The sequence below is a fragment of the Larus michahellis genome (genome assembly GCF_964199755.1).
Source record: "Larus michahellis chromosome W unlocalized genomic scaffold, bLarMic1.1 SUPER_W_unloc_1, whole genome shotgun sequence".
Classification (NCBI taxonomy): Eukaryota; Metazoa; Chordata; class Aves; order Charadriiformes; family Laridae; genus Larus; species Larus michahellis.
Genome location: NW_027435888.1, coordinates 1491758 through 1561366, shown reverse-complemented (window position 1 = coordinate 1561366; position 69609 = coordinate 1491758). Strand labels below are relative to the sequence as shown.

Here is a 69609-nt window from a genome sequence, read left to right as displayed (position 1 = left end):
CAGGCAGAATTCGGCTGCAAATAGGTGAAATTCACTCCAATGGACAAACGTATGTTACTGCTGCTGTATAATGTGCGTTCACTCATTATTCACTCATCAATAACACCAATAAACTAAGCATGAATAGTTCACATTAATACCATGTTAAAACTCTTGTTCCCCTTATCACTGCATAGTTACTTTCCTTCAGAATGCACTCGACGTTCTGGATGGCAAAAGCTGTAAAATTCAATACTGATTATTGAATAGTTTCATTAACCTACGGATTACAGTCAATATGGGAAATAGTATCATTAAATCATTTGGAATTGCATCCTTATCAAAAAGGTAGCTTAAAAGAAACATACACTGCTAAACACTGGAGAAATTGTCAGTACTCTGTAGTCATCCAAGCAGGATTGTCTCAGTCAAGATGTCGTACTTGGCATAAACCAGATACGTTTCAAATTTATTCCAGCATTCCTATTGCAAAAAGTAGCCATCTATTGCATTCACCAGTGACTATTTCCACAAAAAACCTTTCTGTCTTTTCAGAACTTTTAACCCATAAATCAATACAATAAAATTGTCTATACATTCTAAACTAATACGAGCCAAGATCCATTTACTTGAAAAGCAAACCTTACGTTATCATAAAAGCTTCACGGGTATCTTACATTTGCCGCAAAATGTTTATTTGCAAAATGTGTTGGGGGCAGGGAGGATATACCAATTTCAGCTGAACAAGCACCTGGCGTAGCAGATCCAAGCACCTGCATTTCCCGTACCTCATCTATGCTCTTGTGGACAATAGGTTTGTCAGGCTCTCCACAAGCAGCTCCAAGGTCAGAGCCAAGGCTCAGAACTGTTGCTAGTTCCTCTTGCAGTCCATCAATTTCTTCTTTAGCAGCCTACAAAGAGAAAAAAAATCAATGCCGCTCACACTAACTTTAATAATCTATGTACAGCTTGTTTTCAAGAGAGGACATGGCAGGATTCGGCCTGTGGTTTCTTTAAAGTCCCTTGGACTTACAATCTGATGCTTAAAACACAAGCATCCCTTTGCAGGGTCAGAGTGAAATCACCTGACACCAGTCTAAATTAGAACAATGGCTTATGATGTCACTTTGCATGAGATGAAAAAAAATAAACAGGAAGTTTTCAATTAGATTTCTTTAATCAGAGTGTTTTCTTTTTCAGAGGTTGTCAGTCAACCCTCAAATCTTTAACTATCAGCATGAATAATTACAGGCTTAGAGCATAATACATAGAGCACGATACATGCGCACACCTTTCATTTAGATGTTCCCTATTACTCAGGGAATCTCAAGTACGTATCACTTTCAAAAGTCTCAGTGACGTGCTTATTATATACGTGTTCATAAGCAGATATGCAAATATAAGGACAGGCACATGTTGCATGCTCATTGCAATTCAGAACTGGTACATGTTATTTACCACAGACTCTCGAGATATCACTATAGTAAATTCCTACACAATTATCCCTCTTGGTCTCTAAAAAAATAGCCTCCTGTGGTATTTCATAGTAATTCTGTCTTTTCTCCGCATACCGTAAATAAAATACTTTAAGTCAACAAAATACTTTCTACTGACCTCAGCGTCTTCTTGCTGTTGCTTGACTAGAGATGGGTCAACTCCAGGTCCCTCCAGTTCTCCAATGAGCTCCTGAGTAACTTTAATAGCAGCTGCAAGAGCCACGTGACTACACCACAACTTTGCGGCTAGTTTCATTACATCCAACAATTTGGCCTCCCTCTCCTCAGTCAAGGTCTGGATGTCTTCCCAAACGAGGACCATTTGGTCTAGTTTATCTTGAACAGCTAAACAACAGAGGAACTAGATTACTACCTTGGCAAACGATTCTTGGCCATAAATCTCTCTACAGTTCTACAGCAGAAACATATGGGTATCTTTTAAAATTTGGACTGTAAAATTGTTTCTTTACAGGACGACTCATAACCTTAAGTGGAAACAACCACCATAACCTTAAAAAATAAAACAAAGGTCATATCCATGATGAATTATTTTAAACAAATACTTTGCTTTTATACATCTTCTCCAGCTTCTCCAGGAGAACACAATCCCCAGATCAGTGGTCATCAGAAATGAACATTTTTATATGCTGCAGCTTGCTGCATTTCCACTACATGAAACTTTCCTCCATCTATTACCTTTAGCAGATATATCCTTATCGGCTCCTTCTGAGCGAGCAATCATTTCCTTCCCTCTCTGTTTAAGCGTCTCATACACCGGCTGAAGTCTTTCCAGATCCACTGACACGTTCTTATCTTCATTGATTTACTCTTTAATCTTCTCAGCCTCTGCTGAGGTTGAAGGTGGCTGCCTCAGACGTTCAGCTGTGCCTTTCAGACTCTCAAGAGTCGAATCTATCTTGTCATGAAACTGGTAGGGTGGTAAAGGACAGAAAGAAGTGGCAGAGAAATTAGGAAAAAAAAACAACTGAAAAATGGCATTTGAAATTCTCTTGGAAAAAGGTACTTTAAAATTAACATATTTAACATCTCTAGCCAACAGAGGTATGTGCCACTTGCAATACTGCCCTTCGTGGTTCTTCCCCTCTCTCAATATCTACATTACAAAAATGACCTTGCAAAATGGTACTTCCTCTCAGATTGAAGAATTTTACTGTGAAATCCGGTTTCAGTCCTGAGACGTTCCATCTGAAGATACTATACATAGAGCAGAATCTACTTGCCTTTACTCCTGTGTCATTCATACAGTAGGTTGTACCTTATTTTGGAGAGCCATGACTCCTTGGCTCTTTCATGAGCCATTTCATCATTTTAGCAAGCTGTTTACCTGAGTAGTAAATACATACTTTTTCATATCAGGACCAATACACTGGCATATAACCACTGGTTAAGATTCGATATGTCTGGTCATTCAAAAAGACGTCTCTTAGTGCCCAGGTGATGCTTGTTACTGCAGTAAAGGAACGTTACTTTCTGCAACTAAAAGCACACAACAGCGCGTGTTATGTTGACCCACAGTTGACTGAGCCCAGGGGAGGTGTCCAGAAACTCAATTACAGCTCTGTAACATGGTTCACCCTTTGGTATAGGTCCAAAGACAGCCTTTACTACATGCTTTTGGATCCCTAGAGACTCCTAAAAACACCTCACCACCGTGCCCCTTTCCATTTACAGAAATTAGTAAACCTTGGGTGCATTTAACGATCCCTCCGGGATCTACAAAAAGCACTCTTGACTACACTTGGGAAAGGTGCCAGAAAGAGCACAGCAAAACAAGATTGCCTGATGGAAACAAATAGCTACATCCTTTCTATTCAAAGGAATACAGGCAATGCGAATATAATGACTTTTTCCCACCACACAACCCACTTCAAATCAGACACTGTGACCAACGTTATGGACCCAGTGTTTTTGTTAGAAGTGCGAATATCATATGAGCCAGCAAAATGTGTTCTGGAAGATAAGTAGCCTTCCCACCTTCCGGACTTCTGGAAAACTGATTGCAGCAACAAAACCTTACAAAAGTGGTAAAGATGGGAATTAAATTGGCACTATCAAGGTCCAATTTTAGGAGATATATATATTAAATTTTAGAATTGTTGGTACATTCAGTGGGCTTCCTTGTACTCGTACTTCAATGAATGAGACGAGGTGTTTTAGAACTTCAAAGGAAGAAAATGCAAGTCATTACAACCTCTCATTCTGGCTCCATAGGTTATGGGGTGCCTTTGATACGTAGTGCTGCCACATATTCCTCTTGGATAGAAAAACCTTCTCCTGGGCTCAGCTCCAGCAACTGAGGCCCAGGTTTGTCCATCTTACCTATATGAGGCTTGTGCTCAGCCATCAGCCCACACAGTTCCTATAACAAACAAAACGACTTACCAATTTCTTATGCTTGCACCACCACATTACAGCTGTCCACACTTCCAACACATCCAGCTGGCGAGAAATGCCAAACACCCTTCATCCTAATGTCAAGCGCAAATACTATCAAACAAAGGTAGTGATTGCTCTGCCAGTGATGGCTCCCATTCCAACAGAGAGCTACCCAGGCTTTAAACACCACAATTAGAGACGCACTGGAAAGGTCCATGCAATACTCTCGTAGGACGGATGATTGATTACAGGCAAAATATCAGATGCTAACTATGCATATGATCTTGGCAACAGACACTCCCCATATCTAGTACCTGTAACGACAGGAATGGCAACAATATTCCAGGCATGTGCATAACACCACTGCATATATACTTTTCATGGTGGTATTTGTCACTTGCCTCAAACCCTTCCATTGAAGAACAGCACAGAAAGAGGTACTGGCATTGCAAGAATATGAATTCAAATTATCCTTGCTTTAAGAAGAGGGAAGTAGCACAAGGAAGAGTCAAAGAAACCAGTGAAAAGCAGAAAAGGACAAGGAAGGCCGATTAGGAGAGACTATCAACCTAGTTTAGCAGTCTCCTCTCTGGCCACCAGACCCCTCTGTCTTCACAACAGCGATACTTCCTAATTGACACAAAGTTTAGCAAGTAATTAATAAGTAAATTAAATCTGATCTCAGCTGTCTACTCCCTCTCATCATCCACCCCCTAAGGAAGTCAAAACTGTGCATAAAACTTGTGGAAGTGAAAGGTCACAAGGTGCCTTCCAACTTGTTGAAGGATTTGGGTTTTGTTTACTTGCACCCGTAGATCTGACAAAAGGGAAAGGTTTCTTGTGGGAGTAGCCCCATCCTTCCCTCCACTTTTATTTATTTTCTCAGCTCATTCCTCCCTTCTCAGGAAAATCCCACTCTCTTGTCAGGCACTGTCCCTCCCGGTGCTGTGAACTCCACGCGTTTCTACCCTATAGCCCCTGTGCAGGAACATGAGAGGCACATGCTCTGTTCCGCTCAGCTCAGACTTTGTTTAAGTTAATGAAGGCACAGAAAAGGGCCTGTGTCAGTCTCAGTGTAAATACATCCTCTTGTCTTCAACTAAGCTTCTTCCCTTAAAAAGACATCCTGATACTGGCTCGCTTACTTGCTCCTCCCCAGAAGAGGAGAGGCTGAGAAGATGGAGAAGACACTGACCATGACTCTCAGCAGCCCTCTGAGGGCAAAACAGCAATGAAAACACAAACCCCCCTGACTCTAGCTCTTACCCAGAATGTAACTCCTTGTACACCTTGTAGCAAGAAAAATAATGTTGACTAGCGGAGAAGAGGCAAAGGTGAAACTAAGACCAGCCTGAAGTTTTTTAGAAAATAATTTTGTGTAGTTTATTTCTGTGCACAAATAGATGATTTGACACAAGGCCCACAAGAGTGCACATTTCTGGGTCCAAACCTTACGCTAGTGCTCTGCCCACGGCTTAGTTCAAACCAAAATGACTGCGTGCTACTCACGCAGAACCGACTCTATGAATTCCATGACTGGGAATAAAGACAGGCATCAGTAAATACATCAGAACAGAAAGGTAAGTGAATACAGGAAACAGTTTTCCATTCACATTCAGAACCTTTTTTTTTTGAATACAACAATAAAATCATTTGATCTTGTTCACAATCTACTACTGGGTAAACAATTCCAGTAAACAAGTATTCCAGATCAGATTACGTGTTAAAATTGCCTGACATTAATCTTCTACTTAACAAACAGATCCCAGCTAATGGCATAGCCCCGGGAAAATGCAAAAATAGAAGCTCATCTGAAGGGCCTCTCATGCAGGCAGAATGATTTCGGGGACAATCCTGTAAGTAAAGCAAGCATGATTTGGCTCACAGTGACTGATCAAGCTACTTTGTAAAGCTCATGTTATATAGCTAGTCTTAATAGAGCCTGTTTGTTCATTGTGGACATAACAGGAAGACAAATGAGTGGACCCACTGTTTACCAGTACATAATAGTGGCATATCTTCATTAACTGGTCCTAGAGTAAACAAAAAAAAAAAAACCAGAGTAAAACTTTGAAGCCAGGGTTCATCCTATCTAACTGGAGTCGCTTAACTGAGGCAGCTAAAAAACCCCCAAACCTAGTTACTCTGTGCTCAGCAGGGGGAGAGGTCTGTCCAGTAGCCATATGGGTTTGACCTCACTGCACAGTGTGAGCTGCACACTCAGCCTGGGGCCTCTGTGCAGGAGAGAGAGAGAGAAACCAAGAGGCCCAGGGAGCAGGAAAGAAGGGCGACGGGGAAAGTAGAGGGAGAGGAAGGATGACAGAGAGAGAGAGGGACTTGGAGAAAAGAGAAAGGGCGACAGGGAGCAGAGCACAGCAGGAGAGAGGAAGGGAGGTACAGGGAGGCGAAAAACAGGACCCAGAGGGAAAGGGGAAGGGCAGGGAGGAACAGGGAGGCAGAAGAGGGCTGACAGGAGCCCAAGGGCCCAGGACTCACCGCAGCTCCCGGCTCTGCAGATCTGTCCTGTCGGCCTGTGCCAGCCTCCCCTCAGCCGACACAAGATGGCCGCCGGGAGCCCTGTGCCGGGTCCACAACTCCCAGCGTGCCCCGGGGCGCCCCCTCCTGCCCTCTGACCCCGCGGGAACCATGGCCGCCTCCCCGGGGCTGCCCTGGCCCAGAGCCAGGCCCTGGGGCACCGCTGGGGCCGGGAGGAGGAGGTCAGGGAGACAGAGAAGGTTGGGAGAGGGCGGCGGGGTGGGGGGAGAGGGGCGGGAAGGGCCAGAGGGCCGGGGAGAGCAGGGGGGAGCTGGTCAGGGAGGGGAGGGAGGAGAAGTGCTGGTGAGGAGCGGGAAGAGATGGAGGGCAAGAGGTGCTGGTTAAGCTGGCAGAGCAGCGCGGAGAGCCGCCTGACAGCAAAGGTGCCCGGTGGCCGCAGAGGAGCCCAGGGGAGCTGTTTCTTTTGGAGGCCACCAGGGCAGCCTTCCTCCGCCCCTGGTTTTGGTGAGCGATGGAGCAGTGCAGAGCCGTCCCTCAGGCATGCAGGCCTCAGGAGGGCTTCCCAGTGCCCCAGTGAGAGATCCTGCTCCCAGGAAGCGCCTCCCCATGGAGCAAAGGCCATATCCAGCCACCCGGCGCTGGGTACGGCTGCCCCAAGGGGTGTCTCAAGGAGGACGGGGTCGTCCGTCTGATGGCTCTGACACACAAATGGTGAGCTGAAGCCCCGTGGCCATGGCCGGCTGGGTCAAAGTCTCCGAGTTTAGTGACATTTGGTGAACTCCTGCACTAAGTATCGCATGACTTGAAACATCCCTGAAAAAATGGTGGAGGTTTGTCTGCGTGTTCTGCATGCTTCTGGATGCTAGACTGTGGCTAGGAGGGAATGTGCTTAGTTATCTCAAAGGGAGACAAAAGAAGTGCCCAAGTAAGGGTCAGCATAACTCTTCAGAGCTTTGGCTGTTTAAATGTTGACCTGAACTTCTAAAGAAATGGTAAAACGCTTGCACTTTTCTTCTCTTCTAGTTCCTGCGTGGGTACAGGGAAGAAGGCAGCAGACGTACACATTAGCTAAACCCCCTTCTTATTGCCAGCCGTAAAGGCGCCTCTCGGCTGGGAGCCCGAGAAGGACCCCGTGTTACAATTCTTGCTCCCTTATGTGCCACCCTAAGGCGATTCACATATGCATTGTCACAGTCTAGGAAACCTATTGGCTTTGGCCATGAGGTCGCCTGTTACCATTCACTTTGGAGGAGTTGTTGATGTGACCCGCTTTGCAAGCACGCTTAATTCATATTTAGTAGCTGAGTTTGCACTCTTTCATTGCACCTTGGCGGCTTTCAGCTCGTTTCCATCTGGTTTCTTGTAACAACAGACCCACTTGCATAGGTGAGCTCACTGCTGGTCAAGTTCTCTTGCGCGTGTCTCGGAAGCCATCTTTACCGAGCAGCTTCTTCTTTGTAGCCCAATGTGCTGGTCAGCTTTTTCAGCAGGGCTAGTTCAGAGCCTATGCGGCAGGACAAGCTGCTGCCTGAAAAGTTTGCCTTCTATCCCACAGGAGCTTGATGGTGAAAGCGCCATTTCTAGCTTTGCGAGGGAGACAGGGAGGGCCAAAGCTCCCTGAGCTTTGTTGGGCTGAGCTGGCCTTCGGGATAACTCGGCTCCTTCCTTTGCCACTTGCTTGGCTACTTTTTTCCAACCATTGATGGTTTACTGCTCACTGCTCCTCAACGGCCATCCTCTTGCAAAGGTAATTACGATTTGAGCTTTAGGACAGATGGTACAGTAGGTAGATACGGGATCAAAGTATAGGCTGGTCTCTACCTTGGGAAGGGTAGGATGAGCTATTACACCTTGATAGGCTGTCCAGATAGGCGCTATGGGTAGAGTTCCTATTTGCTAATTGTTGTTTCTTTAGCATGTGCTGGGGGCTCAGTCTGGAATGACAAGAAGCCCACCCTGAGTGATGCGGTGGGAAGGGAGACAGCAGAGGAGCAGCACAGCAAAGGCAGCTGTTAAAGCAGCGGCTGAAAGCCGGTCCCTCCTGCATCCAAGGTGGGAAAGTGTGGGCTGGAGAACCGGAGGGCTCTGCTGCTAAAGGCAGCCACAGGGAAGCAGCAGGTCCTCTCCAGTGAAGGTGACGCACAGTGCAGTCTTCCAAAAGGGCCTTGGTAACTGCTGTCAGTGAGAGTCCTGTGACAGGGCCAGCAGGGCCATCAGCCTGCAGCTGTGCAGCGGTTGTAACTACAGCTGAAACGGTTGTAGAGGGGGATGCTGTGCTGTGGGTTTGGCTTGGGGTTCTTTTTTTAACTATTTTGTTGGGGTGCAACTATTTCTTTGCACTCAGGTGAGGGGATTGGCGCTGATCTTCTCTTTCTGGAGCACGTCCTGGCATCCTTTGTCACCCAGAGCTTTCCCCTCTGTTCTGTTCCTGACGAGGAGCCATGGCCGCAATGGGGAACGACTCCTGTGAGTAACGACTTCACCAGCAGGCTTGGGCTTTTGTGAATCCCCAAAGGCAAGGGATGTGGCTGGTGGTCCATCCCTGACTGTTGATTTGCTGACAATCTAGAGGCAATTCTGGGGCGTTTCCTGCCAGCAGCCGGACTTACCCAGGTGTTTTCAATTAGACACGGGAAAAGGTTTTTATCCCTCCTGTGCCATTATGTACAAGACCTTGAAAGATGTTGTTTCTCATAGAAAGATCTCGCCTCAGCAGGGTTACCTTTGGGGCTAGATCACTTGAGCTGGTAATGCACTGCAAGACTCTAGCGGGCAAGGAAGGTAGGCCGAGGCACAGAAATCCGAGCGTGGGTTTGTTGGACTGCTGGCAAATTGAGCGGGGGAACAGGCTGTTTTCCAAACAGTCAATTTCCATGGCAGTCCTGTACAGAACTCGACTTTTAAAATAGGCTTTCGTGCACCACTAGGGTCTCATCACTTCTCAAATGTCAGTTTAACATGATAGGCCTGCTGGTTAAGGACTCGTCTGCTGCGACATGGCTCAGGACCACACCAGGGCCAGCAGCGCTGCTTTCTGCATCCCGTGGGGGCGCTGGGCAGAGGGACGGGTTGGCAGGTCCCGGCACGAGGTACGTGTGTGGGACGTCAGGGTGACTCTTGCCTGGTTTTTCCCAGCAAAGCCCCAGCCGGTGCCAGCCCCGAGCTGCGGGGCTGTGCTCTCCGCACCCAGTTCATGGAATAAATTTGTTGTGTTTCATCAGATACTGGTTTTGTCTGCTGCCAGAGAGGGAGGGGAGGCCGAGCCAGGGCCACGGGGGCCGCTCCCCCTCGCCCACCCTCCGCCTGGGCTGCCGGGAGGAGCCGGGCTGGCCCCGCCGCCACAGCCCAGCGCCATTGCTGACAGCCCCAGGCTGGAGACCTTGTGGGGCTGGGAGGCGGGGCCTTCCTGAGGCCTCCCCCAGCCGAGTCTTCTCCCCCGACCATGTCTGCTGTGCATTATAAGTTCTTCTCCAAGCTGAACTACGATATAGTCACCTTCGACGGCCTCCACATCTCCCTCCGCGACCTCAAGTGCCGGATCATGGGCCGTGAGAAGCTGAAGGTGGCCAACTGTGACCTGCAGATCAGCAACGCCCAGACCGAAGAAGGTGCGTGGGGGCGCGGGGCCTCAGGGCAGTGAGGAAAAAGCATGTGCTTCACTAGGTTCCCTTAAACGTGGGGTTGCCGAAAGGGGCTTTGCCTAAAGGGCCTAAAGGGGCTAACTTTCCTGCTTCAAAGAGCGTCAGTCGTGTGTGGCAGTGACACGATCCTCCTCTAGGTAGGTTGTGTTGCACTTTGACCTTTGTAAAATGAGTGTAATCTTTTAAACTTGGTACACTGGTGGCATAGGGACTTAGTGAAGGTAAGGGTGTTTTCCATGCGAAAACACCAAAATACCCCAGTGGTTTTCAGAGCACAGCTACAGAATACGTTTTGGTGTAATATGTATGAATGCCAACTTTTTTGGTTTATATGCATAACCGTTACTTCCAGTTGTTATTCGTCGGATGTAGATGCTTAAACTCACCTTAAGGGAAAAAAGGGGAAAAAAACCCAGGGATTTTCTGCCTCAGTGGGATGTTTGGAATTCCTATATGCGGACATACAGTATTGCATTTTATACCTTTGTCTGTGCAGCAGTCCTGACAAAATGTTGAAATGATCTTGGAAAGAACAAAGTGAAGCTTGAGTGAAGATGGCCTCCTTGTTCAGATTTTTCTGGGTACTCCAAGCTTTTACAGTTCAGTAACTGCTACTTTTCACAATGGAAATCTAGTAATAGAAGCAAAGCTAGTATGAGGTAAAAGTAAAGAGGATTTTAAAGCTCAGTGGAAAAATATGAGATGATGCTTTTAGAGATGCCAGGAAGGCAAAGGGATGGTAGGGACCTATTTTACAGAGGGGGTGGGGGGATGTCCTCTTCCACGCTTACTCTAGAGGCGTGTTCTGTAAGGGCAGAATTCCCTTCAAAAAGCCCATACTCAAGAATAGCGCATTTAAACTTGCCTCCTTTTAATTTGATCTGAATTTCTTATCATAGATGTTCTCACAATATCGTGGTAGAACAGTAAACTCCAGAACTCAGGTTTCTTGAGTACTCTTTCCTGCCCTGTAACATTCTGTCTCAAACCCCTTGGAGAATGTGCTATTCTGCTTATCAGGCAAAAGACAAAAAAGTATAAAACCAAAAATGGGACTCTGAACGCTCTTGGGTGATTAGTTTTAAGGAAGAAGAGTGCTCTTCTAAGACTGTCTCTGCAGCTCGGAACTTGCTCGAGTTCAGTGTTACAGCACGCACTTGACGGTTTTAGTAATGCTGTGATGCGATGTCTTCAAAACAAACTCCCGCTAACTCCAAAGGAAGTCATGCCCATAGGAAGAATATACTGAAAAACGATGCCTAAATTGTGAACTATTCCTATTTTGGGTCTGATCCCTGAGCAAAATTTCCCTGACAGAGCTTGGCTTGCTATCCAGTATCTTTGGTTTTCAGGCCATCGTTCTGCAAAGGTAAGGGCTTTTAGCATTTGAAACTGTAGGCAGATGACGGGGAATGGCTGCTGGTAGTGCTTTAAAACAGTTAGTCATATCCAGCTGGTGTAAGTACAATAGACAACCATTCTCATGGGAAGGTCTTTGCATTTTAAGCTTGCTCAGTCCAAGTGTCTCAGGTAGTAAGGGCAGGGTTTTTTGGGTCGTATGTAAAAGGTCAGAAGGCTTTCCTCCGTTTCAAAAGACTGACAGGGTGTAAGCCAAGGCAAGGCATGGGTAGCGTCAGGCACACACTGTTTTCTAAAGGCTTTTAGAGGCTGTCTTCGTATGTAGTTTTGTTTGAGTCTCTCTGCTCTGCAAGAAGGGAATTGAAAGAGTTCCCGTCCCTTCACGTTTAATTCAAAGGAGATGATTAGCTTCAGAGGGGAGATACCACTTTAGTTTGAGCCAATTCTGCCCTACTTGTGAAAGCAAGCTCAAAAAAGGCCAAAAGTTCTGTGATGCAAATTCTAGCACTGCCAGTTTGGGTTCCATTCAAATGTAAAGCACTGAGAGGCCGAGAAGTGTGGTTGTTGGTGGAAGATGCTCCAAGAAATAGACAGAGATGGCAGGGTCTCTTCTGCGTTCCGTCAGTCTTGAGCACTGGTGGCATTAGGTGAATCGTTTGAGTTAACAGCTAGGGAAGCAATGGCATTTTCATGCTTTAGCTCGGTGCCTGTTTTGTTGCAGGGCAAGCTAGACAGACTTTAGACTCTGGTTTATGCAGGTGAGACTTTGCTGTGGGTTGTTCTGCTCCGAAGATCTGTTGGCTTTGTAGCCTAACAGAAGCAAAAGCAACTTGAGCTAGATCAGGACAGAACCTCATGCATTAGCAGACTCTCTTTTAGTGACCATTGAGACCGTTTTGCTGTTGGCATTCCAACTTTTTTTAAAAAAGGAGACAAATTTTGCTGTATGTGTTTGGTTCTCAAACCTGAAGATTTCTTGCAATGTACTGTTAGTGTGTTGAGACGATAAAAGCGCGATGTGACATACAAAAGTTTGCTTTTCTATCTGTCAAGGGATTCTCTGAAGTGCTGTGTAATTACGTATTAATACTTAATCCTTAATCCTTATGAATGGACTAGGGTTTTTTCCTGTGTTTCTCTTGTTTTCGGAATACACAGATGACAATGCCCTGATTCCTAAGAACTCATCGGTGATTGTCAGAAGAATCCCTGTTGGAGGAGTTAAAGCTACCAGCAAAACATCTGTTAGGTAAGTATCCATAAACCATTGTATTCTTTCTAAGGGGTTTTGGTGTGATAGCTTTTTAAATTTATATTAGTTTACAGGGGCTTTCAGCTTGTATCTTGTTAAAGCTGCTGTTAATTTTTGTTGTCATAGGCTAGATTTTAATGTATCTGCCCCAAAGCAGGCTGGCATTTTTAGTGCTGTTGGGACATGGGGTTCACACTCCACCAATTGTAACTTTTCAGATGCCTCTACTGGGTTTGTTCTTGGGGCTGATTGTTCTGAGACCCATGGTCTCTACATGGATCTCCATATGGAGAAATTCCTTATTATATGTGTTTGCTTTTATTGCTTTTATAGTACAGGCAGATACACATTGTAGTGTCATCTTAGGCTTTGTTCCCATCTCAGAAGAGCCTGCGTCTCAGTGTTTGACTATTTCTTGCATTTGGGCTGGAGGGTATTCTTATGGCCCAAATCTGTTTTTTTTGCGTACTAGCTATAGAGGAAAGACCCAGGGTTGCCAGCTGGCGAGCAATGCAAACAAGAAGTTTAATTCATAAAGGATTCCTAGTAGTTTCCTAAAGACAATGTCCGTTTAAGGCCAGAGAAAAAGAACAGTGTCCTAAAGCCTTTTGTGTGAGTACGATGAAGGAATAGTTAATCCTTTCCAAACTTGAAACTCAGTAAGCAGTTGAGCGGGTTACCAAATGTTACTAGTTATCTTTCTAAGTCTGTTTTTACCCTAAGCCGATGTCTGTGCTCCAGGTTTTAATTCTGTATTCCTAAGATTTACGGAGGACAGAGAATCGGGTGTATGGATTAAAATTACAGATACTCAAATGCACTCCTGACTACAGGATTATTGCTGTCATTTCTGCATTCATACAGACCCGTTCTATGTCAGCTACATTAGCATTGTTTGAATGGTCATATTTTCCGGCCTTCTTAAAGATATGCCTCTCCCCCACAATTAAAAGATGTTATTAAATTGTGGTTTTGCCATGTCTTTCTAGTGTTGGTTCTCAACAGAGTAGAGTGATGAGTTACAGCGTGTCTCGCACCAACAGTACAGCAGCATCCTGGTACTCATGAAGTGTCTGCAAGCAAAACCCCCTGAATTTACGTGGCTCTGCATGTCAGCTTTGGGCATTTTACTGCCGTAGTTGTTGCAGTGCTTTCAGGTACTCCCTAGTAATTCTGGAGGCCACAGAGTTGTGCTTCTAAACACTGGGGGTTAATTAAAACGTGTATGCTTAGTGCTGCGTTGTCAGTGCATCCTCCGTTTCTGATTGGACGGCACCCTCTCCTGGTATTGTAATGCTGCCCCACAATGAGAGGATAGATGCTGCTAGCTTCAAAGATCAGGTAAATACCTGTATGTGGGGATAAGGGAAGAACGGCACTGCTGTTCTAGCATTGACAATTCACCAGGCAGATGAGCTTTCTGCTCCTCCAGCTGGAAACATTGCAGAAGCCACTGCAGAGTGGCTAAAGTTTGGGAATGATGAACGTACGCTGTAAGGGTGGAGAGGCCTTCAAAAATGTGTTACTCACCTTGTAGTATGTTCTTTGAGGTAAGTGGATGAAGAAACCATTGGGTGGTCATTGACAGTGTTTCCTTGTACTTGCTCCCCTTCGGGAGCTGTGTGGCTGTAATTGTGAGCCTGGTGGTGGTCTAGCAGTGGCAAGAAGCACGAGCCTTTCTCTTTGTACGTGAATTCCACAGCAGCCTTTGAATTGCCTCTGTGATACGGATCAATGAGTATGTGGAATCTCAGCAAGTTTTCAAACGTAATAAATGGTTCCTAAAATATTGTAGCATTTTCAAGATCATCTTAAAACAAATTCTGGCAATCGAGGCAGCTATTTTCTTTTGTCACTGGACTCCTCAATTGAACAAAATTCTAGAAACTGCTGTCAGGTGACATTTCTAGTACTATTTTGAATCAACATAGCATATGTAACACGTTTAGTGGCTAAATATGGTAGCCATCTGAGCACAGTGCTTGGGCTTCCACAAAGAAACGCTCTCGTAAAGATTCTGCTGCTGACATTTTTGTTATGTCTTTGTCGGATGACTGATTTCTGGTTCGCTTAAGGAAAGGTGCACTTTGAAGTGTCTAGACCATCACTGCTCTTGCTTAGAAATTAAAGTACTGTGTATGGCCCTATTTGTGATACTAGGGATATACAGACTGGCTAACGTTACCTTCCTGTTTTGATGGTTGATTATTTAAGAACACAAAATATAGGACAGACATCATGGGTTTGATACTTAGGTAGCAGAGACAAAATACCTGAGGACTTCCTCTTGTGCTGTTGTGTTCTTTATCTGTAAGTCTTGGAGTAATTTGTGACAAAGGTGAAATGTGATCTGGTTTTTTTTTTTCTTTGCACTGAGTGTACAAGAGAGAACAGTTTATGTATACGGATAAATTTCCACATTCGGTAGACTATCAGAACATAATGTTTTGACAATCCGTTTTTATAATCTGTTTTTGCTGCTTGATGGTGGGCACAAGTGCTTTATTTTAAATTCTGATCACCTTTCTTTCTTCTTCTAGAAGTCGAACTGAGCCAGTGAGTGGAACATCAAAAGCGGTATGTAAAATCACAATCTCACTTTTTTACGTTTGGAAAAGGAGCAGCATTTTTCTTCAGGTTTGAAAACACTGTCATTCAGCTGCTGAAATATAATTAAGTAACACAAGGAAATACTTGACTGGTAATGGTCTAGATCTTGATTTGCCACTTGGGTTGAATGCTATGCGTAACTACACATTTCAAAATAGTCCCTACAGCATAAAAATCACTATTTGGTGGTTTTCATTTTTCATCTTTATTTTAAGTACTTCACTGCTGTGGTGTGAGCCATTACACTAACCCTGGACCGCTGGATCTGATGCCTTGATAAGCTGTTAGGATCACCTAAATCTAGAAAGAGATGAGCTCTGGCTCTGTGTTCTGCGAAGAATGCAGCCTCTGATGCTCATGGAATAGTATCCCATCAACTTAAAATTGTAAGCTTGTTGTATGTAGGTCTAAAACCACTACGTCTTAATCTGACACCTGTAATTCTGTCACCGAGTTGTTCGAATTCCTTTTTGGCCATGAATGCAGTGAGTTCGAGTTAGTTTACTGGCCCAGTGACCCAAGTAGTTAATTTTATGCATTTATGTAAACCATGTTTATAGTATTTCATCAAATTCAGACGAGTTTTTATTTCTTGAGAAGGGTTATTTTTCTTGTTGTTTACTAGCATGTGCATAAACACAAATCACATGTTCCAAAAGAAGGTTAACGTTCTTTTCGCCTCGCGTCTTCCCTGGCATGTCTGTGTCACGTTTCTGAGTAGCATCTCGCCATCCGCTAGCACAGATGTCTCCAAGAAAAGGAAAAATCCTGGAGTGGGAGGGAAGCCTCAGTGTTAGCTAGAACTACTTAAAGTAAATGAAAGACGAAGCAGAAACGTTCCCTTCTAGTTTGCTCTGCCTGGACCTGATTTGGGTTGTGGGTAGCCGTGGGGAGGGTGGAAGCCTTGCATCGCTCTTTACAAATCCTCTCTCTCTCGCTCCCTGTAAAAGCACTGCAGCCTCGGGTGCTTCTGGTGTTGGAGACACAGTTAACTTTATTCTTAAAGCTAACTCACTCTTGGTTCAAAGCGTGGGCTTTTTGTTTCGGTTTGGGTTTTTAAATACCTGTATTTCTGCATGTATTTCAAAGACGAACCTGGATCTTAGTGTGGGAGGAAGAAATCACCAAAAAGCTTGCCAATCACTGTTGAACAGTAAAGCAGCAAAATTAAAATTAGTCATGATTTTTCTGAACAGGATGCACAAAAGGTTTTACTTTGAGTATTTCTTCCTTGTCTCGCTCTTGTATTAGCTGTCATTCTATACGTCCAAATTTGCACTGCTGTCCTACTGTTATTACAGCCAAAGCAAGAAAGTGCCTCCGTTTTGGTTTAGTATTACTGTTTCGGTAACTGCGAGGATTTCTAGTTAGGGCTTGTCCTTAAAGGCTGCAGAAACGCAGCGCCGGGCCCATTGTTTTAGCACCGTCAGGCACAACTGTGATCCTTCCTGGCTGAATGTTTAGTTCAGCCAAGCAATCGGATTTTAGGAAACCGCTGTAATTTACACATAACGTTCCAGCCGCGAGACTAGCCTTTTCCAGCATGAAGCTGTTGGCCCAAATCTGGGTGTGCGAAGAGCTGAGCCACACACGGAGTGGAGACGGGTGTTTATTTCGTGTCTGTGCAGAGGTGGGGGCTGTGGGGAGCTCCACAAAGCCAGCACACCTTGGCTTACACGTTGTAAGCTTTCATATTTTACAAAAAGTGACTCATTGGCAGACTAGACTAATTTCTCACACTTCCCAAACTGATTTGGATAGTATGGCTTGTGGTCTAATAAAATACAAGAAATCAGTTTTCTCAGTGTCTGCTCTGTCCTGGTAAACACCTTTATTTCAATAATTGGAGCAGTAAATTTTTTTCTAGACTAGGTGGTGTGTTACTTTTATGGCTGATGCTTTGGACTGGTGTTTTTATTTGGGTTTCGTGGGGTATGGTGAGTTTGGCATTTTTAAACGTAGTGACAGGAGAGGCAGAGTTCACGTTTTGGGGCTGATATGCCGGTGCTTTATTTTGACAGGCACCTGCTGTCTTCATCAAAGTGTAACCGTGTGCATTTATAAATGATGAGACATGAACCGATTAATTTTCAAACTACACTGAAGATAAGTTTCCTGTAGTGCTGCTTCCTTCTTGAGTAAACTTGAATTTATTTTCTGAATGCTCTTTAGCTGGAAATTGACAGCTTCCTTACCCCTTTGACTTTTAAGCAGTTGTGAGCATTTGAGAAGGGTCCCTCTCTGAGATATTCTGGAGCAGTAAGCTGATCTCAAATGGGTTTGGTAATTGTAGTTTCTTCTCATTAACCTCATTAACCACACTCTTAAGCTGTCGTAGGTCTGGGCTTTGCTTTGAACAAATACAAGTTCCAGTGGGTTGGAAATGCCGCTTTCAGTGACAGTCAGAGGCGATAGTGCAGGCTTTGGGACTACAGTAGAGGTTAGCTATTGCTGTGTTTGGATTGTAGAACTCGACTGTGTGTTTCTTTTCTTGTGAACAGATTGGTGACTCTCCTGCATCTATTTCTGTGGCCCAGCTTACTAAGGTATATGAATATTCTCGTCAAATACTTAAAAAATAAAAAAGCATTTTCTTTGTACTTTTAAATCTTATACTGTCATCTGTATCTGGCTAGCACTTGTAATTTGAACAAGACTTTAATAAAATTTCTACTAATTTAAAGTATTTATTTTAACTTTAAAATGTGTGTATATTTTGATACCATCCTGTAAAGAGTAGTTCCCATTTTGGAAGATAAAAGCAGAGTACCTTATCAGCCTCAAGATGATGTTGTAGTATTGGTCTTCTTCAGGACCCAGAGGAGCAGCACTTTAGCTGTCTACCATTTTTGATAAGTTTTGTTAATTTTGCATTGGAAACAAACACAATTTTTATGGAAGACTTGATTTGTCTGTAAGCTGTGGACATTTAAGGGGGGTTTTGAACAGCCAAAATAGAAGCGTTTCTGTAACGTGGACAATTACATCCCTATTTTTGAATTTCTAGTGATGGTAGTCACAGAACCTTTGTGTTCTGTGACTGTCTTCTTTGAATGCTGCACAATTTCATAAATTGTAGTATATGTGCAGTGGAGAGCGCAATCTAATTTGTTTGAACGCAAACTGTGAATTGTGAAAATGTGCCCAGTTGTTTCTAAGATTATACCAATGTGTCTGTGTGGCATAATAGCAGATGTGTCCCTCTGAAACTGTTGTAATGCCATGTTTGGCTATGGAATCGCTTGCATTTTTGGCTCAATAACGTGTGACTTTGGCCGGGAGAGCACTAGTGATGGCCCTTGGTGCACAGACGTAGTGCTGTGCAATGAAATTACTCGTCTTGAAAGAGCATAAAGATTAGAGGAGGCAGGGCCTAATGCAGAGGAGACAGTTCTTTCTTCTGAAAATAAAGGCCGGCATTCATTTCCAAGAAGGAGAGATCTCTTCCTGCTGGTAACGTCTTCCCTCTCTCACTGCAGAAATTCAATTGTGTACAATTGAGAAAAAAAATAGTTTGGAAAGCAGCCAACAAAAGAAATTGGTCTCTGTTAGTGCTGTCCTTAAACGTGTCCTTGGTTCTGTAAACTCCTGTGAAGTTTTGCTCGAAAAAGTGAAAAACCGTCCAAGCGGTGTACACATTTAAGCTTTTGAGAGAATTTAACTATTTCAGAAAAATGCAGGAACATACCATAAAGCAGGTCAAAGCCATTACTTACTCTAACCTCTTCGGTGCAGGCTGGCTTAGCATGGAGGCAAGGTGTTCAGGGTTCTCTGGTTTTTTATTACTGTGCATTAAACGCCATAATTGAATGTTGGTGTATTGCCAGTAATGTTTTGTGGGTTTTGGATGTGTTTTGTAAACCGTTTGGGTTCAAACAAATTAGTCAATGATCTCTAAAGTTTTCTGGAAATGTAAATGGCAGTGATTTCATAGATGTTGATCTGGATTATGTTACTGTTGAGCAAAAGCTGTGTATGTGAAACAAGCATTTAAGAAAATGTTGAAACTAGTTGGCTGCTTTTGTGCATGAATGCCATTAAAACCAAAACCATGAGTGGCTGATCTGAACGATAGGTGCTTGAAGGTCCAGATCACTGAGAGTCACTCCCTTAGACCCTGCTCGTATCTAGACTAGTGTGTAATTTGAACATTTGAACTAATACGTCTCTACTAATCAGATGGCTTCAATAATTTGAAAATCTGATTCTGCATAAGGTCGATATGACAATCTGTGTGAGCTTAACTGTGTTTCTAATGTGCCTGTCAAATAATTCCCTGATGCCATGTGTTGAATATTTGCATGTTTTAATTACACAAGCCTCTGGTTGCGTATTCATGCCATTTAACGTTAGTCACTGAACGTATGTGCGTGAGGCATGAACTCGGCCTTCCTACAGACATGGTGAATCTAAGTTTCCCCAGTGACTGGCTCAGAGCCCTGAATTGAGATCTCCCTCTGAACTGTGCTTTGGAGGAGGAGCGGATTTGTGTCTCTTCTCGGAGTGGATGGTGAGCTAAGGGATATTTCACCCTTAAGGAACCTGAAGTTAAGGCAAAGGATGTCAGATGAGTTCAAACCACTGCTCAAGCCTTTGGAACATCCTGGCTATCTTCATTTAGGAACATAAGTATTTGAGTCAAGCAACCCTTCTGCTGGGTAAAAGGAGAGGATGAAAGGCTTTTGCCGCTTAACAGAATCACTGACAGATCACTTTAAGTGTGGGTCTTGAGATGAGACGTGTCTGCATTTCTTTTCTTAGCAGGACAAAAGTTTGGGGTCTGTTCCCAGAATTAAAAAGAGCACAGGAATTCCAAGGAGTTTCACGATGGAGGTGAAAGATCCCAAAACAAAGGGTGCTATGCTGGCAAACACTGGAAAATACGCCATACCAACTATTAGTGCGTAAGTATGGAATTAATTGGACTGACCAAAAACCGAAGGAGAGAAACCACGAGTGAATGTCTGAGTGGCAATGCAGCCGAGTTGGCCGGCATCTGTAATTGCAGGGGAGGAAGCATTGTCACCGTATCTTAACCTTAAAATCTGCCATACTTTCTAATATGAAAACAGGGTGGTCCTACTGTTCATGCCCCTGGAAGTTGGTTAAATGTGTGGTAGGCTGAGAATCTATTTCTGCAAAACATTTCCGTAGTGTTTACACTTGGAGTCATTCTATCAGAAAGCTCGTTTTGCATCTGGTTTATGTTTCAAAGGCTTCTTGCAAAATTTATCAAATTGGACTATTGGGCTGAGGTTTCCTTCCCCTCTGCCTTTTATCAAATCTCATGTGTGAAACAGACTGAAGTTTTCCTGTTGCTCCGAACTAAAAATGCTACTGTGTGCTGACAAGAGTGGTTCTCTTAAAAAGGAATCGGTAGCACTTCTGTTTTTCTGTCACGGATCTCCTTTGGTAGAAGCTGGAACATAGACTTCGTTCACTTATAAAATGCAATTACTCGAAGGCCAGCTCTATCCTGAGCCTGCAATTTATATTTACCCTCTGGCAAAGGAGGGCTGGGATTCATTTCCCCTGATTTCTAGCCGTCAAAAAATGATTTTTCTAAGTCTGAGCTAATTTCTTAGTTGATCCAATGAATGGTAGAGTTCTGCAGAAGGAAAATTGTTCCCCCCTCCCTTCTCTGGCAGTTGAAACTAAATGCCTGTGTTTTAGAAGGCTAATGCGGAGTGAGAATAATTCCATCCGTTATCTTCCTTTGATAAAATTAAAAGCTTGGAACAGTTTTCATATCCACATCTTTAACTTTTTTCTTTTTCCTTCCCCACCCCACCCTCCAGGGAAGCTTCTGCTAGAGGAAAGAAGGAAAAGCCGCCCTTTTTACCCTCATCCTCTGATGATCCGATTCCAGATGAGTTGCTGTGTCCCATTTGTAGAGATACGATAACCGATGCAGTTGTTATTCCCTGCTGCGGAAACAGTTTTTGTGGCGAATGTAAGTGTTACTCCCCTGATTGTTGATTCAAAACCTGATCTTCTGAAAGCAGAAATAGGAGAGAACTAAATGATTGTGTTACCACTTCTATTTACTACTTCAGTATCCCCTGAGTAGGAAAAGAATTTTCTCACATAAAGGAAAGAAAAATAAGGCAGAAAGCTTTTTTTGCTTTTTATGCATTTAGTTAAATCCTCTTTACACGCGGAGGGATGATTATGAGAAGAGTGCGTAATTGTGCAGGTGATTACAGGATTAGATAGTGAATGCATTTAGTGTCTTTCTCTCACACAAAATTATGTGGCCAACTCTGGTGACTTGCTGTGGTCTGCAACAAGCGGATAGTCAGGCATTTAATCCACGTTCTTCTCCACAGGAGAGTTGGTTAAAGCCGGCAGAACTCAACCCTACTATCGTTTTTTTGAGATGAGTTTTTTTCAAGAACCTTGAGGTTGGTGACTTGTCACCATAGAGCCTGGAAAAAAAGAGGAGCTGAACCATCAAGACACAGCCTACCCTACATCTTCAAATGTTCAATAGTGAAGTACCAAAACTGTGTAGCTATTTACTGCATACTAGGAATTTTTTGCACTCTTGAACATTTATAGCTTGATGCTTTCAGGGCAAGAGCAGATTCACCCATTAAGCATATACGTCTTTTTATAAATGATTAGAACCCTCATTTCCTTAGTTTGGCTAAAAGCTATTTTGATGATTCTAATGGTTCACAGGTATTAGAACAGCATTACTGGAATCGGAGGAACATACGTGCCCAGCATGTCATCAGGCAGATGTTTCTCCTGATGCTTTAGTTGCCAACAAGTGCCTACGCCAGGTAACGTGATGACTTTGATGTAAACTGTTTGCATGAAAAGTCTATTTGTAAAAAGCTGAAAGGGAAGAAAATAGTACTTTACGTCTCCTTAAGAAAGGCTAAATTGAATAAGGCTAAATTTACTTTTCAAATGCTTCATCTGTTATTACAGAAGCTTACACCTTTAGAGACAGTCTGGCAAATTCGGGTCACACTTTGTTTAACGTGATTGCCTCCCTTTCCAATTCGATGTTAACACAGAATTACTTTAAGTGCAGATACTCTGAGGTGCCAGTCATTACTGACACTGTTTAACGTCCCGTGTTTGTGTATCCGCACGTTGATTTATTTCAGGGTTGGTGCATTTCCAGGAATACACCAGTAATTTTACTCTGTGGAGGTTTTTGTTCGCCTATCTACTGACGTTTCATAGTACGTTTTTGTAAATGTTTTTCTGCCTCTAGGCTGTGAACAACTTCAAAAGTGGAACTGGCTACAGAAAGCGGATTCAGCAGCAACAGCAGCGGCAGCCGCCACCGCCACCACCTTCACCACCACTCGTGAGACAAGCAATAACCTGCAACCTGCAGCCTCTGCTCCGGCCAAAAATGTCCAGACAGCAGGCGCCACTAATGATTTCGTTAGCTTCTCTGGCTTCTCTTTCTGCTTTGGCATCGTTGGCCCCTGGTCTGTCACCTGTGGCAGCCTGGCTGCCAGTAAGTCCCTCTTCTGTCATTGTCCCTGATCTCCCTCCAGCAGTGCCCCTACCTCTCCGTGCTGAAAAGCCAGATAGACCTTCTCGGTAAGTAAAGCTATAGAGCAACATGAATATGAAACGCTGAAGTTAGATTCTTCTTCTTGCGCTCCTCTGCTAGCGAGTGACGTTTAGTGACATTCATTAGTGACATCAGTGACAGTTCCAGCTATTTTTTTTTACTGTGAATGAAGACACTTTGATAAGTTGGAAGTACACCTCATGCAAGAAGCTTCTCAGAAGTATTTGTTGTTTGGTTCCCCTATCAGTCGTTCAGTCCAGGTTTACCCCGAGAGAGGAACCTTTCTTCCCCAGGAGCCCTCTGATTTGAAGTGGCTAGGAATTCCTAAAGTAACCATTCGGTTATGCCAGACCTTCTTGAGTGCATTCATTTCTGTGTAGTACTGAGGATCTCATGTTCCCATGAAAAGTGTAAAACCAGCTGGAGGTAACATTGATCAGGTGTTTTCATGTTACTTTTTCCTACAGTATTTCTGCCATCAATGGTACGATAAGTCAGAGCCATCCTCAGTAGTCACAGGGTAGTCAGTGATGCATGCAGATTGGATAACAAACATTGAAACACTACATTTGAAGTATTTACAAACATGACAGTCTAACTTTGCAACCCAGTGAATTAATATGAAAACACGTGAAAAATCTGAACTCTAGTTTAGGGTTTATCTTCTTTCAGCTCGATGCCTTGAATGCAAACAGCCACTCTGTCCAGAAGGCTGTCAGGCTCCGCCGTAGCGTTGAATACAGGGGCTCACAATTCAAAAGAACCTCTCAGGCAGCCTCCGAACTAGAACACAGCCGATTCCTAATAGAATTTCCGTTCTTGCATCATCCAAAACTGAGGTTCAGCATGTGGGTTATACGTACTCTTAATCCTCCCATGTGCAGCCAGCTTAACAAATTCTGTTTCCAGTGAGCTGTCTCTTTGAATGCCGGTATTCCACGTAGACTTCTCTTCAGGGCTTCATGTGGAATCGCCCAACTTCCGATTGGTAGATCTGGTGAAGATTACTTTTTCTTTATTTGTTTCCATTTACAGTAGTCAGCCTTTTCTCACCTTGGACTTTATATTTCCAGTAGCACATCAGAACACTGTTTGAATATAAAAATTCATGTTTTTAGTAGCGGTGCTGATACTGTTATACCTCCTGGTGCTCTGGTGACTGCTGCTGAGCTTTCTAGATCTTCCTCTCTGTCAGTCAGCAGTTTGTTGGAAGAGAAGGTAAATTTTATTTCAACATATGCAGTGAGTCCTGTATTTTAGTAGAGCTCCAAACATTTTCCAACTGTTTGCGTTTATTCACAAGGGCTGTCAGATTCCTGTACTAAGACAACCAGCATTACCAAGTCTTCTGGGCCCCCAAGGGCAATCAATGCCCACGACTGGTAAGTAACTAAAACTTTAGAATTTCTTTTCGGAAATTATCATCTGATAAACTGAACGGGATTTTTTTCTGTTTCCTCTCCCCACTCTGAAAGGTCATCCAACGAGAGCCAGTACACCTCGCTCGGCGGGTGGCAGACCAGGCTGGGACCTGTAAGCGTTCTGCAGAAATTCAGTATATTACTGCTCGTAACCTGTTAAATGAGGCCGTAGCACGTAACTTAGATAACAGCTGATTTATAATGAGGTAAGTGTGCCCAGATAGCTGTGGAGAATACAAGTGGTAATTGGGAGACCTTATTGTGGCCTTCCAGTACCTGCAGGGGGCCTACAGGGAAGCAGGGGAGGGGCTGTTTGCAAGGGCTTGTAGCGATGAGGGGCAACGGTTTAAACTAGAGCAGAGCGGGTTTAGATTAGACATGAGGAAGAAGTTCTTTACAGTGAGGGTGGTGAGACACTGGCCCAGGTTGCCCAGAGAGGGGGTGGAGGCCCCATGCCTGGAGACATCCGAGGCCAGGCTGGATGAGGCTCTGAGCAACCTGATCCAGTTGAAGATGTCCCTGCTGACTGCAGGGGGGTTGCACTAGATGGCCTTTAGAGGTCCCTTCCAACCCAACACATTCTATGATTCTGTGATTCTAATTAGTTTTGAAATGGCTTGATTTTAATTGTCTTTGACAAAGGGCATATGTGATGGCACTAAGATGATTTAAAGTAAAACTCCAGTACACGATTGAAAAGAGGACTCTGAAAAATTAACACTTTTTGAGGAAACCGTAAGTAAGTACATCTAAAAATGAAATACAATTAAAGAATCAGGTGGAAAGATGCCCTCTTGATTACTGGCTGAATCGGGCTGAAGAAATTGATTTCCCCATAGAATTCGGCCTCCAGCATTCTTTTTTTAACAACCTAGTTGATACTGATTGAGCAAATTATTGGAAAAGTCAACGTTCTTATATAATGACAATTTTGAATTCCTTCCATTTAGTCATCTCAAATAGCCAAGCTGCTTTCTCTCAGTTGGAGGGAGAGAGAAGAGTCTGTTTGATCTATTACTGCCGCGTCAAGTGAGTCCTCCCTTTTGGTATATATTTGTTCTAGACAGATTGTAAGGGTGCATTGTGTTTGTAAAATCTTGAGGAAAAATGAAAACAAAAGCCAGGGTCCATGCCACAGATTATCTAAAAATCTCAAATTCAGTAAGCAAGAAAATAACAATTCGGGGGTGAGAACAGGCCAAATACATCATCATGAGTCCACAACATAGGAAGCGTACGTGGAAGAAGTCCAAAGACGTTTGAGAGAAGATTAGTTATTATTTGTGCAGTACTTTGCAGGTCAGAAGTGTGAAGTATGAGGTGTATCAAGGATTGGTAGAGGAGCGGTGGGCACTTGGCACGTGGGAGTCTCTCCTAAGCACGGGCAGCCTCCATCCACAGTTGCAAAGCTGCGTATAGGGAGAGAAGACTGAGGGAATTGCTGGGGGTGAGGATGTGGGAGGCAAGTGTGAGGATCAAGAAATGCGCGTAGTCTCAAATGGAAGCAGGGAGAAAAATGCTGAGGCTGAGAACACGCAGTGCTCGCCACCACGCTCCGGCTTCGTTCGCTTTCCTCTCTGAAATCAGAGCAGAGTGTAACAAACGGTGACACGTGTATTTGGGTTTCTTTAGAAGTTCCAGTCGAGGACGCCTGCGTGGTGAACGTACCCAGAGCACCCAAGCCCCAACGCTACCAGCATCAACAGCAGTCTTCGTGCCAGCGCCTCCGCCTTCCTTGTAGCCTCCACCACCCCAAGCACTTCCTCTTCTACCGGGGGCACTACGACCACAGTTTCCTCCCCAGTTTCCACCTGGTCAGCCTCCATCTGCCAGCTACACTGACTCCCCTCCAGGATATCCCCCAGCTCCTGCAAACACGTCATCAGCCTGGGTACCAACAGCAGTACCAACGGCGCATTCCGATCCCATCCCAGTGACACAAGCTCCTCCTTTATCTAGGGAGGAGTTTTACAGAGAACACCAGCGACTGGAAGAGGAGTAAGTACTTGGCTCAAGGAAGTTGTGTTTGTTCTTTTTCATTTTTGTATTTTGAGAGCGTACTGGACTGCAGTTACGCTGAAGTGCATCTGACATAAGCAAAAATGACATAGTATTTTTTTCAACAGGCTTTTTTCTTGCAGACGGCAAACGTGCAAAACTAAAAGACGACAAACGTAATTCTAAAACTGTCCCTTCAACTTACAGGAATTCTAAACTGGTTTTGCTTAAATAGGACATGCACCTTTTGCGCTTGCGTGCAGTATACGTTTTCTCACGTTGGGCACGGTTTGTTTCTTGGTGTCGTTTTGTCCTAAAGGTAAAACTCTAATTGTAATAAAGGTCAAACGTATGCTTTTGCTAAGGAGTTGATGGAATATAAAAGGTGCAAAAGGAGCGCAGGCGTTCATTTTCCAGGTAAGTGCTCGACATGTCCATAATGGAGAAGCAGATTGTCTAGAAGAATCAGGAGGAGTTCCGCTCCACCCCTCGGTCATTCGATGGACTGGATGGTTCGAGGCGTTAGCAGTGACAGGAGTTTCATATGTAGCTTACTAGCTCAGATGTATGGCAGAGGTTGCTGAGGAGAAATAACTGGACTCCAGACGATCCAATGTGAATAAACAGAAGCCATTTATTAAGCACAGATCATCATCTTTTATACCCTGCGTTGTAGCTGTACACGTGACTCGCTTATTTCTGATTACCCAATTACACTGTCCACGCGCGGTGCATGCAGTTCATTCACACATCAGATTGGTTACAAGAATTCACATTGTAAATTGCTTAGTCACTAGCACAACATGTTTTCTGCCTTCTCAGTCCCGTTTTTCCCATGTACTAATTCCATCTTCTACCACCTGTTTTGCCCTTAATCTAATCTCTCACAGTAGGGAGGCTGGCTCACATGGCCATTTTCTCTCAGATACACTCCTACAATACCCCCTTTTTCTTCTTGAGCCAGACAGACCTTATGCATGGCATTTTCTATCATGTCAGTCACTTTGCGGAGAACACACGAGGCTACCATAATCAATAATAATATAACCAACAATAGCATGAGCCCTTGCTTTAGTAAGTCTGATAACCATCCCGTTATACCCCATGAGCTTAACCAATCATCAAAACCATTTTTAACCACTTTTAATTTGGACATGTTATCCTTCAGCTCCCGTAACTGCTTATGAATGGATGATAAGTGTTCAGAAAGGTTCATACAACACATACCTTCAAAATCTTCACATCCATGACCATGAGCCAACAGCAGAAATCAATCATCACCCCTGTGGTGTCTCCACAAAAGTTCACTAGGGACATGTTAAATGTTGGGTAAACTGAATTGAATCCTGCTGTATTAAAAGAAGCCGAAATACCAAGGGTTCTCAATTTTGTGCTCAGCTGCAACTTCCAATCACGAGGATAAGCCCGACACTAATTCTCAGTGGCATCTTCAAATATCAGTACCCTTGCCCTTCTTTCTGCGCTGTAGATGACCAAACCTGTTGCTACAGTGACGTACTACCTGTTCCCACTGGTCCTCCGGAACCGACCAAACCTCTGGCAGCAGCACCGTGTAACGGCACTGTATGTCACACCCTGGCCAGTCCTTGTGAATGGTAGGCTTCCCTAATCTCCTGTCGTTCAGCCAGCTCGTGTTGAGGTGAACCTGACTCCATATGCCCTGTTGCAATAGCTAAATGAATTAAACCCGTCACCTTACTTAGTTCTTTATTAAAACACACAGCACACCGGATTTAAAACACATAGCACACCCTGTCACCTTACTTAACTCCTTATTAAAACACACAGCACACCGGAATTAAAATACACAGCACACCGGATTAAAAACAGACAGCATACCCTATCACTTTACCTAATTCCTTATAAAAACACACAGCACACTAGAATTGAAACACACAGCACACCGGATTTAAAACACACAGCACACCGGGCCGCAGCACGTGGTCTTTCAAACCACCACCGGCCTTGACAATCCTCACAAGGCACAAGGATCCATGGGTCACAGTTCCACACCTAGGGCACTGCACTTCTTCAGCCCTCACCATCGTTGTTGGTGTTGTGGGGTAACTCATTCGAATCCGTCTGCTCAAACCAGGGCTTTATCCACTTGGCTGGTACCCATCTAGTTCCGGCATCTGTAACGACACAGGCATATCCTCGAACCCAGGTTAATAATCTACACGGTCCTTCCCACTTCCTTGTCACACCGTTTTTAACTGCTACCATGCCATTTTCCTGCCTAAAATCCCCCAGGTCTCTCTGCAGGCCTGCGTCGTGCCGCACGATTGGAGGTACAAGGCAGCGTTGAGGGAGGCGTAGGAAGTTCAGGATGTAAATGGCTTTGTTCAGTCGATCTAAAGGGCTCAGCCCTTGCTCTCCCCCTTTCTGTTTTTGAAGCAAATTTTTTAAAGACTGGTTCATGCATTCCACTATGGCTTGACCCGTCGGAGAATGTGGTGTGCCAGTCACACGTGTAATGCCCCACAGCTGTAGAAATACCTGTGTTGAACGGGCTACGTACCCTGGGCCATTATCAGTCTTTATCACACGCGGTACGCCTAAGGCCACAAACGCGCATCGCAAATGTCTTTGTACATGTTTACCGGATTCACCAGTCTGCACAGTTGCCCAAATTGCAGTTGAATAACAGTCTACACTCAGGTGTATAAATTTCAGTTTTCCAAATTCTGACACATGGGTTACATCAGTCTGCCAGAACTCCAAAGGTCCATGCCCTCGGGGACTGACGCCTGGGTTGAAGTTAGATATAAATGGTTGACAATCAGCACAAGTTTGCACTATACCTCGGGCGTCAGACTCCGAGATCCCAAATTGTCTGCGCAGCATTCGTGCAGATTGATGGAAGAATGTATGGGAGGCACGTGCTTGCACAAACTTATCTGGAGGTGGTGCGGCCCACGCAGGAGCCACAAGTGTATCAGCTCGTCTATTGCCCTCAGCTAAACCTTCTGGGAGCCCCGAATGGCTGCGAATATGGGTGATGAAATAAGGATCGTGCCGTTCACCGAGTAGGAGCAACAGTTCATGGAGCAGGGTGAACAGCTGCTCATCACTGACCTCCTTCAGCAAAGCACGCTCCATTCGTTGAACGATTCCAACCACATATAAGGAGTCACATACGATATTAATACCTCCTTTTGTCCACCTGCAAACCCTTCTAGTACAGCACGTAATTCTTGCTTTTGTGTGAACCCTTTACAGTCCGTGATCACAATATCATGCCATTTATTGTCCGTGTACCATGTTACTGCTGCTTTCTGTGTCTTCCCCCCGGCATCTGTAAAGATTGTCGGCCCTTGGACAGGTCGTTGAGACAACGCGGGAATTTCCTCAATCTGTCCTACTTGTAGCACACTAAAAAACTTGTGCGGAGGCGAATGTACCTGAACTGTCCCAGCATAGTTCAAAAGCGCAATCTGCAACGCCATAGAGTGTCGTAAGGCCCACTGCAAGTATTCAGCTACTAAAGAAATTACCACACATTCAGGTTCCTGTCCGGATATCTCAACGATCCTCTGACGCCCCTTAATCACAAGTTGCGCCATCGCCTCTATCCTCGGGATAACCGTACGCTTTGGTTGGCCAGATAAGAAAATCCACTCCAGAATTCGTAGCAGGTCCCTTTCCTGTACCCATTGCATTACTAAAGTGAAAAGATGTTCGTCATGATTTATAATTAGTAAACCTATCGAATGATCAGGGTCCCATCGATGCACGTAGGCGTTGATGACCTTATCACTGACCATCTGCATCGCCTTCTGCACGTCCAAAGATAACTGTCTAGGGGCATCAACGCCACCGCCTCCTCGCAACAGGCGCATGAGAGGTGCTAAGTCTTCGTTCGTAAGACCACACAATGTACGGACCCAGTTTAGATCTCCTAAGAGTTTTTGAACATCATTCAGCGTCGAAATGTGTGTTCTAATCTCCAACTTCTGTGGCCTAACTGTAGTTTTAGATATTTCCCATCTTAAATATTTCCAGGGTGGTTCTTTTTGAACTTTTTCTGGTGCAATTTGTAACCCTGCTTTCCCTAGTACCTGCTGCAGCTCCTCAATAGCCTTGTCACACTCTAATTGTTGTCCAGCTGTCAAGATGTCATCCATATAATGATAAATTATCCACTCAGGGTGTTTTTTCCGCACTGGTGCCAAAGCCCATGCTACGTACATCTGGCACAAGGCGGGTGAATCTTTCATTCCCTGTGGCAACACTACCCAATGATACCTGCACATAGGCCCATTCTTATGTGTTGTTGGCACGGAAAAAGCAAATTTCAGATAGTCATCGGGGTGCAAGGATATTGTGAAAAAGCAATCCTTCAGATCTATTATCAGAATCTCCCACCCTTTAGGGATCATGGTAGGGGATGGCAAACCTGGCTGTAAAGCACCCATGTCCTCCATAGCCTCATTAATTTTTCGTAAATCGTGCAGTAACCGCCATTTGCCACTCTTTTTTGGGATGGTAAAAATAGGTGTATTCCAGGGGCTGGTTGTTGGTTCTATATGTCCCTTCTCCAACTGTTCCTGTACTAATTGCTCAATTGCTCGATTTTTTCCGAATTGAGCGGCCATTGGTCCACCCATACCGGGTCGTTCGTTTTCCACTTCAATTTCAAAAGAGGTCGCCCTTCCCCAATGGCCGCCCCAGAAAACCCGTCCCCCCAGTCGTTAAGCAAGCACCCAGTTGACTTAAAGCATCCCGGCCCAGCAGGCACACCGGCGCTACTGGCACATACGGTCGTATTGAACAAGCTCCACCATCAGGCATTTGGCATTGGATCACCTCTTTGCTTATTCTTGTTGTCTGAGTTCCTCCGACCCCCATTATGGGTATAGCTGGGTCTTCTAGGGGCCAAGAGGGTGGCCAACGACCTTGACTGATAATAGTCACATCAGCGCCGGTGTCTACAAGCATATCAAGTACGTACTTTTGACCCCCTGGTGCTCTTAGGGCAACTCGCTGCAAGGGCTTTGTTTTACTGATTTCAGGGCTAAATATATATCTGCATTACCTGTTGAGCCAAAACCTTTATCCCCCCTTACCTGATTTCCGGCCGTCGGAACGGCGGCCTTAGATGGCATGACTTGTCCAATGCGAGTACCCGCTGGGATATGCACAGGTGGAGTGGGTGTCCATACCATTACTTTAATTGGACCTGTATAATCAGCGTCTATTACCCCAGGTAACACAAACAAACCCCGTCTGGTAATGGAAGATCGTCCCAATAATAGTGCACTCAGTCCATACCCCAGTGGCCCTTCCATATCAGTAGGAATGCACTGCACTTGGGAGTCTGTAAGGGTAACCTCCTTTATTGTTGCCACGTCCACTCCGGCACTCCCTGTGGTGGCAGAGGCTGCGCTACCCACGCACCCTGACCCTGAGGCCTGGTTTGTGTCATCGCGCTCGGGCCCCCCGCGCTCATCAGCCCGTTTCCCTATGGCGTGCCATCCTTATGGAATTTTGAGCGGCATTCAGATGCTCTATGTCCAAATTTCTAACACCGATTTCATGTGCCCGTAAATCCTCCCGTTCCTCTGCTCCTAGCAGGCGTCATATCTGTCTCTCCCCTCTGCTTTCCTACTCTACACTGTATCTTCAAATGACCGACCTTCCCACACTTAAAGCACTTTGGTCCTGAATTACGATTACTGACCAAGGGCTTGACAGCCGCAGCAAAAGCGGAGGCCAAAAATCCTGCCTGTTCTTCAGGTGTCCCTACCCTACAGCATGCCTCTATCACGTCGGTAATGGTGGCGTGTCGAGGCAAAGTTTGCAAGATACGCTTACAGGCTGGATTTGCGTTCTCTACGGCCAATGATTGAAATACCGCCTCTTTGGCTGCCGCTGGCAGTTCTCCCCGGTCTAACGCATTCCTTAGTCTATCAAGAAACTGCATGAATCCCTCGCTGGGGCCCTGTTTTATCGTCGTATATGGGGGAGTGACCTTGCCATCCTCCGGCAACGTCCTCAGTGCTTCACGAGCCAACTCTGCAGACTGTTGTAAGATAGCGACATCTAGCCGCGCTTGTCGCTGAGCATCAGCGAAAGGACCTGTTCCTAATAACATCTCCATGGTTGCCAGCCGCAACGGATCCCCCTCCACTCTATTCAAATTCGCTATCACCGCACGTTGTACACCATCCTCCCACCTTGATCTCCACATTAGTTCTTGCATTGGTGTGAGGATAATGGACATCAGTGTCCAGCTATCAAAAGGACTCATAATATTAGTAGTGAAAAAACTGTTAAGAAACGACTGAGTGTAGGGAGAACTAAGGCCAAAGTCATACACTGATTTTCTTGCTTCTTTTACGATCGGCCAAGGAAGACCCTCCCATCTATTGGGATTCCTTCGACCTCCCGTAGTTCCCCCCAGTATCACAGGAAATGCTGTTGGTAACATTATACCCTCTACCAAGGCATTTTGAATGATTCCTTTCCAATGCACGTGCGGATCCGGCGGCTCCCCTGAGCCCGCGGTTGCACCCCCCAACTCTCCTCCCACGTTCCCGTTACCCAACTCTCCTCCCGCGTTCCTGTTACCGCCGCCCCATACCCCCCCGCTTTCACCCCTCTGTCACCTCTCCATATTTCATATCGCTTGCTCCTCCTCTTGTTTCCATGGTCTCTGTTGTTCTCTCTCTAACTGTTCCAATTTCTGTTGCAGTGTTTTTGCCGCTGCGCATGCGCCTTGCGGCAATTCTTATTCAGCGGGAGAGGGAGGCGACGGTGGAAGCGGTGGGTACAGTGATGGATCAAAAGGTGGTCTGGGGTGCACATCAACATGTTGCTGTGGAGGCTTAGGTGGACCTTCATAAAACCCAGTTCTGGGGTTGTACCACTCTGGTGGAGGTGCCATTGGTCTTGCTTCCGAGGGTGGCGGTGCTGGCCAGGGAACGTCCTCCTCCATCGGTTCTTCTTTCTCTGGAACTTCCTCAGGTGGAGCAGAGGGGATCAGCAGGGGATCGTCCCAAACCTTTGGACCTGGCCTGTTCGATCCTCCTCCCGTGGGTTGTAATGCTGCAAAAGCCCCGGCCGCTGTGGCTCGCTCCGCCTTCATATCTTGTAAGGTCGATAACACCAACCCCTATGTCGTCGCCAACGGTGATGCCTCTTTGTCTCCTTTACTTATCACTTCCCACAGTTTTTTCCCAACAGCCTCCCATATTTCTGCTTTAAAAGCTGTCTGGGGCTCTGGTGCGAATCCATTCTCTCTGCACCATATTAACAACCTTCGGAGCATACGCTCATCGTATTTCACCCCTCTCTTAGAGAGGATATGCAGGAGAAGTCTTAATACAGCCCCTTCTTCTTTTGTTACTTGTTGCCCCATCTCCTGCCCCGGCTGCTCACCTCTCTCCGGGTGTCCGTGGCCACGTTGTCTGTTTATTCCGGATTGCCGCCCAATCCGCCCGGTCTCAGTCCAGCTGAGCCATCCTCCAGACGGTGGATCTCCTTCTGGGTCTTCCGCCCCTCGCGTTCCGTTGCTCAAGCCAAGCGCCGATCGGGATCACGTCGGGGTCACCATCTGAGCAGAAATAACTGGACTCCAGACGATCCAATGTGAATCAACAGAAGCCGTTTATTAAGCACAGATCATCATCTTTTATACCCTGCATTGTAGCTGTACACGTGACTCGCTTATTTCTGATTAGCCAGTTAACGCTGTCCACGCGCGGTGCATGCAGTTCATTCACACATCAGATTGGTTACAAGAATTCACATAGTAAATCGCTTAGTCACTAGCACAACATGTTTTCTGCCTTCTCAGTCCCGTTTTTCCCATGTACTAATTCCATCTTCTACCACCTGTTTTGCTCTTAATCTAATCTCTCACAGCAGGGAGGCTGGCTCACATGGCCATTTTCTCTCAGATACATTCCTACAATCCCGTACCTCCCCAGTGCAGTTCTGCGTCTTCTCCCTGGACACCAACCTGCGCCCAAACCCCAAACCCATCCTGGTCACCATCACGGTGCGGGGCCCTGTGGGGCTGGGGCAGCTCTATGGGGCGGCCCTATGGGTCTGAGGGGGGTCTCCTCTGGGGTGGGGTAGGGATGGTCCTAAAACTAAATGGACACTTACCTTCAATTTGCACTCAAAAAGGTGGATTTTGAGCTCTGGGACACAAACGGGATGAGTAACACGAATGAGTTAATAAAAATGGAAATCAAGGACTTGTGAGGTCCCGCTCAGCTGACAGGCCATGAGCTGACCCACAGCTCGTGTAGGTTTGGCGAGATCCTTCATGTCTGGACACCTGACAGGCCAGGAGCAGGCCCACGCCCTGTGTCTGTGCTTATGAGGTCGCTCACGCCTGAGTAGCCAGTGGGCCAGGAACAGGCCTAGGGATTGTGTAGGTGCCTGGAGGTCACTGGTGCCTGCGCAGACGAGAGGCCAGGAGCTGTCACCTGGCTTGTGGATGTCTCTGCGATGTCACTGGTGCCTGAGGAGCCCAGGAGAAACATGTCTTGTGCTGGGTGTTTTGAGGTCCCAGGTGCCTGAGAAGCTGGTAGGGCAGGACTAAGCCCCCATCTTGTGTAGGTGTTTGCAAGGTCACCTGTGACCGCTCAGCTGACAGGCCAGGAAGAGGCCCATGGGTTGTGTAGGAGCTGGTGAAGTCACTGCTGCCCGCGTACCTGGTAGGGCAGGAGCAGGAACATGGGGGGTGTCACGGGTGCCTGAGTAGATGATGCCACTAAAATAGTATTTGGTCCCCACCCCAATATGGGGTTTTTGGAAGAACCATCGTCAGCAGAAGCCCGGACACAGCACACACACACGTGTGACAGCGGGACTCCTGAGCACGCAGCAGCAGCAGCAGGAGGGTGCGAGGTCACGGTCACTGTAACCCCTGCGCACACAGGGGTGGCAGCAGGAGGGACGGGAGCTCCTTCTTCAGGTTCTTCTGCTCCTCCTTGACGTGCTCCTCCCCCGCCTCCAGGAACTCCAGCTCCTGCTGCAGCTTCTCCTGCCACAGCTGGAGGTCGGGGGAGGTCCTGCCTGCCCCCACCATCTGCCTGCACCCCCTCCTGCCCGCCGCCTGCCTGCCTGGACCCTCTCCTGCCTGCACCCCCCTGTGCCCGCACCCACCTTGTGGCGGGTGTCACGGTCCTCCAGGTCCTCGGGTTCCGGCACCAGGAAGGACAGAGACGGGGGAGGGCGTGGGGTGGCAGCTCCTCCTGGGGGGGCGTGGGGGGGCTGCACCCAGGGGTGGCAGCACCCGGGGGGAGGGTGGTGGTGGTGAAACCCAGATGAGAGAGGACACCTGGGCAAGGGGGGGCACCCGGACATTGCGGAGGACACCACCCATGGGTTGAGGAGGGCATTCAGAGACTGGGGGGGCCCCATGGGGAGGAGTCGCCCAGAGACTGGGGGGACTGTCACCCATGGGGGGGCACCCAGAAACTGGAGGGGGACACCAGAGATGGGGAGGGGGTACCCAGAGACTCGGGGGGGCACACAGAGATGGGGGGGAGGCACCCAGATATTCGGGGGGGCGCAGCCAGAAAGTGGGGGGGCACCCTCGGATGGGGGGGAGACCCAGAACCGTGGCGGGACCCGGAAGCGGGTGCGGGATCACGCGGACATGGCGGGGGGGGACCGAGCGATGAGCGCGACCCGGTAGCGGGGGCCGCCCACGGGCGGGTGGGGGCCGGGGGGGGGTCCCGGGAGAGTCTCAGCGGTGTCCCGTCCCCCCCCCAGGGTGTCCCCGGGCCAACCGACCTGCGCGACCTCCCGCGGCGACCCCAGCTCCGCCATGCTGCCGCGCGTCACAGGGCAACGCCCACCGCGGCCGGAAACCGCGCCCACTTCCGGCGCAGGGGATGATGGGAGATGGAGTACGGCCCTGTGCGGACCAGTGATCCCAGTACGGGCCAGTGATCCCAGTACGGGCCAATAATCCCAGTATGGACCAGCATAGGGCGATCCCAGTGCAGTACCGCTGCTCCCAGTATGACTCCCTGGTTCCCCCCAGTGCTCCCAGTGCGGTCCCAGTGCTCCCGGTAAGACTCCTACACTCCCTCCAGTGCTCCCAGTATGACCCCTGTTATTCCCCCCGGTGCTCACTGTGCGGTCCCAGGGCTCCCAGTATGACTCCCTGGTTCCCTCCAGAGTTCCCAGTTCAGTCCCGGTGCTCCCAGTATGACCCCCTGACTCCCCTCAGTGCTCACAGTGCTGCCCCAGTGCTCCCAGTAAGACCCCCTGAGACCCCCCAGTGCTCCCAGTGCAGTCCCAGTGCTCCCAGTATGACTCCTTGGTTCCTCCCAGAGCTCCCAGTACAGTCCTAGTGCTCCCAGTATGACCCTCTGACTCCCCCCAGTGCTCCCAGTATGACACCCTCACTCCCCGCAGTGCTCCCAGTGCGGTCCAGTCCTCCCAGTATGACCCCGTGACTCCCCCCAGTGCTCCCAGTGCTCCCAGTTTGACCCTCTGACTCTCCCCAGTGCTCCCAGTGCTGTCCCAGTGCTCCCAGTGCGGTCCAGTTCTCCCAGTGTGACTCCCTCACTACCCCCAGTACTCCCAGTGCGCTCCCAGCACTCCCAGTATGAGTCGTTGACTCCACCCAGTGCCCCCAGTATGACTCCCTCACTCCCCCCAGTGCTCCCAGGTCGACCCCCTTACTCCCCCCAGTGCTCCCAGGGTGCTCCCAGTGCTCCCAGTATGACACCCTGACTCTCCCCAGTGCTCCCAGTGCAGTCCCAGTGCTCCCAGTATGACTTCCTGGTTCCCTCCAGAGCTCCCAGTACACTCCTAGTGCTCCCAGTATGACCCCCTGACTCCCCCCAGTACTCCCAGGGTGCTCCCAGTCCTCCCAGTATGACCCCCTGACTCCCCCCAGTGCTCCCAGTGCAGTCCCAGTGCTCCCAGTATGACTTCCTGGTTCCCTCCAGAGCTCCCAGTACACTCCTAGTACTCCCAGTATGACCCCCTGACTCCCCCCAGTGCTCCCAGGGTGCTCCCAGTCCTCCCAGTATGACCCCCTGACTCCCCCCAGTGTTTCCAGTGCTTTCCCAGTGCTCCCAGTATGACCCCCGGGGATCCCCCCAGTATTCCCAGTGTGGTTCCAGTGCTCCCAGTATGACTCGCTGACTCCACCCAGTGCCACCAGTTCAGTCCCAGTGCTCCCAGTATGACACCCTGACTCCACCCAGTGCTCCCAGGGTGCTCCCAGTGCTCCCAGTATGACCCCCTGACTCCCTGCAGTGCTCCCAGTGCAGTCCCAGTGCTCCCAGTATGACTACCTGGTTCCTCCCAGAGGTCCCAGTACAGTCCTAGTGCTCCCAGTATGACCCCCTGACACCCCCCAGTGCTCACAGATCGGTCCCAGTGCTCCCAGTATGACCCCCTGACTCCCCGAAGTGCTCCCACTGCGGTCCCAGTTCTCCCAGTATGACCCCCTGACTCTCCCCAGTGCTCCCAGTGCGGTCCCAGTTCTCCCAGTGTGACTCCCTGACTCCCCCCAGTGCTCCCAGGGTGCTCCCAGTCCTCCCAGTTCGACGTCCTGACTCCTCCAGTGCTCCCAGTGCTGACCCAGTCCTCCCAGTATGACCTCCTGACTCCCCCCAGTGCTCCCAGTCCTCCCAGTATGACCCTCTGACTCTCCCCAGTGCTCCCAGTGCTGTCCCAGTGCTCCCAGTGCGTTCCTGTTCTCCCAGTATGACTCCCTCCCTCCCCCCAGTACTCCCAGTGCGCTCCCAGCACTCCCAGTATGAGTCGTTGACTCCCCCCAGTGCTCCCAGTGCGATCCCAGTGCTCCCAGTTGTTATAGATTATGGCCCAATAATTGACAGGAACCAGTCCAATTAATCAAATTAGTTTATTAAGCAAGCGGCAGCAAGCAAAACAGCGCTGGGCGGCCGGGGAGTCTTTGCTCCGCCAACGGCGCGCACCCACTTCCCGAGAGTAGCTGATTATATACTCTTCTGGTTCCCGTATTTGTGTCAATCCTGGTATATTCTGTGTCTGAGCGACGTGTTGCTAGGGGGTCGGTCTTGTCCCGCCTCCTGGTGGTCGTGAGGCTGAAGGCTCCTCATCTTTATCGGTGTCCTTGGGGAGACTCTTTTCAGCTTATCGCACAACTTAGCTCTTCCCTTTGAAGTGTTAAAACACACCAGATGCCTGTGATTTAGGCCTTGAGGTGTCAAAGCGCAGCAGACAGCACACCGGATGCCTGTGATTTAATTATGTGGAGAGTCAAAACATTGTAATTTTTCACCAGCCTTTAAGAAAGCCTGATTTGATTAACAAACATGATTTTATTTATTACACAGTATGACTCCCTCACTCCTCCCAGTGATCCCAGTATCACTCTCTGGTTACTCCCAGTGCTCCCAGTATGGTCCCAGTGCTCCCATGGTGTGTTTTAGCCTCAGAGGGCAACAAAGAACCACGTGCCGCTCGCTCGGGCCTTCCCAATACGGGAAGAATCGGAAGAAAAAAGGCAAGACTCTTGGGTTGAGACAAAGGCAGTTGCACAGAACAGCAAAGGGAACAAGAAAACAACAACAATCACACGGACAGAGGAATGTACAAACACGATTACGGAACCGCCGCTCCCCGCCGCTCCCCGACCGGACCCGGGACGCCCCAGCCCGCTCCAAGCGGAGATGTCCTGCCCCCTCCCCCAGCAGCTCAGGGTGGGCATGGCTCACATGGCATGGAATACCTGTGTCCTGGGGAGAAGTAACCCTGTCCCCGCCGCAACCAGGACATTATCCACCCCTTATTCCAGACCATCTATGCCATGCCCACATCTTACAGGTTCCAATGAATTGCCACCACTTTCCCCTGTCATGTATATATATACGTATTTATTCATGCAGATATAGTGCCCTTAGTCTATGGGCCATCCCTCCAAAGTGTCCGTTGAGTTCATTTCATCCATGGCTCTGGGCTCCATCTGTTAGAACAGTCTGTGTCCTGGAGAGAATTAACCCTATCCCTGCCGGAAGCAGGACAGCAGCCCAGAAAGCCAATCATAGCCTGGGCTGCATCTACAGAAGCGTGGCCAGCAGGTGGAGGGAAGGGATTCCCCTTCTCTACTGCCATCTCATACGATTTCATCTGGAATGCTGTGTCCAGTTCTAGGGGCCCCAGCACAAGAAAGACATGGACCTGTTAGAGAGGGTCAAGGGAAGGATCACCAAAAATCATTGGAGAGCTGGAAGACCTCTCCGAGGAAGAAAAGCTGAGAGAGTTGAAGTTGTTGACCCTGGAAACAAAAAAGCACCAAAGAGACCTTCTTGTGGCCTTTTAACCTATGAGGGAGGCTTATAAGAGAGAGAGAGAGATTTTACCAGGGCCAGTAATGACAGGACAAGGGGCAATGGTTTTACACTGAAAGAGGGTAGATTTAGATTGGACATAGGGAGGAAATTTTACAATGAGGGTGGTGAGACACTGGAAAAGGTTGCCCAGAGAAGTTGTGGATTCCCCATCGTTGGCGGTTTTCAGGGTCAGGTAGGGCAGGGCTTTGAGCATCCTGATCGAGTCACAGATGTCCCTAAAAAACAGGGATTGGACTACATGACCTTTAAACGTCCCTTCAAATCCATGGTATGCTGGGACACTATGAGAGCAGATGTGGCCACACCAGTCCTGAGTCAAGGGGGACAATAACTACCCTTGTCTGTGTGGCCACAGTCCTTCTAACACCACCCCATATGCAGCTGGCCTTAATGGTGCTGAGCCTTTACCAGAGGCTCATATGGCATCCCTCAAAATGCCCAGGCCCCTCTCCTCAGACTCACTCCTCACCTCGTCCTCTCCCACTTTGCCCCTTCTCCTAGAAAAAATTGAGGAGGTTTCTGTTGGCCACGTCCCCAGGTGTCTCAAGGTCCCTGTGCACTGAAGCTCCAGCACGTCAGCATTTAGATTGCATGTGCAGATGGCTCATGCTGAGTCGTGGTTCCTCTAACAAGACAAATGAGTAGCTGTAGGACAGCAGAGGTCAGAAAAGGGGTTACTAGTGTCATGGACATCATGAGGAAGGTGGAAAGTGCCACTGGCACCATCTCAGAAACACCAAGGGAAGGGCTAACAAGGAAACGGTGAAAAAGAGTTGGCTCTTTGTATGGGAGAGGATGAGGATGATCCAAGAGAAGAACTTGAGAGTGGAAAAAGAGTGGAAAAGGGCATGAAAGGAAAAGAGGAACATCAAATTGCTTGGTTGGAAGGGACCTTTCAGATCACCTAGTCCAACCATCAACCTACCTCTGACAAAAGCCATCACTAAACCATAGCTCTAAGCACTATGTCTGCCCGTCTTTGAAATACCTCCAGGGATGGTGCCTCAAAAGCTTCCTGGGCAGCCTGTTCCAATGCTTAATAACCCCCTCAGTGTAAAAAGTTTTCCTAATATCCTGCCTAAACCTCCCCTGGCACAACTTGAGGCCATTTCCTTTGGTCCTATCGCCTCTTACTTGGGAGAAGAGACCGATCCCTACCTCTCTACAACCTCCTTTCTGGGAGTTGTAGAGTGAGAAGGTCTCCCCTCAGCCTCCTTTTCTCCAGGCTAAACAATCCCAGCTGTCTTAACTGCTCCATATAATGTTTATTCTCCAGATCCCTCACCAGCTCCGGTGCCCTTCTCTGGTCCTGCTCCAGCACCTCAATGTCTTTTTTGTGCCCAAAACTGGACACAGTACTCCAGGTGGGGCCTCACCCGTGCCGACAGGGGGACAATCACTTCCCTACTCCTGCTCACCACACTGTCCCTGATACAGGCCAGGATGCTGTTGGCCTCCTTGGCCACCTGGGCACACTGCTGGCTCATATTCAGCCGGCAGTCGACCAACACCCCCAGGTCCTTTCCTGCAGGGCAGCTCTCCAGCCACTCCTCCCCAGGCTTGTAATGCTGCATGGGGTTGGTGTGACCCAAGTGCAGGACCTGGCACTTGGCCTTGTTGAACCTCAAACCATTGGCCTTGGACCATCAATCCAGACTCACCAGATCCCTCTACAATGCCTTTCTACCCTTAAGCAGGTCGACACTCCCACCCAACTTGCTGTCGTCTGCAAACTTACTGAGGGTGCACTCGATCCCCTCATCCAGATCATTGATAAAGATCTTAAAGTGAACTGGCCCCAATACCGAGCCCTGGGGAACAAGCATCAGGGTGACCATCTGCACACAAACATTAACAGCTGACCAAATGGAGCTTGAGTCCAGGGGCAGCTGGAGAAACACTGGGATTTGGCCAACAGAAACGTCTTCAAGTCTTTCAAGGAGAAGTGGCCAGTCCTGCATCCCGGGGAAGAATAACCCCAATGCAGCAGGACAGGCTGGGACCTGATGTGCTGAGCAGTGACCCTGCGGAGACGGGGCTGGGCACCCTGAGGGACGCCTCATGAGCCAGTGGTGCACGCTCACTATGAACAAGGCCGGCTGCCTACGGGGCTGCAGGAGGAGGAGTGTGTGCCCCCCAGGCAACTTGAGTCACCTTCCCCTTTGACTCAGCACTGCTGTGGCCCAACGCACACAGCTGTGTCCCAGTGTGCGGCTCCCCATTTTGGAGAAGTGGAGAGGACCTGGAGAGTGTCCAGAGGAGGTCTGCCAAGATGGCCTTTAGGGCCCAGTGCACGTGTGCTTGGTGGAGAGGCTGAGGGACCTGGGCTTCTCTGGCCCAGTGGCAGGGAGGCTCTGGGCACTATTGGAATAGCCTGAACCTGGTTGAAGGGTTGTTTGTGAGATGATGGATCTTTTCTTTGGTGGGAAACAGCAGGAGAAAGAAAAAATGCAAGAAAGGGCAGCTTGGGAGGTGGAGACTGGACACCAGGAGAAAGAAATGCCACTGCAAGGGCAGTGCTGTGCTGCAACAGATCACCCAGAGGGAGTCGGGATCAGCCCAAGGCGTTGTGTTTCAGGAACAGCCAAGGACGATGGAGAGAGATGAGTAAAGGCAGTGAGATGCTGAGGGGAGAGCAAGATGGGGAAGCAGGGGGGATGTCTGCAGCCTGCAGGGGAAGAGGAGCAGATGTGGGACACCATAGCACAGCCTGTCGTGGAGACGATCGAGGGAGTTGGCAAGGCTGAAAGCCCCCAACAGTGCTTATGTCTTTCTCCTCTTGGCTGTGGCTGTTGTCTGTGCCACCAAGGCTACCAGAAGACACCTTATCCTTACAGCACTAGGGCCTTAGCGCCTCCTCTTCCCCACCCGGGAGCCGTCATTCTGTCTTTCTGCCCTTGGCATTGCACGTCCTCCCATCACAATGCCCCAGCAAGAGCCCTGAGCTGTGCTTGTGGGGCAGGATCTCCCTTCCCAGGGGCTGGAGGCCAGGGCTTGGCCCTTTGCCTTCCATCTGCTTGGACGTTACTGTGACAAATGCAACAGGTTGTGCCCAGAGGTATTTGTCCTCACTCTTCACTGCTGTTTCCTTCTTGGACAGGCCCCCATGTGCAGAGGGATCAGATGTCCAACGACAGCTCCATCACCCACTTCCTCCTCCTGGCATTCGCAGACAGGCGGGAGCTGCAGCTCTTGCACTTATGGCTCTTCCTGGGCATCTACCTGGCTGCCCTCCTGGGCAATGGCCTCATCATCACTGCCGTAGCCTGTGACCACCGCCTCCACACCCCCATGTACTTCTTCCTCCTCAACCTCGCCCTCCTCAACCTGGGCTGCATCTCCACCACTCTGCCCAAAGCCATGGCCAACTCCCTCTGGCACACCAGGGCCATCTCCTTCTCAGGATGTGTTTCCCAGGTCTTTTTCTTTGCCTTCTTGATGTCAGCAGAGTTTTATCTTCTGACAGTCATGGCCTATGACCGCTACGTTGCCATCTGCAAACCCCTGCACTATGGGTCCCTCCTGGGCAGCAGAGCTTGTGTCCACATGGCAGCAGCTGCCTGGGGCAGTGGCTTTCTCCATGCTCTCCTGCACACGGCCAATACATTTTCAATACCTCTCTGCCAAGGCAATGGCCTAGACCAGTTCTTCTGTGAAATCCCCCAGATCCTCAAGCTCTCCTGCTCAGACTCAGACTACCTCGGGGAAGTTGGGCTTATTGTGTTTGGTGCCTTTTTTTCTTTTGCGTGTTTTGTTTTCATTGTGGTGTCCTACGTGCAGATCTTCAGGGCCATGCTGAGTATCCCCTCTGGGGAGGGACGGCACAAAGCGTTTTCCACATGCCTCCCTCACCTGGCCGTGGTCTCTCTCTTTATCATTTTTGGCATGTTTGCCTACCTGAAGCCCACCTCCATCTCCTCCACAGATCTAGACTTAGTGGTGTCAATTCTGTACTCGGTGGTGCCTCCAGCAGTGAACCCCCTCATCTACAGCATGAGGAACCAGGAGCTCAGGGATGCCCTGACTAAACTGTTGCAATATACTCTATTTCACCCTCAATGAGGTAACTGTCTTTCTCCTACGACTCCCAGCATATTCACAGAAAATAGCAGGATGACCTTTTGTTCATAACCTTTTTACGTGCTTTCTTTGGTAGTTTCTTTCTTTCTTTTCTTTCTTTCTTTCTTTCTTTCTTTCTTTCTTTCTTTCTTTCTTTCTTTCTTTCTGTCTTTCGTTCTTTCGTTCTTTCGTTCCTTCTTTTTTCCTTCCGATATTACTTGCTTTCTTTTCTCTCTTTCTCTCTTTCACTGTTTCTCTTTTTCTCTCTTCCTCTTATTTTAGGCTTGTGATAATATTATTCCTAAGCTCACATTTTTAGCATCCCAATGATGAGATGTACATGAGAAGCCAGACTCCCTCCATATTTGAAACAAAATAAAGGCAGCAGCAGAAAATCAAGCAGTGAATGAAGGCTTTATTTTGCTTTGCTTACACACGCAGCTTTGGCTTTACCTGGGCTGAGCTGGGAAGTGCTCGGGAGAGGAAAACACCAGTGCAGAGCTCAGCTGTGTGAGTGCGAAGGCTGGGTGCACACAGCAGTGTTCTCACACAGCCAGGCCTTCTGGAGAGACAGGAAGGACCAGCAGAGCAGGACCTGCTCTGTGCCACGGTCCCTGGACACCCCGGGGAACCTGCCCCAGGGTAATCGTCACCAACCAGCCCCTCACAGCTGCAGCAGCAGCCACTCACCTCAGCTCAGAGAGCTGGTCTGTCCCTCCATGGAGGGACACAAAATGACTGCATCAGAAGTTTGTTCTTGCATCACAGACTTAGGAATACACATTTCATGTGTGTGATGAGATGAATTTGAGGGAGCACAAGTGCCAGCAGCTACTCCTAGGAGTGTCCTGTTGTGGGAAACTCAGCTTATTGAGTTCACTTCAGGTTTGGAGTAACATCCGCTGGGTAACCCAGCATGTGCTCCCTTGGGTGTAGGTCATAGAGACATCGAATCATAGAACCACAAAATGGTTTGGGGCTGCCAGCGCACATTGCCAGCTCATGTTCAGTTACTCCAGCCCCAGCATCCTCATGCCCTTCTCTGCAGGGCTGCTCTCAATCCCTTCGTCAACACACTCCATGAGTCTCCTGCACTGCTCACAGCTTCATGGGATGCTCTTCCAGCAGCTGCCAGGGTGACTGGAGTCCCCCAGTAGATCTCAGCCTCTGAGTGTGGTGCTTCCTGGAGGTGAAGTAAGAACGCTTCGTCAAAAGGCTCCTCTTGCTCGGGTGGCCTGTAGCAAACCCCAGCCGTGAGGATTCCAGCTGCACAAGGGTGCTCAGCTCCTCCTCTTTGTTCCCCAGGCTGCGTGCGTTGGTACAGAGGCACTTCAGCTGGGCCACTGACCATGACAACTTCTTTAGAGGAACACAGCCCCTGGGATTGGCTGCCTGCCTCCTTTGGCCCAGAAGTGCTTGGATATAAAACTATAAGATTGGTAGGCAATATATACATCTAGAGGAATATATCTATGAAAGGAAGTGTATAATTCTATTAATGAATTTATTTATTCATTTATAAATAGATACACTACTTATATATATATCAATATATGTATATACATTTTGATCTAGGTCAACATTAATAAAGGTATAGAAATTAATAATTTTGAATTGAAAATTTTGAATGTTTCTAAATTTGAGTTGTCGTTTTTAATTGGATAAATCCTTCTTCAATAAGATTTATTGTAGTGAAGAATTAGAGTTTAAATGTGAACGGAAGCAGAAGGAAAAGGCCGGGTGGGGGTCCCCCACTTTACCAGGCTGCAGAACAAGCCCTGACAGGGTGGGCTGGGGGGAATTCAAGAGGGCGGAGGGGTGCCCGAAAGGTGGTGGGGCACGGACACGCTGGAACATGCCCAGGGGCTACGGCCCCCTTCTAGGAGGGGGGAGCAAGTGACGGAGAGCGGGGTCAGTACTGGCTTGGGTCCCCCCAAAAGACGAGCACGCAGCAAATAGGTTGGTCTGTGCTTGTGAGGAGCTGCTGCCTGAGTAGCCAACAGGCCAAGAGGAGGCTTCTGGTCTGTGTAGGAGCTTGTGAGGAGTCGTATCTCAGAGGTGAGCAGACAGCAAGCAGGGGGAGATGTGGGGGTCAGGTCTCTGGTGCCTGAGTAGCTGATAGAGCAGGAGCAAGGCCAGGGCTCCTGTAGGGGCTGGTGAGGTCCCTGGTGCTGGTGTAGCTGATAGGAGACACGTGGCTCGGGCTTGTCCTTCTGATGTCACTCTTGGCTGAGCAGCTGATAAGGCAGGCCCAGGTGCACAGCTCGTGTAGGTGCGTGGAGGTCACTGGTGCCTGCGCAGACGAGAGGCCAGGAGCTGTCACCTGGCTTGTGGATGTCTCTGCGATGTCACTGGTGCCTGAGGAGCCCAGGAGAAACATGTCTTGTGCTGGGTGTTTTGAGGTCCCAGGTGCCTGAGAAGCTGGTAGGCCAGGACTAAGCCCCCATCTTGTGTAGGTGTTTGTAAGGTGACCTGTGACCGCTGAGCTGACAGGCCAGGAAGAGGCCCATGGGTTGTGTAGGAGCTGGTGAAGTCACTGCTGCCCGCGTACCTGGTAGGGCAGGAGCAGGAACATGGGTGGTGTAGGGTGTTGTGGTGTCACGGGTGCCCGAGTAGATGACAGGTTGGGAGCCAAGCAGTAGTTTCTGTAGGTGTTTGTGAGGTCATTGTTGTCTGAATACCTGATAGGCCACGAGCAGGAACGTGGCTTGTGAATGTCGCTTTTGTTATTTCACCGCTGCCTGTGTAGCTTTTGGGCAAGGAGCAGGCATATGGCTTGTGTGGCTGCTTCTGATGCCATGAAAATAACACTTGGACCCCACCCCAATATGGCTTTTTGGAAGAACCATTGTCATCAGAAGCCTGTACACAACACACACACACATGTGACAGCGGGACTCCTGAGCACGCAGCAGCAGCAGCAGCAGGAGGGTGTGAGGTCATGGTCACTGTAACCCCTGAGCACAGGGTGGTGGCAGCAGGAGGGACGTGAGGTCACTGTCAGTACCACTCATGAGCACACGGCAGCAGAAGTAGGAGAGTGTGAAGTCACCGTCAGTATAACCCACGAACACACAGCTTTGGCAGTAGGAAGGGTGTGAGGTCACGTCACCGATGTCACGCCGTGCCCGTCGGGCTCGGTGCAGAGCGGCCGTGTGCATGACAGGGGCATGACGGGGGCTGGGAGCTGCCCGTCCCCGTGTCTGCGAGGCCGAAGGAGCAGCCCCTGCGGCCCTGGCTGGAGCAGTCGGGGTGGGGGTGGCTCGGGGGCACCCCAGGGATGTGCCTGGGCACGGCGCCAGGAGGAAACCACAGACTTCCTGCCCGTGCGCTGCAGGGGGAGCGGGGGGAGCGCGGCGAGGCCACGTGGGCTGTGGTTTGTGCACCTGCAGGCTCCAGCTCCTGCTCCGCCCGTGGGGAATAACGGCCCCTGGGTGACACACTGAGAGTCAGGGACACGTCTGAGCCTCTGGGCTTCCCGTCTGCTGCCAGGGCAGGGACATGATCCAGCTCCGGCTCCTGCGAGGGACTCACTGTGGGGCCCTGCAGGGAGGGACGGACAAGCCAACACTCCTGGGATGGAGCCCTTGCCCTGGATGAAGACCTCTCCCAGATGCTGCTCCCAGCACAGTGAGGTCGGTAGCAGGGGCAGGGGCTGTTTCCTCCCCATCCTGACACAGACCCTGGTGCAGTCCCCGCTCCATGGTCACCGCAGCTTGGGGGCAGCTGGACACTTGCCTCATGGCTTCTTGGATGAGCCCGGTGCAGGAGATGCTCAGTGCTTCCAGGCCCACAGCAGGGTGCAAGGGGTGACTAACCAAATTCCCCTGCACACCCACCTTGTCCCATGATGATCCGCCACCACAGCGACCATGACACCGGCAGCGGGACATATATGTCCCTCATATATGGTCATGAACGGCGCTGGAGAAGTTCATTGGCGGGCTGGGCTGTGTCGGAGGGGAGATAGCTCCCGATAACGTCTAAAAAGGTGCTGCTGCTTCGATTGGCTCCTTCCGCAGCTGGGTCGGTATCTGCAGAGATATATCACCCTCCCATCATCGACGTCCCCCTGAGTCCCCAGGAGCTGTGACAGGGAGTGGGGAAGAGCAGGGCTGTGCCAGCAGGGCAGGAGGCTCAGGATGGGAATGGAGGGACTCCTGTCCCCTCGGGTGCTGTGGCTGCTCCTCTGGGTGCAGCTCTGCAGAGGTAAGTGCCGGCTCCCTTTTCCCACAGCCCAGGGCCATCGGGTACCAGTGGGGTCATCAAGAGCCCTTTGGAAAGAGGGTTTCTTTCCAAGTGCCGCTGAGATGAGGGTCAGAAGGAGCTCAGGTCTATGGACCCTGTGCCTTTGCCTGTGTCCATCTGGGTGGGAGCGGATGTCTCCATGATGCTGTTAAGGGGTGCTGGGCTGGGGAGGAGCAGGTGCCCTGTGCACGGCCTGGCGATACAGGTTTTGGGTGGGCGTGGGCAGGGGCGCTTTGAGTTGGGAGGAGGTGCTAAGGGCTGTGGGACAGAAAATGGCCCGGCGGGTCTGGAGTTAGCACCCCCAGCCTGCACAGCCCATGGGGAGTGGGGGGACGCCCACACATCCCCAGGGAGAGCCTGGAGGGGAGAGGGCTCCCATCCTGGTGCCTGTGACAGGCAGGGGGTACCCCAGACCTGCACTCTGGGACTCGGTGCTCACCTGACCAGTCCCATCTCGGTGGTTGAAGGGGCTGCGCAGGTGAGACTGGAGAATGGCGGCGGACGCTGTGCTGGGAGAGTGGAGGTAAAACACCAGGGCCAGTGGGGGACCGTGTGTGATTACTCCTGGGACATGAATGATGCTGCAGTGGTTTGTAAGCAGCTGCGCTGTGGGTCCGCTGTCAAAGCTCATGCTAAAGCACACTTTGGGGCAGGATCCGGCCCCATTTGGATGGGTAATGTTAGGTGTCACGGCAGAGAGTCGGCCCTGTCTGACTGTAGACACAATGGATGGGGTAATACCTACTGTTATCATTCTGACGCTGCTGGAGTGACATGCTCAGGTAAGGAGCCAATCTATTCCCCACCTTTGGGACTGGGACAGGAGAAGGGACCTGGCTGTGCCCTCAGGGAGCAATGAATGGCTGCCAGGGCAGGGTCCTGTGTTGCTGGTCACGCTGCCAAGCTGGGACTGTCATTGCTGGTGTCCCTGGTCCCTGAGGAAAGACCAGTGGGGTTCACCCACCGCTGGGCCCCAAGATGGTTCATCCCACCCTCAGTTGGTGCCTGGGGCTGGGAGATGAATCCCCCTCAATGCCCGCATTTTTTGTTGGTTCTCATCTTTCTTCTCCAATTCAGCCAGCACCTGTCTGGCATTGCTGAGGGCCAGGTTCCTCTGTGCCAGAGGCACCGAGAGCTGCTCACGCGGCCACCCACAGCCCCAGAGAAGGGTGCAGAGTGGCCAGTGGCTTTTGGGTTGTGCCTCCTGGCAGACACAAGTCCCTCAACCAAAGCAAAGGGGCCGCTCAAAGGGAAAAAGCCCTGTCCTTGGGCAGAGGAGCAGGGTGTCCCTGGTATATCTGTGCCATCAGCACCCATTGGGAGCTGCTGGGAGGGTCGTGGGTCTCTTTGCTTGTGGCCACCTTGCAGGCCAGGTGGGACATGGGTATGTAACTGCCAGAGGGCTGTGGGAACTCACAGGGTTCTTTGGTTACTCCAGGATTTGTCCAGCTGGTTGGAGGGGACAATCCCTGCTCAGGACGAGTGGAGATCCATGATAGGAACGAGTGGAAAACTGTCTGTGACTCCGACTTTGGTCCCAAAGCTGCCGACGTGGTCTGCAGAGAGTTGCAGTGTGGCACAGCCCTGTCTGTCCCCGGGGCAGCTCACTTTGGAGAAGGGTCTGGTCCCATGTGGGACAGAGAGCTGCAGTGTGTGGGGAATGAATCCCTTCTCAGCTCCTGCCCCACGGGGTCCCCCAGGGACCAGCCCTGCACCCACGCGAATGCTGCCGGTGTCACCTGCACACGTAAGGACTCAGGGCAGGGTGTTACCACCGGGGGTGTGCCGATGATGGGGGAGCAGGGACAGGACTGTGCTGTGCTGGGTGTGAGGACACAAGGGGTGATCACAGAACCATAGGATGGTCTGGGTTGGAAGGGACCTTTCAATGTCATCTAGTCCAACTTGCCTGCAACCAGCAGGGACCTCTTCAACTAGATCAGGTTGCTCAGAGCCCCATTAAACCTGACCTTGAATGTTTGTCTGCAGCCCTAAAATGGTGCAGAAGGAGGAGAAAGGCAGGGTGTCCATTTGCCCTCTACTCCACCACCCAAGGCAGCAAAAGCACAAGTCTGCCCTGTCTCATCCTTCTCTGTCCCGAGTTCACAGGGTTCAGGCTGGTGAACGGCAGCACGGCGTGTGAGGGGAGGGTGGAGGTCCATGTGCAGGGGGCCTGGGGCACCCTCTGTGCCTCCCGCTGGGACCTCTTGGACGCCCACGTTCTCTGCCGTCACCTCAACTGCGGGTTTGCTGAGTCCATTCCTAAAGGAGGGCATTTTGGGAGAGGAAGCGGCCCTGTCTGGAGAGACTCCTTCCACTGTGACGGGACTGAAGCCCACCTGGGAGAGTGCCCAGTGACTGCCCTGGGGGCCTCGCCGTGCTCCCATGAGAACGACGCTGCTCTCATATGCTCAGGTGAGTGCAGGAAAACAGTCGGTTATTCTGTTTTCCTCTTAAATGCTCCCAAAGCAGGGGACCCTGTGGCAGTGCAAGGCTCTGGCTCAGAAGGTCCCCACAGAGGGCTGGCGGCAGGCAGGCAAGCTCCAAGGCCCTCCTGCAAGGGTGCCAGAGCCTGGAGACGTGCTGCAGGCTGCCGGGCTCCCCAGTGCCGCCAAGGGCTGGGGCATGGCTGCTCTCCCCAGGCCCAGCTCGCTTCGCATCCCTGCGGCTGGTGGGTGGAGGAAGCCCGTGCGACGGGCGAGTGGAGATCTTCCAGCACGGGACGTGGGGCAGAGTCCTGGATGAGCAGTGGGACGTGCAGGAGGCCAGCGTGGTGTGCCGGCAGCTGCAGTGTGGAGAGGCAGAGGCAGCCTACAACCCCCCGAAGGCTCAGAGAGGGACGGGTCCCGTGGGGCTGCGCGGGGTGTGGTGTGCAGGGCACGAGGCCAACCTGACCCTCTGCAACAGCTCCCTGCCTGAGAGTGCGCTGGAAGCAGGGATTGCCGAGGACGTGGGGGTCGTTTGCTGGGGTGAGTGGCACTGCACGGCCCCCCCAGGCTCTGGGCTGGGTGGGCAGCCGGCCCTTGACGGCAGCCGGGGTTTCCTCCTGCTACAGGGAGCCGTCAGGTGCGGCTGGTGAACGGGCCTGGGCGCTGCGCTGGGAGAGTGGAGATCTACTACCAGGGCAGCTGGGGGAGCGTCTGCGATGACGGCTGGGACCTGTCTGATGCTGCCGTCGTTTGCCGCCAGCTGGGCTGCGGAGGGGCGCTGGAGGCGGTTGGCTCCGCTCGCTTTGGGGAAGGCTCCGCTCAGATCTGGCTGGAGAGCGTGAACTGCTCCGGGGCCGAAGCTGCTCTCTGGGACTGCCCGGCAGGGTCCTGGGGGCAGCACGACTGTGGGCACAAAGAGGACGCAGGAGTCGTCTGCTCAGGTGTGTGCCGGGAGCTGTGGTGGGAGCCCAGTGCCCAGGCAGGCCGGGACGAGGGGAGAGCCGGCAACGGCCGAGGCTGTTCCTGGCCAGCTCTGAGCCCCTGACAAAGGCCACCGTGGGGACACCCATGCAGGGGTGCCCTCAGTCCCACCGGGGGTCCCTGGGGAGCTCAGCTGTCCCTGACGGGCAGCAGGGAGGGCAGGGGTGTCTGTCCATCAGGGACATTTCTCTGTCCGTGGGTGCAAGGGGGACTTGCTGGACGTGCCTTTGCCTGTCTGAGGGCCTGGCGGGTGCAGGGGTGTCCCTGCTCCCCCAGCCCCAGCCCAGCCTGTTCCCCCTCGCTGCCTTTCCTCCCAGAGTTCATGGCCCTGAGGCTGGAGAACGGCACCAACTGCTCCGGGCGCCTGCAGGTTTTCTACAATGGGACGTGGGGGAGCGTTTGCTCCAACTCCATGACTCCTGAAACTGTGTCGCTGGCATGCAAGGAGCTGGGCTGCGGGGACAGAGGGTCCCTGGAAACACAACGGCCCTACGGCAGGCTGTCTGGCACGGCCTGGCTGGATCGTGTGGAGTGTGGGGAGAGAAACAGCTCCTTCTGGCAGTGTCCCTCCGCTCCCTGGCACCCGCAGTCATGCGACGACCTGCGAGATGAGACCCACATCACCTGCAAGGGTAATTCTGAGCTAGCCGGGCACCAGCATCCCCTGTGTTCCTGCTCCTGGCTGGGCATGGACAAATTCCTGGGCCTGCGGGGGCCTTTCGTTTCCAAGGCAGACGCTGCTGCTGCTGGTACCAAAAATGGGACTTCCGCTCCCGGAGCCCCACACATTCACCAGCGGTTGCCAGCCGGGCTCCCAGCTTCGCCTGGTTGAGGCAGAGGTTTCTCGAGGCAAGGTCCCAGAAGGGAACAGCCAGGGCTCTGAGGAGTGTCCCTTCCATGGACACCCTCCTGCTGCTCTGTGACCCAGGGTCCCTTTGGGGCTGAGCAGTCAGGGTCCCCCATGTTGCCGAGTGTGTGTCCCCAGAAGGACCGGGGTTCAGCTGCTGCCATGGGTGGGTGGCACGAGCTGAGCTGAGCACCGCTCTCTGCTGCACGCCCCCCTGCAGCAGCCCCTTCGCCACAGCGTTTCCCTCTGCAGGGAGTCAGCCAGAAACGCCCCCGGCCCCAATGGCTGCGTGCCCCAGCACCCCGAGCTGCACAGGTAGCTGCTCCTCTGCATGCCCCTCTCGCCTGGCAGGGCTCTGCCTGCTGTCCCGCGGCCCTGGGAGCTCTCTGCCTTCTCCAGACAGGGAGAAGATTCGTGCCGTGGGAGGGGAGAAGGGGTGCTCCGGCCGAGTGGAGGTGTGGCACCGCGGCTCCTGGGGGACGGTGTGTGACGACTCTTGGGACATGCGGGATGCTGAGGTGGCATGCAGGCAGCTGGGCTGTGGCCCTGCGGTGTCTGCCCTGGCCGAGGCTGCATTTGGGGAGGGGAGCGGCCCCATCTGGCTGGAGCAGGTGGAGTGCCGGGGGACAGAGCCATCTCTGCAGGACTGCTGGGCCCGGCCTGGGGACAGCGGTGCCTGCCGCCATAAGGAGGACGCGGCCGTGAACTGCTTAGGTGAGCGGCAGGGCTGGGACACCTCACAGGGAGCCCTTTTCCCCATTGGCTGCCATCATGGCTCCAGAGCTCCTGAGAGCAAGGCCATCCCTGCAGAGCAGGAGAGCCTTTTGCCGAGTGGGCAGCAGCTTCTGTGGGGCCGGATGTCCTCCAGCTTCTGCCCGCAGGGCCCTGCAGCCCCCAGGGGCATCTCCCGGGCTGCCAGCTCTGTCCCTGCTCTGGGCCCTGTGCTCCTTCCTGGCCATGCTCACCAGTCGTGCAGGAGGGGCGATTTGGGTGGGATGTGGCAGGGATGTCTGCACATGCACATGTGCGCACACACACACACACGGGGTGTCAGAGAGGAGGCTCCCTGGTACCTGCACCCCCACCCTCTCAGCCCAGCTCTCCTTCTCCTCCTCTGCAGCTGCACCCAGGACGGCAGCACCAACCCCTCCAGCAGGTAACCCGTCCTCCCCACCAGCGCTGGGTCTTCTTGGGGCCAGGCTGTGACCCACAGCCGGAGGGAAGGGGCTCCTTGCTGGGCTGTGAAACTCCCAGGAGGAGGCACCGGGGTAGCTGTGGGGCGGGAGGCTGGGGAGGGCTGTCATTCACCCAGCCAGGTGGGAGCTTCCCCATCCCTCGTCCCCTGAAACCCGGTATGTAATGGGGGTCAGGACTGGGGTGTGCCGGCCCCTCACCTCTCCCAGGCCTGGTGCTGCCCTTTCTGTGTTCCTGCCATGCAGATCCCACGCAGGGCCGTCTGACCGGCAGCGGGAGAGTCTCATTGCCCGTCATCATGTGCATCATCCTGGGAGCCCTTGTCTGCCTGCTCCTGGCCCTCCTGGCCGGGCAAGTGCGAAGCGCCAGGGCTGGGCGCAGAGGTGGGTCCCTTCCCAGGGGAAGATGCCTGCTGGCAAGGCCAGGGGTGCCGTGGGGTGTCAGTGAGTGGGAGAGGCAGAGCTGGGGGGACAAGAGTGCGTGCTCTCCGCGGGATCCCACCCTCTCTCTGACCATCCCTGGGCCAGCCCTGCCTCTGTCCACAGGCTCTGAGAGAGCTCAGGAGCCCTTCCCTGAGGCCGTGTACGAGGAGATCGGTTCCAGCCCAGCATGGCAGAAGCAGGCAAGGTTCAGTGGCTCAGGTTGGTGTGTGTCCCTCATTGAGGACACATCTACAGTGCTCTTTCCCCTGGCTGCCACCCAGGGTTGAGCCCTGCAGCCCCCTAACCCATGGTTCGTGCGGTTGTGGGGCTGTTGGATCTGTGTGGGGAGCACCCATGTCCTGGGCCCAGGAGAGAAGCTTTCTCCCCACCTGCCCTGCGCGTCCCATTTGGGGAGAGCCCCTCTCTGCCTGCCCCTGCACCCTGGGGGACACCTGAGGGGTGAGGGAAGGGGCTGTCCCAGGGCAGCTCTGGCAGGCCCTTGGAGATGGGCTTTGTCCCAGGGCAGCAGGGTGAGTCCTGAGCCCTCGTCCTCGTGCAGCCGTGGCTCTGTGGGTCCCACGTCCCCAGCAGCACTGAGCACAAGCTGGGTCAGCAGAGCGCACTCCCCTGACGCCCGCTGGGCCTCTCTCCAGGCTCCTATTCAGAGGGGTCCCTGAGCAAGCTGCAGCCCTACCCCGGGGACAGCGAGGAGGAGGATGGTCCATGGCCAGCACCAGGTAATGGGCGCAGGAAGGGGTGGATGTCTCCACCCTGCGGACATGTGATGGACAGCAGTGTCACTGACCATCACCCTCGGAGCTGGGAGATCGGGCGGGATCTCCTGTGGGGCTGCAAACACCGATGTCAGAGCCCCACGTCCCTGCGCATCCTCCCATCCTCTGCTCTGCAGAACGCATCTTCTCACTGTCACCAGCTCTCCTCTCCTTTCAGATGTCCCTGTCCTGCCTGGAGGTGACCCAGCTGATGGCTATGATGATGCCAGGGAGGTTTCTGACCCTGGGGAGGATCCTTCCCCTGGGCAGGAAGACTGGGAAATGCCCAGGGTGGCAGAGGAAGGAGCTGGACCCACGGATACCCTTGGAGGTGAGAGGGAAAGAAAGTGCTGCTGGTTCCTGGGGTGGCATCCCTGGTGCTGGATGAATCGCTGTCACAACGGGAGCCCAACGTGCTGGGATGGGGGAACCTGCCCCAGGAGTTCTTCCTTGGGGGCTCCATGGGTGGGAGAGGTAGCTGAACGTCTCAGGACTGGTGAGGAGAAGGGAGGAAGGTGATGTACAGCCCAGGAGAGGCACCCCATGGGGTGAACATGCAATGGCCTGCCTTGCTTCTTGCAGGGCCAAACCTGCTCTCCCAGAGAGGTGCTGGTGCCCCCGGAGCTAAGGGGGATGGCTGGTCCCTGTCCCCAGAGAGCACGGGCTATGACGATGCTGAAGAGGTGTCTGTGGCACATCCCCCTGAGGACACAGAGGCTGTGACACCGGAGCTCAGTGCACAACGGTCCCTGAGCCCCGGGCCAGGAGAGCCCGTCCCTGCAGTGCAGCTGGGGGCAGCCAGGAGGGAGGAGAGGTCTGTGCAGCTGGGAGAGCCATGAGCACCAGGGAACCCACTCCCTTTTCCCACGGGCAGCAGAATCTGCCAGGGGTTTCCTCGATTTTGATTCCCCTGTTTTTACACAGAGGCCCCCATATTGTTTCTCATTAAAAGCTTTGAGCCAGAGCTGTGCTTGCCTGCCCAGGTGCTTTAGTGTCTCCCTGGGGGTGGCTGGAGGAAACCAGAGCCCAAAGACGTGGCGGTGGGGAAGGGGCATGTCTCGGGTGGGTGTGTGGTGCAGGGCAGTGAGCTGAGCTCAGGTCCAGCACAGCTGCCCGCCTCTCTCCTGAGAGGGGGCTCCAAAGAGGCAGCGCACACAGCCCTCCTCACCCCACAGCCAGACCCTGGCTGGGCAGGGCAGGCCCACAGTGCCTGCAGAGGACCAGAGGCCCCAGCTCCAGCCTTTCCCTGAGGCTGGGCATTCAGGGAAGAAGCCCCTTGGAGATGCTGGGGATGGAAGCCAGGATCTCCCACATGCAAAGTGGGTGCTCTGCCCACTGCTACAGCATGGGCTCTCCTCAAGCTGAAATTCTTTCAGGAAATATCCAACCTCTCCAGCGTTGGGTCTTCCACCAAGTGCAGGGATTACCTCCTCCGCTGTGCTCCTCTCCTTAGGCTGCAGGGAAATACCTGCTCTACTGTGGTATTCTCCACAGGCTGCAGGAGACCATCTGCTCTGGCACCTGGAGCACCTCCTCTCCCTCCTTCTTCACTCACCCTGGTGTTTTCAGGGCTGTTTCTCACACTGGTTTTTCCCTCACTCCTCTCCCGCTCGAGCCCTTGTGTCCTTTCTTAAATACACTCTCACAGAGGTTCCACCATCCTCGTTGATGGGCTCAGTTTTGGCCAGCGGTGGGTTTCTTTTGGAGCCGTCTGGAACCAGCTCTGTCTGGCACGGAAGCGGCCCTTGGTCTCTTCTCACGGAGGCCCATGCCTTCAGCCCCACCACTACCAAACCCTGGAGACGGACACCAATTCCACAAGCCCTGGCTCTGCACCACAAACACTCTGCTGTGAGTCCTCCCCCGGCATGGTCACACGGTACAAGCTGCACTCCGAGGATTTTTCCTCCTGGGCACTTTCCAGCCCAGCCCAGCTCCCTCCAAGCTCTTCCACCTCCCCTGCCCTCTCTCCATCCCAGCCCAGTCTGCGCTGGCCCAACAGCAGAGCCTGGCCCAGGGTGCTGCAGAGCTCTGGGCACTCACTCCACAGCCACAGCCCCTCTGAAGGGCACCGCAGCTGGTGGAGGGCAGAGGAGGGTCAGCCCCAGAGATGGGGGGCATGTGGGCACAAGGCAAAGGCAGTCAGTGGGCCCCTGTGTCCTCCTCCCCAGGATGTTCTGAGGGGTCTGCAGCCCCTCTGTGCCATCCCCTCTCCCCAGCCCAGTACAAGAGCCCTGGCCCTGGGGAACCTCAGGCAGCTCCTGCCGCCCCAGTGACAGAGTGGCACTGGGACAGCCTGCCCCAGGCTGCTGCAGCCAGAAAGGTCTTCTCATCTCCCGTTTATTCAGCCCTGCTGCTGATGGGTCTCAGAAGAAGTTGGAGCTGGTTCATGTATTTTATTTAAACACACAGAGAGACTGAGTCTTTATTTACACAAATGTTTTGCGTCACAGACGAGAGGTGAAAAGTTAAGGAGGAGGGGAGGAATAGTGAATACTTGTCACAAAGTTACAGGGAATCATTTCCAGAATAAGGTACACAGTCCATGGCTGCTGAAAAATGTCCAATCAGTTTCCTCAGGGCATCCTTGAGCTCCTGGTTCCTCATGCTGTAGATGAGGGGGTTCACTGCTGGAGGCACCACCGAGTACAGAAATGACAGCACTAGGTCTAGAACGGGCGAGGTGATGGAGGGGGTCTTCAAGTAGGAAAAAAATGAAGTACTGATAAACAGTGAGACAATGACCAGGTGAGGGAGGCACGTGGAAAAGGCTTTGTGTCGTCCCTGCTGTGAGGGCATTCTCAGCACAGCCCTGAAGATCTGCACATAGGACACCACAATGAAAACAAAACAGGCAAAAGCAAAAAAGATACTAAAAGAAAGAAGACAGATTTCTCTGAGGTAGTCTGAGTCTGAGCAGGAGAGCTTGAGGATCTGGGGGATTTCACAGAAGAACTGGTCTAGGCCATTCCCTTGGCAGAGAGGTATTGAAAATGTATTGGCCGTGAGCAGCAGAGCATTGAGAAAGCCACTGCCCCAGGCAGCTGCTGCCATATGGACACAAGCTCTGCTGCCCAGGAGGGACCCATAGTGCAGGGGTTTGCAGATGGCAACGTAGCGGTCGTAGGACATGACTGTGAGAAGATAAAACTCTGCTAAGATAAAGAAGGCAAAGAAGAAGTCCTGGGCAGCACATCCCGAGAAGGAGATGGCCCTGGTGTGCCAGAGGGAGTTGGCCATGGCCTTGGGCAGAGTGGTGGAGATGCAGCCCAGGTCGAGGAGGGCGAGGTTGAGGAGGAAGAAGTACATGGGGGTGTGGAGGCGGTGGTCACAGGCTACGGCAGTGATGATGAGGCCATTGCCCAGGAGGGCAGCCAGGTAGATGCCCAGGAAGAGCCAGAAGTGCAAGAGCTGCAGCTCCCGCCTGTCTGCGAATGCCAGGAGGAGGAAGTGGGTGATGGAGCTGTCGTTGGACATCTGATCCCTCTGCACATGGGGGCCTGTCCAAGAAGGAAACAGCAGTGAAGAGTGAGGACAAATACCTCTGGGCACAACCTGTTGCATTTGTCACAGTAACGTCCAAGCAGATGGGAACCAGGAGTGATCACAGGTTAAATCTCACTATGATATAAAAGAGCTTTTGACCACTGTCACTCCCAGGTCCCCTGGCTGCAGAACAGAGCTGGGGGGGTTGTTTTGTTTATTTTGATCCTGTTACCCCTGGCCCACTTGAAGAGTCATGTTTGAAGGTAGAAATCCCTGGCATTTCTGCTACCCTACAAGTGCTATTGTGAGAGTCCTGGGAGGCAATAGGACAGACCCTTAGTGCAGAAGGAGGAGAGCTGGTCTCTCCATTCGTCCTGCTCTCAGCTGCTTTTTGCCAGCACCGCTTTGGTCTGGAGGATGATCCCATGGAGAGCAGAGGAGTCCAGTTCCAAAGTGCAGATCTCCAAACTCCCCTCCCCAGGGAAGAGCTGTCAGCTTTTGGATGCCCAGAAGATGGGGTGCCCTTTGTGGAGAGTTAACGTTATCCCCACCCCATGGACTGCATTGCCCAGAGACCCAGAGGTTAGAAGAGGCCTTGGGTACCAGGGACACATCTGCATGGCAGGACCTGCAGGGTCAGTGGCTGAGCTGCTGATGAAGCCCCCACCCCAGAGAGACTGAAAACAAGAGCAACAGCAGCAGCAGCAGGGACGGGTGGAGAAGCAAGGAGAAATGCCCCGATGCTTCTGCCAGGGGAAACAAGGCCAGGGAGGGACAGAGGGTGCTCAGGAGAGTCCCTTCTGCTGCAGCTATGGCCACAGATGAGGCAGCTGCTGCCCTGGATCCCACATCCTTGAGGGCAGAAGCTCACTGGGCAGGGTTAGAGTTGGCACTGGCAGGAGGCAGAGTTCCTCTGAAGCACCGGGACCCTGCTCTGAAGGACAGCCCTGGGCACCCCTGGCTGCACACCCGCCTTCATGCCCCTGCAACCATCCCCAGGAGAAGGCAGCCACCGTGTCCTGTCCCTCTGACAGTGCTGCAGGGAAGCCCTGCTCTGCAGCACACCCTTCTCCTCCTCTACACCAGAGAAAGATCCCACAGGCTGTGGGCTACGACAGCTTTATGAGAACCCTTCAGGATCGGCAGCGGCATTGCCCTGCAGCCTCACACTTACCGTGCACAGGGCTGGGAAGCTTTCTCCCACAGTGAGCTCTCAGCTCTCCTCCCAGTCACGACTGCCTTCACGCTCTCTCTGCATTGATGGTCCAATCCTCGGTGCCTGCAGGCAGTGCCCTCAGCCCTGCTGCCTGCTTCACATGAGCTTCCTTTGTCCCAAGAGCCCGGCCCAGCTCAGCACCAGAGGAGCAGCCCAAGGCATTTTAATGACCCCTCGGGTGGGTTTGGGGTGGAGTCCCTGAACCTCAGACACTGAGAGGAAGTTGAAGAAACTGCTCAAGATGACAAACTCAGATGTAAACTCCAAGGTTTCTTAATGGGTCCCACTGAGGACCATTACCAACAAAGCCTCCCCCGGGGGCTCGTTAGAGCAGAAAACTGGAGGCAATAATGACAGGTAGGTAAAGGGAAATTAAAGGTGGCTCTGATGCTGAGCAAACCTGAAGGTGTTACTCCTTCAGTGTCCCATACCTGCACCTCTTTCTTTGAAGGGACCTAATTGTCTTTTCATTTTCGCCCCAATATCTCACTACCCTGGCTGATATCTCTCCATCCTCCCTGGCTGTTCTGGGAAAGACAAAGCCATGGGCTGGTCCAGCCTCCCCCTGGGTGTCCTCTTGTACCACAGCACTGCCCTCTGGGTGACAGTTTCTTCTGGTCTCAACCTCCCAATCCAAACTTTGTGGCATCCTTCCTTTCTCCTGCTTTTTTTTCCACCATGAAGAAAAGCTCAGCATCTCTGAAACCACCCTTCACGCAGTTACAGGTTATGACTGTGACGCTCTAAGCCCCCACTTCACCAGGCTGAAGGAGACCAGGACCCTCAGCCTCCCCTCATGGGGCGTGTGCTTGAGGCCATGAATCCCATATTGGCAGAGCTTCTCTGAACACTCTCCATTCCTCCCCACTTGTCTAGAACAGGAAGCCCCAGTGAGGGGCACACGAGCCCCAAGGTGGCCACTCCAGGTTTCAGTGGAGTGAGATGACAGCTCCCCTGATGTGGGTGACCCACGCTCCTCCTAATGCAGCGTCCTCCCTACAATACGAACAACCTGCCCCCTACAATACCACCTACAATATAGAAACACCTGCCTTTGAGGTTTCAAAGATTATTTGGTACCAATAACGCGCTACTTTTTGCAAAAAGAGATACATCTCAATTGTATTGGTTAGCCTTTATGTCTGTTTAGAATCACAGAATCATAGAATGTGTTGGGTTGGAAGGGACCTCTAAAGGCCATCTAGTGCAACCCCCCCTGCAGTCAGCAGGGACATCTTCAACTAGATCAGGTTGCTCAGAGCCTCATCCAGCCTGGCCTTGAACACCTCCAGGGATGGGGCCTCCACCCCCTCTCTGGGCAACCTGGGCCAGTGTCTCACCACCCTCATGGTAAATAACTTCTTCCCAATGTCTAATCTCAACCCACCCTGCTCTAGTTTAAAACCAGCCCCTCCCCCGCTTTCTTGTAGGCCCCCTTCAGGTACTGGAAGGCCGCTCTCAGGTCTCCCTGGAGCCTTCTCTTCCCCAGGCTGAAAAAGCCTAACTTTATCAGACTGTCTTCGTAGGAGAGGTGCTCCAGCCCTCAGATCATCTTTGTGGCCTCCTCTGGACCTGCTCCAACAGGTCCATGTCCTTCTTGTGCTGAGGGCTCCAGAGCTGGACACACTACTCCAGGTGGGGTCTCACAAGAGCAGAGGAGAGGGGCAGAATCACCTCTCTGGATCTGCTGGCCACAGTTCTGTTGTTGCAGCCCTGGATGCGATTGGCCTTCTGGGCTGCAGGCTCACATTGTTGGCTCATGTCCAGCTTTTCATCTACCAGTACCCCCCAGGCTTTTTTCCGCAAGGCTACTCTCTATCACATCATCCCCCAGCCTGTATTGATAACCAGGATTGTCCCGACCCAAGTGTAGGACGTTGCACTTGGTCTTCTTGAACTTCATAAGGTTTGCTCAGGCACACCTCTCCAGGTCATCCAGGTCCCTCTGGATGCCATCCCCTCCCTCTGGCCTGTCAACTGCACCACTCAGCTTGGTGTCATCAGCAAACTTGCTGAGGCTTCATTTGATCCCACTGTCTATGTCATTGATTAAGATATTAAACAGCATGGTACCAAGACAGATCCCTGAGGGACACCACTTTTCACCCCTCTGCATCTGGGCATCGAGCCATTGACCACTACTCTCTGGATGTGACCATCCAGCCAGTTCCTTATCCACCGAAAAGTCCTCCCATCAAATCCGTATGTCTCCAACTCAGAGAGAAGGATGTTGTGGGGGGACAGTGTCAAAGGCCTTGCAGAAGTTCAGACAGAGGATATCCATTGCACTTCCCTCGTCCACTGATGCAGTCACTCCATTGGAGAAAGCCGCCAGGTTGGTCAGGCAGGACTTGCCCCTGGTGAAGCCATGCTGGCTCTCTTGAATCACCTCCCCGTCCTCCATGTGCCTTACCATAGCTTCTAGGAGGATTTGTTCCGTGATCTGGCCAGGCACAGAGGTGAGGCTGACAGGGCGGTAGTTCCGGGGTCCTCCTTTCTACCCTTTTTAAAAATGGCTGTAATGTTTCCCTTCTGCCAGCCACCGGGGACTTTACCTGACTGCCATGACTTTTCCAATATCATGGAGAGTGTCTTGGCAACTACATCAGCCAATTCCCTCAGGAGTCTGGGGTGCATCAGGCCCCATGGACTTGTGTATGTTCAGGTTCCTCAGGTGGTCACAAACTTTGTCTTCACTTACAGTGGGAGGGACTTTGTCCCCCAGGTCCCCGTCTTGAAGTCCTTCAACTTGGGAGGTGTGAGGAGAGAGGCTGCCAGTGAAGACTAAGGCAAAAACAATTGTTGAGAACCTCAGCCTTCTCCTCATCTCTTGTTACCAGTTTGCCATTCTCAGTCATCAGGGAGGGCACGCTTTCTTTAACCTTCCTTTTCTGCTTTGACCAGCAGGTCCCAACTCAGCCATGCTGGTCTCTTCCCTTTCTTGCTTGATTTCTTACACCTGGGGATCGAGAGCCCTTGTGCTCTATGGAAAGCGTCCTTGAAGATCTGCCAGCTCTCTTCTGCCCCCTTGTCCCTGAGGACCATTTCCCAGGGGGTCCTATTGACTAACTCTACGATGATCCGGAGGTTTGCTTTCCTAAAATTCAAGGTCCTGACTACGCTCCTTGTCTGACATGTATCCCTTAGGACTGTGAACTCCACCAGTGTGTGGTCACTGCACACCAGGCTGCCTCCAATCTTGACATCCCCAATGAGCTCACTCGCATTGGTGACTGTCAGGTCCAGTATGGCATCCCCTCGGGCAGGGCTGTCCATTTCCTTTCTTAGGAAGTTGTCATCGAGGCACTCCAGGAACCTCCTGGATTGTCTACAGCTCACCGTGTTACTTTTCCAGCGGGTGTCAGGGTGGTTGAAATCCCCCAGCAGGAGGAGAGCTTTCGAGTGCGATGCCTCCTGTAGCTGCAGGAAGAAGGCTTCATCAGCAGGTTCCCCTTGATCAGGTGGCCTGTAGTAGACACCAACCACCAGGTTCCCCTTGTTGCCTTGGTCTCTAATGCCTACCCATAAGCTTTTGACTTCTTCTTGGCTGTTCTTTAGGGACATCTCTTCACACTCTATCCCTTGCTTAACAGAGAGGGAAACACCTCTGCCCCTCCTTCCTCAACAGCTTGTAGCCATTGATAGCCACACTCCAGCCATAGGATTCGTCCCACCAGGTTTCAGTAATGGCCACTAGGTCATAGCTTTCCAGCAGCATGGTAGTTTCCAGCTCCTCCTGTTTGTTACCCATGTTGCGTGCATTTGTGTAGAGGCACTTCAGCTGGGCTGTTGCCTGTGTTACCTTCTTAGAGGAGATCACCTTGAGGTGTTTCACGGGTGTTTCCCTGTTGACTCCAACAACCTCAGAAGCCCCTGGCTCGTCTCTGTAAGACTTTGACTATGATGCAGTGTTCCCAGCATGCCTCCAGGCAACAGGTCAAAGGCCCTCACTAGCACCCCATCCCTCTAACCCTGACATGTTATCCCACAGCTGGTCACAGACAAGCCTGATATTAACATCCCCCTCCCCCTTCACATCTAGTTTCAAGCCCTGTCGATCAGCCCCACAATCTCTTGAGCAAAGACCCTCTTCCCCCTTTGAGAAAGGTGTCTCCCAGGTGATGCCAGCAAGCCCGGTGCCATGTAGGCCATCCCATTGTCGACAAAATTGAAATTGTGGTGGTGACACCAGCCACGGAGCCATGTATTAATAGACTGGATCCGTCTGTTTCTTCCAACGTCACTGCCTGCAACTGGAAGGAGTGAGGAAAAAATAACCCGTGTCCCAGATTCCCTCACCAACCTTCCCAAGGCCCTGAAGTCCCCCTTGATTGCTCTTGGTCTACGAGTCACAACTTCCTCTCCACCTACAAGGAATATCAGTAACGGGTAATAGGCTGAGGACTGTATCAAGCGAGGAAGTTTCCTGGTGATGTCCTTCACCCGGGCTCCAGGAAGACAGCAGACTTCTCTATGAGGAGGGTCTACCCGGCATATTGGACCCTCTGGTCTCCTCAGGAAGGAGTCACCAACGACCATAACCCTTCTTTTCTTCCTTGGGGTTGTGGTTGTGATACGGGCAGTAGACCATTCTGACTGTGGAGACATCTCTGGTGTGGACTGCCCATCATCCACATCCTCATTTGACTGGACTTCCTCAACCAGAACCTCAGATCTGTTCTTCAGAGGTACCGGGGTGGGGGACAAGGTGGGCAAGGAGGGAATTCGCCTGCTGCCCCGACCATGAATTTCCCTCCATTCACTCTTTGCATTTAGGCTTCTGCCTTCTGCCTGACAGGGCAGGATACAGGGGTCCCTGGATCCTGGTGACTTTCTGATAGGTGCTCCTGCTTCTGTTTCAAGGAGGGCAGAGCCTGGCTGTGTCTTGTTCAGCCTCCCTAATGCTCCTTAACCTTTTGACTTCCTCTCACAGCTCTGCCACCAGGCTGAGCACATGGTTCACCTGTTCACAAGGCACACAGCAGCTGTTACAGCTGCCCCGCATTACCAGTGAAAGGCTCTGGCACCCCCTGCAGCCTGTGACCTGGACAGCTGTATGTTCCTGTGGGAGCTCTCTCTGGGTTCCCACATCCATCCTGGCTAAGGTTGAGAGCACGACCTTCTGCCGGGTGGAGACCAGAGCTAAACTCCATCCGAGAGGGTGATGACCGCCTTGTTGTGGTGCTCCCCGGTGACGCCCTGGGTGATGTCCATGCGCTGCGTGCTTACTCAGTGCGCAGTGACCAGGTCGCTGTGCTCCCAAAAGGCTTCTTTTATGAGGGGGGAAGTGGTCCCAGCGAGTACGCCTCCTTTAGATCTGCCGCCGGTGCTGCTGGCTCTGCCCACACCTCCTCAGCAGACCACCCACAAGCGGCCGGTTTCCGGCACAGGCTGGATGCTTTTCCCTGCTTCAAAAAGCCCCCAAAGGAGCCCCTCGCTGGCCCTTTTTGCTATGATTCCCTTCCCCAGTGCGGACTTACCTGCACAGAGATGGTCACCTCAGCGACTTTCTGCGTGTGCAACTCGATTTAGGAAACTGTTGTAAGTCTTGTGGTTGCGAGTGTCTGATTTGATTCAGGAAACTGTCAAACGTGTCTGGTGAACCTTTCCTTTTTTGAATCTTTAAATATGTCACTGTGGTGGTTATAGCAAATTTTGATAAATCACTTTGAGAACTGGCAAATGATGAAGTATTGTTAGAATCGTATGACTTAACCCCGTGTTACTAAATCTTAAATTGCTGCCCCCTCAAAGTTGGGCAGGATCCCAAATCAACATTCACAACGAGACTGGACATGAGGAGAAAGAAATGTCCCATGAAGGACAGTGCTGTGACTCCTGAGGTCACTCAGAGGGAGCCTGGATCAGCGCAACGCTGGGTGTTCCAAGGAACAGGCAGGGAGGCAGAAGAGCTGTCAGGAAAGGCGAGGAGATGCCCCAGTGGGAGCAAGGGGAGGAAAGAGGTTGGGTGTCCACAGCCTGCAGGTCTTTGTCCCCTTGGCTGTGGCTGTTGTCTTTGCTACCAAGGCCTGAAAGGAGACACCTTAATCTCATGGAACCGGGGCCTCACTGCTTCCTCGCACCCCCCAGGGAGGCCAGGAGGTGTGGTGCCGTTGTCCTTCACTCGGCATTGCCTACCCCACACCTCACTGCCCCGGGAGGAACCTTGAGCCAGTGTGAGGGACAGGATCCCCCTTCCCAGGGCTGGCCGCTTGGCGGGATAAAATACATCAAGGCTTTACTCAGCATCAGCTCCACCTGCACAGTGCCTTTGCCTCCCTGTAATCACAGCCTCCAGTTGCCTGCTCGAACAAATCCATGGGGAGGCTTGGTCTGTCATGGCCCTCAGTGGGGACAATTAATGCTCCAAGACACTTTGGCGTTTGCTTCGGACTTGAATTCCTGCACAGGTTGTTCAAGCTCCTCTCAGTATCTGGCATTCCTGGGCTCAGCAGCAAATGCCCCATGGGGCTCGTTAAAGTGCAGAAAGCCCTAAGGAGCCACAGCTCTTGCATGATTTTCTTCAGGGCTTCTAGCCTGGTACAGCTCAGTGGAGAGGTCTCAGGAGTCTACTTAAAGTGGAAGGTTTCAAGAAGAACTTAATAAAAAGGTAATTTTTCGTTTGGAAAGGGCTTTTCATTAGTCTTTTTATTTTTCCAGAGGAAATGCTTGCAGCTTTCTCCAACTGATACTGAACCAGAGGGTCTCCTAAGGAGGACCGGAGAGGTAGCAACTGCCATCTCCTCGAGGTCCCCCACTGTACAGACAACTTGCCCCCCCACCACCTCCTCCCCACCGTTTCTCTTGGGGCTGCCTGGGACTTGCATTCTTTTCCTACATCAGACTTGTGCGCTGAGTCTGCAGCTGAATGTTCACAGCTCCTTTGCACCAATTCCTGCCCAATTCCCCCGCAGTCTTGGCTGTAAATAGACAAGGGATTCTTATTAAATTTGAACAGCCAGAAGGACAAAATGATACCAATTAATTAAAGAAACCCAATGCATTCCTCCACTATATGCCAAGTCTAAGCCTCCAATAAGCTCCACCTTCCTCAAACCACCACCATAAAAGAAATACGTTGCAGAGATTGATAGGAAATTCTAAATATACGCACAGTTAGTGAGTTGGCTAAAGAGAGAGTGTGGCAGATTAAGTAAACTGTGCCTTATTCTTGGCCAAATTTCCATCCCAGAGCCTTGTCACCAACTCATGTCTCTAGCGATGTCCCTGCCCATGTTACATTATGTGCTTGTTAAACAAAACTTTTCTTCTCCAGCAAACTCTAGCAAAACTCTTCCTTGGAGACAGTCTCTCCTCAAGGTCTCCCTGGAACCATACGGTGAATTGAGATGCAAGAATAAACTCATTACAGTTCCTTCACGTTAACAAGCTCCCGGGGGAAAGTCACGCAGTGTGGAGGGCCCTGGCAGGAATAACGAGCCTTGGAGGTTCAGCAGGTCTGCTGAGGGCTGTGGGTGACAAAGCTGCTTCAGGAAATGGAAGCGTGCCTCCCTGGGGGCTGATTGGAGCAGAGAACCAGAGGCAGTGATTTCAGGGTGACAAAGAAAGGAGGCAGAGACATCCTGTGTGCTGTAGCCCCCTGGATGTGCCCTGCCAAGCCAAGGGGCCCAGTGCTAATCCCCAGCTCATTGCAATGGGGATGCTTTTGGCCATCACCACATGAGCTTTCCCTCTGGTCACCACGAGGGCCCATACACGCTGAGTGCCTTCCACACTCTTGCCCCTCAGACTCGGCACGACGCAGCTCCCCCTAAGCCTTTGCCTGGACCCTAACCCTAATCCCTCACCTGCAGCTCTCCTCTATAGCCCTTCCCTGAACACTAACGCCAAAGCTGAAACCCTCACCACATGCCTCATGCCTAAACCCAAACCCAGCTCCCTCGTCCTGTCACCAACTCAGAGATACTTATTGGAGAGGCCAAGACTGGTGGCAGCCTGGGCTGCAGCGTTCAGCCCCTGGTGGAATTCATGATCTGAAGGGATATATGCCAGCTGAAAACTATAGTCAAGACCCTAAACCTTGGGAAAGGAACGCTCAGCTGTTTTAGTCACTGGTAAATGGGACATGTGTGACCTCTGGAAGTGCAACAAGGCCACGTGCAAGGTCCTGCACCTGGGTCGGGGCAATCCCCAGTATCAATACAGACGGACTGATGAATGGATTGAGAGCAACCCTGTAGAGAAGGACTTGGGGATGCTGGTGTGTGAAACGTTGGACAAGAGCCGGCAATGTGCACTTGCAGCCCAGAAAGCCAACCATAGCCTGGGCTGCATCTACAGAAGCGTGGCCAGCAGGTGGAGGGAGGGGATTCCCCCTCTCTACTCCAGTCTCATTGAACTTCATCTGGAACACTGTGTGCAGTTCTAGAGGCCCCAGCACAAGAAAGACATGGACCTTATAGAGCGGGTCAAGAGAAGGATCACCAACAACCACTGGAGGGCTGGAAGACCTCTCCTAGGAAGAAAAGCTGAGAGAGTTGAAGTTATTGAGCCTGGAAACAGAAAAGCTCAAGGAGGCCTTCTTGCAGCTTTTGGACGTCCTAATGGCCTAATGGATGTCATGATGAAGGTGGAAAGTGCCACTGTCACCATCGCAGAAACACCAAGGGAAGGGCCAACAAGGAAATGGTGAAAAAGAGTTGGTTCTTTGTATGGGAGGGGATGAGGATGATCCAAGAGAAGAACTTGAGAGTGGAAAAAGAGTGGAAAAGGGCATGAAAGGTGAATAGAATCATAGAATTGGCTTGGTTGGAAGGGACCTTTCAGATCACCTACTCCAACCATCAACCTAACTCTGACAAAAGCCATCACTAAACCATAGCTCTAAGCACTATGTCTGTCCGTCTTTTAAATACCTCCAGGGATGGTGCCTCAACCACATCCCTGGGCAGCCTGTTCCAATGCTTAATAACCCCCTCAGTGTAAAAAGTTTTCCTAATATCCTGTATAAACGTCCCCTCATGCAACTTGAGGCTGTTTCCTCTTGTCCAATTCCCTCTTACTTGGGAGAAGAGACCGATCCCTACCTCTCTACAACCTCCTTTCTGGGAGTCGTAGACAGTCAGAAGTCTCCCCTCAGCCTCTTTTTCTCCGGCTAAACAATTCCATGTCCCTCAGCTGCTCCACATAAAATGATTGTCCAGATCCCTCACCAGCTCCCTTGCCCTTCTCTGCACCTGCTCCAGCACCTCAATGTCTTTTTTGTGGTGAGGGGCCCAAAACTGGACACAGTACTCCAGGTGGGGCCTCACCAGTGCCGAGTACAGGGGAACGATCACTTCCCTACTCCGGCTCACCACACTGTTCCTGATACAGGCCAGGATGCTGTTGGCCTTCTTGGCCACCTGGGCACACTCCTGGCTCATATTCAGCCGGCAGTCGACCAACACCCCCAGGTCCTTTCCTGCAGGGCAGCTCTCCAGCCACTCCTCCCCAGGCTTGTAACGCTGCATGGGGTTGGTGTGACCCAAGTGCAGGACCTGGCACTTGGCCTTGTTGAACCTCATACCATTGGCCTTGTCCCATTGATCCAGACTCTCCAGATCCCTCTACAATGCCTTTCTACTTTCAAGCAGGTTGACACTGCCACCCAACTTGGTGTCATCTGCAAACTTACTGAGGGTGCACTCGATCCCCTCGTCCAGATCATTGATAAAGATCTTAAAGTGAACTGGCCCCAATACCGAGCCCTGGGGAACAAGCATCAGGGTGACCATCTGCACACAAACATTAACAGCTGACCAAATGCAGCTTGAGTCCAGGGGCAGCTGGAGAAACGCTGGGATTTGGCCAACAGAAACGTCTTCAAGTCTTTCAAGGAGAAGTGGCCAGTCCTGCATCCCGGGGAAGAATAACCCCAATGCAGCAGAACAGGCTGGGACCTGATGTGCTGAGCAGTGACGCTGCGGAGACGGGGCTGGGCACCCTGAGGGACGCCTCATGAGCCAGTGGTGCACGCTCACTATGAACAGGGCCGGCTGCCTACGGGGCTGCAGGAGGAGGAGCGTGTGCCCCCCAGGCAACTTGAGTCACCTTCCCCTTTGACTCAGCACTGCTGTGGCCCAACGCACACAGCTGTGTCCCAGTGTGCGGTTCCCCATTTTGGAGAAGTGGAGAGGACCTGGAGAGTGTCCAGAGGAGGTCTGCCAAGATGGCCTTTAGGGCCCAGTGCACGTGTGCTTGGTGGAGAGGCTGAGGGACCTGGGCTTCTCTGGCCCAGTGGCAGGGAGGCTTTGGGCACTATTGGAATAGCCTGAACCTGGTTGAAAGGTTGTTTGTGAGATGATGGATCTTTTCTTTGGTGGGAAACAGCAGGAGAAAGAAATAATGCAACAAAGGGCAGCTTGGGAGGTGGAGACTGGACAGCAGGAGAAAGAAATGCCACTGCAAGGGCAGTGC

At 51.0% G+C, this 69609-nt stretch overlaps 4 protein-coding genes and 1 pseudogene across 16 annotated transcripts; 3 read left to right on the top strand and 2 right to left on the bottom strand.

The window, feature by feature from the left end:
* Positions 1-9810: 9810 nt before the first annotated feature.
* Positions 9811-15263, top strand: LOC141736699 (E3 ubiquitin-protein ligase RBBP6-like). The gene is made up of 3 exons (XM_074571257.1): positions 9811-9974; positions 12516-12617; positions 15161-15263. Exons 1-3 carry the CDS (start codon positions 9811-9813, stop codon positions 15261-15263), a joined length of 369 nt encoding a protein of 122 aa, XP_074427358.1.
* Positions 15264-26803: 11540 nt separating this feature from the next.
* LOC141736677 (26S proteasome regulatory subunit 6B-like) lies at positions 26804-36041 on the bottom strand. 13 transcript variants are annotated; one of them, XR_012585047.1, is made up of 5 exons: positions 35970-36032; positions 35337-35425; positions 33597-33785; positions 32825-33330; positions 26804-28348 (listed from the first exon to the last, which is right to left on the bottom strand). XR_012585047.1 is itself a non-coding variant. In XM_074571233.1 (4 exons), exons 1-3 carry the CDS (start codon positions 36003-36005, stop codon positions 35086-35088), a joined length of 282 nt encoding a protein of 93 aa, XP_074427334.1. In that variant the 5' UTR covers positions 36006-36035; the 3' UTR covers positions 26804-27052; positions 34053-35085. The 13 variants fall into 13 exon arrangements, 2 of the variants coding, with proteins under 2 accessions (XP_074427334.1, XP_074427333.1); XR_012585044.1 differs by having other exon boundaries at positions 32825-33785; positions 35337-35444; positions 35970-36037; XR_012585043.1 differs by having other exon boundaries at positions 32825-33785.
* Positions 36042-42658: 6617 nt separating this feature from the next.
* On the top strand, positions 42659-44161 carry LOC141736659 (olfactory receptor 14A16-like). Its single transcript, XM_074571211.1, has one exon. The coding sequence runs from the start codon at positions 42659-42661 to the stop codon at positions 43595-43597; it is 939 nt and encodes a 312-aa protein (XP_074427312.1). The 3' UTR covers positions 43598-44161.
* A 5462-nt stretch (positions 44162-49623) lies between these two features.
* Positions 49624-55446, top strand: LOC141736643 (scavenger receptor cysteine-rich type 1 protein M130-like; the record flags this gene model as incomplete). Its single annotated transcript, XM_074571188.1, has 6 exons — positions 49624-50257; positions 50719-50811; positions 50898-51212; positions 51570-52001; positions 53539-53615; positions 55441-55446. Coding segments are annotated over 6 exons (1557 nt in total), but the record flags the coding sequence as incomplete, so codon positions are not given.
* A 1560-nt stretch (positions 55447-57006) lies between these two features.
* Positions 57007-57965, bottom strand: LOC141736642 (olfactory receptor 14J1-like; annotated as a pseudogene).
* Between the last annotated feature and the right edge of the window lie 11644 nt (positions 57966-69609).

Coding starts and splice junctions, on each gene's coding strand:
- LOC141736699 (XM_074571257.1), top strand. CDS start 9,811: ATGTCTGCTGTGCATTATAAGTTCTTCTCCAAGCTGAACTACGATATA. Junction 9,975..12,515: donor AGCAACGCCCAGACCGAAGA/AGGTGCGTGGGG, acceptor TCTCTTGTTTTC/GGAATACACAGATGACAATG. Junction 12,618..15,160: donor ACCAGCAAAACATCTGTTAG/GTAAGTATCCAT, acceptor TTCTTCTTCTAG/AAGTCGAACTGAGCCAGTGA.
- LOC141736677 (XM_074571233.1), bottom strand. CDS start 36,005: ATGGCGGAGCTGGGGTCGCCGCGGGAGGTCGCGCAG. Junction 35,445..35,969: donor CGCCGCGGGAGGTCGCGCAG/GTCGGTTGGCCC, acceptor CCCTGGGTGCAG/CCCCCCCACGCCCCCCCAGG. Junction 35,224..35,336: donor ACCGTGACACCCGCCACAAG/GTGGGTGCGGGC, acceptor CCCGACCTCCAG/CTGTGGCAGGAGAAGCTGCA.
- LOC141736659 (XM_074571211.1), top strand. CDS start 42,659: ATGTCCAACGACAGCTCCATCACCCACTTCCTCCTCCTGGCATTCGCA.